General features: G+C 35.0%; 1 protein-coding gene, 1 long non-coding RNA gene and 2 pseudogenes across 2 annotated transcripts; 2 read left to right on the top strand and 2 right to left on the bottom strand.

Moving 5' to 3' along the window:
* Positions 1–415: 415 nt before the first annotated feature.
* On the bottom strand, positions 416–537 carry LOC123658763 (annotated as a pseudogene).
* Positions 538–38,575: 38,038 nt separating this feature from the next.
* On the bottom strand, positions 38,576–51,129 carry LOC123658154. The gene is made up of 3 exons (XR_006743841.1): positions 51,030–51,129; positions 43,297–43,302; positions 38,576–38,586 (listed from the first exon to the last, which is right to left on the bottom strand). It is a non-coding gene; the product is annotated as an uncharacterized LOC123658154 (long non-coding RNA).
* Positions 51,130–51,428: 299 nt separating this feature from the next.
* On the top strand, positions 51,429–51,547 carry LOC123658765 (annotated as a pseudogene).
* A 13,199-nt stretch (positions 51,548–64,746) lies between these two features.
* LOC123658357 lies at positions 64,747–67,628 on the top strand. The gene is made up of 2 exons (XM_045593788.1): positions 64,747–65,013; positions 65,218–67,628. The coding sequence occupies exon 2, from the start codon at positions 65,227–65,229 to the stop codon at positions 67,459–67,461; it is 2,235 nt and encodes a 744-aa protein (XP_045449744.1). The 5' UTR covers positions 64,747–65,013; positions 65,218–65,226; the 3' UTR covers positions 67,462–67,628.
* Positions 67,629–72,089: the final 4,461 nt, after the last annotated feature.

Here is a 72,089-nt window from a genome sequence, read left to right as displayed (position 1 = left end):
CTATCATTTTCCTTTCGCCTCACCCGATCACACTTGTCATAACGCTCTCGTCGCGCATTTACCAGCTTACTCAGTAAGTCAAGCGTGCGTAAAAATGTTTTACTTCAATAATTTGTCGTATATATATTATCTAAATATACTTTTATACATGGGCGTAACCACGGTGGGGCAAGGTGGGGTTTCTGGCCCACTCTGAATCGAAACTAATAATTGATAGCTTAGATTTGAATAAGGAAACTTTAGGTAGGTTTAGCCAAAATCTCCGCAAGCTATTATTAAAGTAGTGTAGATAGTGAAATTAAATGATAAGTTCTAGTAAAAAAACAAAGTACAGATGTCAGAAGTGAAACTTCTTTGGCAAACTAATTGAAAAAAAAAACTAATTTAAAAAACGAATTGAAAAAAAAAACAAAAAGTCAACGTCATGTGGTGTTCCCAGGCGATCACCCATCCAAGTACTCACCGCGCCCGACGTTGCTTAACTTCGGTGATCGGACGAGAACCGGTGCATTCCATGTATGGGGTATGGACGTTTGACTAGCCCGTTGGCGCAGTTTGTAGTGATCCTGCTTTCTGCTCCGAGGGTTGTGGGTTCGATTCCCACCCCGAGTCTGGGTGTCATATAAATATTTATTTATATATTCATATACATATGTATTATTTATAAGTATGTTTATCGAAAAAAAAAAATGTAGCTATATGTCGGCTGTTATCAATAACACAAGCATTAAGTTGCTTACTTTAGGAATAGACGAGCGTGTGTGTATTGTATAGATATTTATTTATTTATTAATTATTATTATTTGTTTAATAATTCGTGACGCGTTTGATCCGTAAAATTTTTAACCCTCATGCGTCTAAAGAAGTTTCACTTCAAAAATTTGACTATGGAGTTTCACATTTACTGGTTTTTGCCCCACTTTTACATAATTCTGGGTACGCCCATACCCGTGTATAAATAATTTTTACAAAAACGATTGTTTCTAGTATTATGATATATTAAGGAAAATCTTAAATTACTTCCGCAATAATAATTTATTTTACTTTTTCATCCTTAATTTGTGCACACTTCTAACCGCTGCTACTGTATCGTGTCCAGTACCCAAAGGTTATCTGGAAGAAATCACTATTTAGCGATAAGATCGCCTTTGTACATCTTGTATTGTATCTTTCTTTATATGTGTCTGTATTTTGGTGTACATTAAGAATAAATAAATAAATAAATAATTTATTACAACTTGTTCCGTCTTCGAAAGTTTTTTTTTTTTATTGTTTTTTTCTTCCTGAATTATTATACATAGAATCGTCGATTAAGTATTGACAAAAGAAACCATCAATCGTGGGATTTTTTATATGAATGTATACTGATTTTTAAGTAATTTATTTTCATTATGAACGAAAAATAATGAATTAAGGGATAAGAGTATTGATGAAAACGCCTCGAGAATAATTTATCAAAATCGGAAAGGTCGAAGTGTCAATCTATATCAATTTAAAAAGCCGTTTTTATATAACGTCTTGTAAGAATATAAAACGAAGAACGAAATTTTATTACAACAGTTTTTATACATTACGTTGTTTTTATACCAAGCTGATGTCAACTTTTGTATTTCCATCGTATACATTTTTTGAAAATTTGTGATATTATTTTGAATTTTAATAAAATAAAAGGTGCGTGCGGATAAAAGGATAATTTCCCAACTATAGTCAACGACCCATATTGGGTATCACGATTAGTAGACAGACAAGGACATACTCCTAAACCTAAAACAAATACTTATAAAAAATAAGAAATTTAGAGCCAAACAAGAATTTATCATACGATCGTGGTTTATTATATATATATATATATATATATATATATATATATATATATATATATATATATATATATATATATATATAAAATAAAGCATATATATATATATATATATATATATATATATATATTCCTAAAGAACTAAAAAAACAAAATTAAGATAACTAAAACCGCTTTCATAATTTCGTAATTAAATATCGCGTCTATTTTAATGAAAACGAGTGCAAAGCGGATTTATAGCAACAAATTTTGCACGAGTGATATTATTAAAATCTTTCTAGCGTTACTGAAAATTATAGAATAAAAATCCAAATATATTTTATTTAAGTTATTGCTTGAGATACAAATATTGTGTCTAAGTGTGCGTGTCCTCCCTGTTTTTGTAAAAGATAAGATTAGCAATATAAATTCTGCTGATAATCCTGGTGAAATTTTTCGACTAAAATAAATATCAAAAATGCATATGTTTTGTTGCAATATTTTCTTATAATAATCTTCCATTTTATTAAAATATAAGTCGTTTCTTTCATAGTGAGTTATTAACGCAGTAATTCGAATTTAACATTGATATTTTTAACTGAGGCGTTAACGCAAGGGTTGCGCTGTCCACAGGCTACAGTAGCCGCTTACGATAAAGTGAATCGCGAACTGTCGATTGCCAAGCTAGTGTAATAAAACATAATCTCCGTTTTAGACATGCACAACATTTTGGCATTTCGCTTATGTTTATGCGTGTATATACAGCGTCTTTGGTGCGACAAAGCCAGCCTTGAAGTCACCAACCCACCTACCCAGCGTGGTGACTATGGGTAACACACATGAGTTCACATCATTTTTGGCGTGAACCTGTGGAGGCCTATGTCCAGCAGTGGACTGCGATTAGCTGAAGTAATTATGCGTGTATGTGTCTAATTGCGATAAGTAGAGATAACTTACAAGTAGGTAAATGATATTCGAGACAATAACCACAACGAAACTTTAAGGCATCTTAGTTTAAAGTTATTTTATCTTGCTGCCAACTCAACTGTCACATTAATAAAAAAGACACAATGTTACAACAACTACATGTAATTGTAAGACATACACAAAAAGTAAAGTCGATTCTATATTTATTGTCACAGCCGGGATTATAAACCCGGATATATACCCTATAGAAGAATATAATATTCATAGAATGGGACAGGTCTGCGAAAAAGATTCGCAATTACGGCGTGCAGATAAGCCAGCTAGCTGAGCCGTCAAATTTTAATGCTGATCGGATTTTAACGAAGCGTTGATGATGATAGATTTCTTGAGTAGTGCTAAAATATAACAAAGGAGAAATGTTTAACTGAAGTAGGGCACAGATTTCGATCAGGAAATATTCGGTTCAAGATCTGAAGCAGCCCGACCGGAGGCGCATCTCGACCTTACAGAAGATCACATCTAAATAATACTGCTTTCAAGCAAAATTATGTTCCTGTGGTGAGTAATGTGACCAGAGCACCTAGGAATGCAACTTGCATCCAATTGGAAAGTTCTTAGAATATCAATATTATTCGAAAATATATAAAAATATTACAAATAGAGAGGAATCTTTAAAGTCTGCTATTTGTTGTGATAAAGGATTTATTTAACCTTTTCTTATTAATTGTTTTAAATTAACTAATTATATATTTATAGTAACTAATAGTAGGATAATTAATTTTTCAATTTGATTTTACAAATTAAATCATTATTACAGCATAGTGCGAATGTAAACACTCACCCGTCACAGAGGCTAAAATAGAGGCGGCGGAAAGTGCTTGAAGTCGCTCTCGGGCACCTCGGTGACAGCCACCGGGAACTATTTGACCGCTGCCAGCGGTCTGGCGAGTTCCCGGGGGCCTGGAAGGAGAATCGGCTCTGCCTACTTCCTAAGGTAAGACGGACCCCAGACTTGGCTTCGTCGGTGCGATCGGTGTTGTAACTGAACAAAGCTGGGAAGATCTAGGAGAGAAAAGAAGAGGATCTTCGAGCACGGCAGTCGACCATCGACGTCCTTAAACCCCTGCGGGCGGTGACGGGTGAGGCGGAACACGGAAGGGAGGTGGTGATCGCGGTATTACTGGATATCGCGAATGCCTTCAACAGCCTCCCGCACGCAGTGATTCGGGAGGCACTGACATTCTTCGGAGTGCCCCGTATCTATACGTATATTTTTTGGTATAATTATGTATATATACGTAAAATCTGAATACTTTTCAGATATTTGAGAAAAAAAAATATAAGGACGCTTTATGTCATAATCTGTTTGTTTAATACATCACTTGAAAGGCACTCAGTTTCTGATAAAATTGTGCATGAAAATCACAAAACGTATGTAACGTATACCACAAAACGCTCAAATTTCTTTATTCCCGTTTAATATAAACATCTCACGTTACGCAAATGGATGTTTTAAGTTTGTATTACTTTACTTTGCTACCTCTTTGCAAAGTAATTGCTTACGCCATCAAATGTCAAACTCGATTTAATATGAAAGGATGGAACAAAGATTATTTTCCTGCTTTGTATGTATAAAGTGTAAGTGTCGATCATCGAATTTTATAACCCCTTTATGTAATGAATATAACAGCGATTTTGTTCGCATATGTGTTATAACACCCTTTCACGTCGTTTCTGATAAGCACAAAACTACAATATTTTATGATTTTGCACAGACGAGCAGTTGTTGAATTTTGTATTGAATGAATGTAGCAAATCTTCTTGCATGCGGAATTCGAAGACATGGTCATATTTACGAAGCCCAAATATGAGCCGTATACATAAATTTTGAATGCCCTCAAGTTTATTAAGCAACTCTTCACTAAGATTGATGTAACAAGTGTTAGCATAATCGAGAATCGGTAAAAAAAAAGAGATTGTGCAAGCGTAATTTTGGTTAGTAAGGGTAAGAAATTCTACGAAGAGATCCGTTCGAAGCAAATATTTTTCTGCTTACTTCGCTCACCTGAGGAGCCCAAGATTTATCAAATATAACACCACGATGAAAAACTGTGTCACTATAGTGAATAGGCGTTCCACCAAGCATTATACTTGGCAAATTAGACCAATCTATTCGCGATATTAGTTTATAGCTTCCGATTATTATTGCATGCGTTTTAGAAGGATTTACCCTTAAGCCATGTGTCTTACTCCATTATACAATTGAGTTCAAGTAATTATTTAATAGTGCAATACTTAATGTATATTTATAAAATTACATATTAGAACAAAAAGTCCACGTAAAAATGTTTCCTAGATAATCAGCTTACCCAGAATTATTACAGTTCCATATATAAATATGGGACGTGATAGCATTACGTTATATTACAAATGATATACTGAATGAGTTTCCATTCCTTTGGGAACATCCAATATACTCTGTGTTTGTGTTTAGTATTGAGTAGTAATTAATTGTATGTTGAGTTATCCATATTTATTTTGATATTAAAAAGATAATGTAATAAATCTTGCAATAAATCTTGTATATTTGTAAACCTTCTTTAAATATGAAATAGAGGCTCCCATGATCCTTGGTCACGCTATGTTTTTAGAACAATTTTATCGATTTCATTCACCTTATTCTAAGTTTCTTAATACTTGGAAGATGATTTTTTAAAAAAGAAAATTTCGATATAAATCATAAAATTTCAGAAAACTATAATGATTATTTAAAATTCACGCCTTTGACAGCTATCGGTCGGCCACGTAGTTCGAGTATAATATTATTTTAAAAATACCTGATCTGGTAAACGTTCATCATAGAAATGAAATCGTTTTGCCAAAGAAATAATTTCAAAACGACCTATCGAATTTCATTTTAATCAATCATCAATTTTATACATACAACTGCAACCAATGAATCAATCAATTCTCATACATACCATATTATACTTTACGCTTTTATTACTTGAACTGTCTCCCCCGCTATATGATATTCTCTCTCATGACCATTTGGTTGACTGGAAGAGATCTGTTCTAAGGATAAGTCCATCTTTGCCTACAACTATACATGTAATTTTCTGTATATTCTTTTTTTATTGCAATAAAGTATATAATAATTATATACACAAAAAAATTATAATAATCAGTCCTATGACAAGCCCTCGAAATGTAGATCACGTGCACACGTGTAGATTCTGTGAATTGGTGTAAAACTCCTCCGTTGTTGTTGTTGTTGTTGTTGTACACGGGCTATTTTCCGCAACTCGACGTCTTGATGCGCCTTTTTTGCGTGATCGGCTGGTGGGCACTATTCGTGCCAGCCAAGCTCCTTGAGGAAGTCTAGCAGACCCTTCACGTTGCCGACGACTTCCTGGAGCAACCTCGGTGTCCCAAGGTGTAGTGCCCTGTAGTTCGCCACACCACCGCATTCCAGCAGGATATGTGAGGCCGTTTCCTCTGCCTCCAGGCACGCTCTGCACAGGGGGCTGTCTGTAACACCTAGATTGTGTAAGTGCTTGTTAAGCAAGGCATGTCCCGTAAGCGCCCCGACCAGTAGTCGGAGCTGGGCTCTTCCATAACCGCGAAGTTTGCGGGACAATCCTGGGTTGATCGTCGGAAGAGCTTCCTTGGTCTGCCTGCAGGTAGTTAGGTTTGTCCAATATTCTTGGTGCATTACCTTGGTGTTGTGTCGCAGCTGGCTGCGCAGCCATCCGAATGGCAGAGGCAGAATGGGTTCGGGTCCGTGGACCCTCATCTCCGATCCATTCCTCGCCAGTCGGTCGGCCGCGTCATTGCCTCGCGATCCACTGTGTCCCTTTATCCATTGAAGGGTAATGGTGTTTGTTTCACTTACCTTCGTCAGAGCTCGATGGCACTCGTATATTAGCCCTGATGTCATAATGTCGCTCTGTAGGGCTTGCAGGACCGATCTGCTGTCGGAAAGTATACGGATTGGAAAACCCTGTACCTCTCTAGACTTGATCGCTGTTGCTGCCATTATGATTCCCATACATTCCGCCTGGAAGACGGTGTTGTGGATTCCTAATGGCGATGAGATGTGGATATTCAGGTCTTCTGAGTAGACCCCAGAACCTGTACCTGTTGATGTTTTCGACCCGTCTGTGAAGATTCTTAACTCCCTAGGGTTGAGGCCTTCACCTGGGTCTTCGTGTAATTGTATTCTGTATCTTTTGTCGAATACGTACTGTTTGGGTATCCTGTCGGTAACCGCTTCGACGAGCGGTTCCCTGTTTGCCAGTTCGCCAAGTATTCCTGTATGTGCTACCTTTACGTTCCTCCAAAGGTTTAGCTTCCTGAGTCTTACCGCAGCCGCTCCCGCCTCCTGTTGGATAAACAGGTGCAGCGGCGGCAGGTTCAGTAGGGTTTCCAGGGCGGCTGTCGGAGTAGTCCTCATGCAGCCCGTAGTCGCCATGCAAGCTAGCCTTTGAAGTCGTTGTAGTTTTGCTTCTCCGGTGATTAGTCTGGTTCTCGGCCACCAAACCACAGCACCGTAGCTGATAATTGGCCTGATGACGGACTGGTACAGCCACAGAGTGACTTTTGGGGATAGACCCCATTTCTTACCTATCATTCTGCGGCACTGCCAGAAGGCTATTGTAGCCTTGTCAATTTTGCTGTTGAGATGCTTGCTCCAGTTCAGTTTGCTATCTAGAATAATTCCTAGATACTTTACCTCCGAGCTGAACTGTAGCTCCGTACCGAACAGTCTAGGGGGTTTGTAGCTCCCCAATTGCCGTTTGTTAGTGAACATTACCTGTTCCGTCTTTCCAGGATTGACGGTGAGTTCGTTATCTATGCACCATCTCTCCACAATTCGTAGCGCCTGCTGTGTGACACTGCACACGGTACTGCTGACTCTGCCGCTGATTAGGATGGCGATATCATCAGCGTACCCGATCGTGAAGTAGTTGTGCTGGTTCAGTCTGGTTATAAGGTCGTTTACCACTAGGTTCCACAGTAGTGGGGAAAGCACCCCTCCTTGTGGACATCCTCTGGCTACCAGTGCATGTTGTGCCTCAGTTGATGTAAGTTTGATGACTCTTTTTCTGAGCATGTTACCTATCCAGTCGATCATCATCGGGTGTACCCCGTGCTTAACTAGGGCCGACGAGATGCTGTTGAAGTTAGTCTTGTCAAAGGCTCCTTCTATGTCGATGAAGGTGCCAAGACACATAGCCTTGTTTTCAATGGCCTCTTCTATTTTACTGACCACTGCATGTAGAGCTGACTCTGTTGATTTACCTTGGCTGTACGCGTGTTGGTTTGGATGTAGGCGTACTGTAGCTAGGGCGTTTTCTCTCAGATCCCGTTCGCACAGCCTTTCCAGAGTCTTCAGTAGAAAAGATGTAAGACTTATAGGTCTGTGGGATTTGGGTTCAGAGTAGTCACTTTTTCCCGGTTTGGGGATGAAGATTACCTTTACCTCCCTCCACTGCCTCGGCACGTAGCTGTGAGCTAAACAGGCCGCCAAAACAGTGGTAAGCCTCTGGATCAGTCGGTTACTTCCCCACTTTAGAAGTGCCGGGAAGACCCCGTCCAACCCTGGGGATTTGAAGGAGTCAAAGCTGTTGATAGCCCATCTGACTTTTGATGGGCTTACTACCTTGAGTGCATATTCCCAATGCTCCTCTGTTGGGGCTACGTCCTCCTCGGGCCAGTCCACCGACTGCATGATGTGGCACCCTGGGAAATGTGTCTCAACCAGGATGCACTCTGCTTCTTCCGGCGTGCTCGTGAAGGTGTTGTCAGGCTTTCTTAGGGAGCCCTTCAGCTGGCAGGATTGGTTTGCTAAGACCTTCCTTACCCTATTGGCCTGTTCGCAGGTTTCCACGCTGCTGCAGAATTTGCGCCACGAGTCGGTGCTTCTGTACCTTAGTCGTTTCTTGTATCTGGACTTGGCTTTCTTATACCTGTCCCAGTCCAGATCGGCGCATGTATTCATTGCTCTGTTTAAAAGTCGCCTCACCTTTTTCCTGAGTCTTTCCAGTTCAGGCCCCCACCAGGTTACTTTGTTCTCCGGTGGCAATGATAAGGGACATGCAGTTTGGTAGGAGTCTATAATGTTGCTAGTCAAAGTATCTACCTGCTGTTCTATATGTTCTGTTCCCACAAGCCGGTCTGGGCATGCCTGCTCACTGAGCAGCTGCTCCAGTCTCTCAGCGTAGTGCACGCGGTCAGTTTTGCGTGGGTTACGCCTAGGGGTTGTTGGAACTGTATTTACCTGCACATCGAAGCGTATCCATCTGTGATCTGAGCACGATGCCTCATCGGATACGTGCCAGTTGGAGATGGTCTCGGAGGCCACTTCTGTGGCAAGAGTTAGGTCGATGATTGTCCTGCTACGTCTGTTCACGAAAGTGGGCTCAGAGCCCACATTCATGATCTGTAGGTTTGTCGTCATCAGATATTCAACTAAGAGCTTACCTCTTTCGTTTGTTGTTTTCATTCCCCATAGGGTGTGATGTGCGTTGGAGTCAGTGCCTATAATTAGTTGCAGCCTGGCCTCTTCGCAGTATGTTATCAGCCGTGCCATGTCGTGCGGCGGTGGCGCATCAGCCTCCGGCATGTAGGCCGACGCGATCACCATCTCCGGCAGGCTGTGGTCTTGCGTACTATGCAGCTGTATGGCGCACACATCTCTAGAACAGAATCTCGTTAATGTTTGCGCCTGTATATTGTTGGTGATGTAAATACAGGCCCTGCTGTTTTCCGAGCCTGTATGTGTAATTAGCTTACCTCCAGAGTTCCGGAGTCCGCATACAGTGCCATTCCTGACCCACGGCTCCTGGATCAGTGCAATGGCTGTTGTGTTAACCTCCAACCATTTACGCATTTGAGCCGTTGCTGTCATGCTATGGTGGAGGTTTGCTTGGAGGACTTTACAGGATGGGTGAGCTGGGTAAGCCATCGTCAGACAGCATCCCTGCCTCCTCCATCACTGTCTCCCCTATGGCCAGGTTGTCCAGGCTTGCCAGGCAAGCCCCCTCCTCCGACTCCAGAAGCAGCTCCTCCACGACCACTGCCTCTTCGGTCTGGGGTTTGGGGCTCGACTGCCTCACAGGGGGTGGCTCGGGGATAGCCGGGATTGCTCCCGACCCTTCCCCCTTCGCCTGTTCTCCGTTGTTTTGATCCTCCATGGGGTCGTCATGCTCCGTTGGCAGGTGCTCGGTAAATTTACCTTTCGGACCCTGGAACTTCACGTACACCGACCCCAGCAAATAGCAGAGTCGGCGCTCTCGTTCCACCAGAGTCTGCACCACGTCCTCGGGAGCGCTGAAGATCAGGAACGTATTACCTTCCTGTCTGTCAACCTTATGGAGGATCCAGCTGTCTACCTTGGCCCACACATTCTGGAGCCGCAGCGCGCGTCCCACCTTCCAGATGTCCGGTTGTTCACCCGGAAGGAGGACCCCGCAGCGGACCAGCCTGACAAGGTCGCACTGCCGTTTGACCATTAATTTGGTGCCCGTGGGCAGGGCGAGCTCCGAAACTATACGTGTGAGGTACCCCACGGTTTCGCGGTTCTCACACCACAGCTTCAGAGCTCCATCGGCGTATATCGGTTTACCCTGAAAAACAGGGTTCACCGGTTCATCATCGGTCGCTTCTACAAGATCCTTTAGAAGGCGCTCTTGTAGAAGGACCTGTACTTCCTGTGCGGCCTGTGCAGTCAGGTGCTCTCCGGTCACAGTTGTCACCGCAACCAGTAAGTCCGACTGCACTGCCGCTGAGTAGGGGACATGGGTACCATCAGCCAGCCTCGGCTTTTTGGGACCACCCCTCGGCGACTGAGAGTCGTCGAGGCGAGCCCTTTTAGCCGGTACCTGGGATGCATCTCCATTGCCCGCTTTACCCTTCGCCTGCGCCTTGCCGCGTTGGGCGCGACCGGTTGCCTGGTTACCCTGGCCACCTGCCGCCCCCTTCGCGAACTTGACGGACCCCTCGGTTTTGGGTTCCTCGGCTTGGGTTGTTGTATCGCGCTTGGGGGCTCCCGCCTCCGATGCACGCCTCCTCTGACGTTGGCGTAGCTTCCTGTTCATGCGCCGGGGCTTAGGTTCACTCCCTGGTTGGGAGGACCCTTTACCCCCTGCGCGTCCCGCCGACTTGCCGGGTTTCCCCTTGGCTTGTCGGCGGTCGACCAGGGTCCACGCCTCGTCAAAGCGTTTTAGGGCAGCCACCTCTCCTGCCGACCGGGCTCCGGGTTGCCCCAGTGCCCTGTCGGCGTCGAGGATAGCGCCTGTTGAAGGCGCCGTCGACGTGGACGGCCTCGGTTCCTCCGGTTTCTCGGTTTCCCCTCGGCCACCCACGGACATGCGCTTTGTGTGTGGTGGCGCCGCCTTGGCGGCACCACCCCCGCGTGTGTGTGTGTTTGCTGAGGTCAAGGTCGACTTCGCTGCCTTGCCTCCGCTAGTGAAAGAGGGCTGTCCCAACTTCATGGTGCCGCACCCCTGTTGTGTTTGTTGTACCCGTAATGGGTGTTTGGTAGACGGCCCCGCATTCGCGGTACCCGCCACCAGTAAGGTACCATCCGGTTTCCCTTCAGGTCCCTGTGTGGGTTTGGATCTATTGTTGTCCATGTTTGATAAGAAAGAAATTTCATCTACTGCGCTCCCTACCCTCCATGGAGCCCGCAACGTTGGGGATGCCGTATCGACACCGGGGCTACGCAGTAGATATAGATGTGGTAGGTTGGATTCCAAACGCGACATCGGGAGCTACAGATGCCCGGCTGGTGACCGCGATCCCACGGCCCCCAGTGGTTCCGAACACCCTTGCCCCGTCAGCATGGCCGGTCTCCGCGTCCTCCCAGAGGACCCCACCCCATCTCGCCAGCGTAAAGCACCCGGCTCATCCGTGCAGTTACGCATGTCCATTTCCCCGCAGTGGCTAGCTACGGGGCTACCGTTTAGCCTGAAATCCGGACCAAAGAGGGCGTGTTGTCTCCCGCGGTAACTAACCCAGACCCCGTTCGACTCAGCCCCCCAGGACTCCTTCATCCCTGCGTACGGCGATCAACTGCGCAGGACACACGCAGGTAGGCAATTGTAGTTGATCTACCGGGTCACCTACTATACCCGGCAGATGGCCTGTCATACTTGGCTACAGCAGTCCGGGGTAGATGGTAATTGCGGCGCCCGTTATGACTGCTGCATTTCCAGGGTGTGCGACCCACTCCAGAGGAGCTGACGCCCCAGGAATGGGTTCGCCCCCAAGCCCGTACGTCGGCGAGCTGAGGGCGACGTGGACGCGTATGACAGACTTGACAGGGGCAAGCCAGCTTATCGCCGCACCCTTAAGCCTACTCACTCCCTGCCCTACACCCCAACTCCTCCGTTTTGTTACAATAGATTTGAACAACATGTTTATCTAAATAATCTTAATAGAAACACAACTGTCAATATATTTTGCAAACAACAAGCGAGGCTTTGAATTAATGTTTTATATGACAAACGTACGACTCACCTGATGGTAAGCGATTACCGTAGCTTACAGGCGTCTGCAACACCGAAATCAATGCAGGCGCGTTGCCGATCCCATCCCCAATTCTTTCCAGGAGCTCTGGTCACCTTACTCATCAACAGGAACACAACACTGCTTGAAAACAGTATTATTTAGCTGTGATCTTCTCTGTAAGGTCTTCTGTAAGGTCGAGGTCAGTCCCCAGTCGGGTTATAAAGAGACCTACCTCAGTTAGGACCTATACCAAATTAGTATTTTGGAGTTAGTACTAGTTCATTTCGAAATTTGTCATAGTATTACCTATTAAACACATATTTTAAGTATTTACCTTATTTTAATATTTAAAAACGTAACCACACTGATCGGCTTACATATATTACCAAAAATAACATTACAGGTTATGACTAGAACATAAAACTAGTCTTAAGATAATTCTCATGTTAATAATATAAAATCTTTTAGAGTTCTTTCCATGTTCTCGCGTCATTTCCATCATCAAATATGTTATAGGATCATATAAATTTCAGAAACATTTCATTTACATACACGTTGCCCGATACGAAATCTTAGGATTACAGTCAGCGACCCTTCCAAGCAGCCTTATTTTTTATTGTCAGAGATAGTGATTTTTATCTTTTTCTTTTACGTCTATGTTTGTCTTTTTAACCGATTTCAAAAAAAGGAGGATGTTTCCGATTTCACTGTATTTTTATGTGTTTGGCACCTTATTTAAATTAATACTTATTGCACTGTTGTTTTTCCTCGACTTCTTATAGTATTTTTTGAGCTCTCTAATAATGCGTTTTTCACTGACCATTTTTTTCGTTTACCTACGTTAATGACGTTTTCATTTCATTACTAGTAATCAAAGTCCAATTTTTTATTATAAATAAATGCACTTGTACTGCGTTTTTTTTTTTTATTATATAAAATATAAAATACATACACAGTTTTTTTTTCTTAATGAAAGTAATGTAATAAAATTTTATGAAACTTTGTACATTTCCTTTCTTCTACGGAAATAGGAGCGAACAGTAATAATGTAATATTGATCAATTTCAATTTGTATATGACGACGAAAATATAAATTTCGTTACATTTCGCGTTTCTATTTATATACTGAAATATAACATGCATTTTTTTTACTTACTTTGAACGTGTATATATTTTAAAATTTTACTTTAAATGTTTGATATAATTATAAATATTTTCATCGATTTATATTTATAGGCTTGAATAATATTCACATCCAACCTCATAAGCTTGTAAATAGTCACTAGTCCCCTAAGTTTTTTTTTTGTTATTTTAAAAAATCTAGGGTTTATTAAAAGTATGCTCATCTCAGCAAGAAAAGCAATTTCCATAAATATTAGCCAACTTTTATCTTTATAAGTATTAGTTGATGGATATGATTAATGTTGATATAATAAATATATAATAATAATTTTCAGCTGACTGGGGGTACTGCTTTCAAGCAGTGTTGTGTTCCTGTTGGTGAGTAAGGTGACCAGAGCTTTTGGGAGAATTGGGAATAGGGTCGGAAACGTGTTTGCGATGCTTCTAGTGTTGCAGACGTCTATAAGATACAGTAATCGCTTACCATTAGAAGGCTTAAAAGGCTGCCAGGAAGCGTTTTCTTGATATTCAACGTGAATAAAATTATATATATGCATGTATGTATTTATGTGTGTATAGGTATGTATGTATATATGTATTTATGTATGTATGTATGTATGTATGTATGTACCTATATGTATATGTGTTTAAGTAAATATATTCAAACGTTTATGTCTCAATTTGTACACCTACACCGACACAATACCATCTCCTCTGCCTCTAAGTTGCCTGAAAGAGATCGCTTTTCAGCGATAAGGCCGCCCTTTGTACCTTATGATACTCAGTTAAAAATCAATCTGATACGTATTATTTCTGTATTAGTGTACAATAAAGTGTATTGTTGTTATGTCATTAGGTGTGCTGTACACTGGTTTTGCCGACCTAAGTCAGTATAATATTAATCTTCTTATCTTTAAACGCCTTTGTGTTTAAAAAAAAAATAATAAAGAAATTGATCGCGAATAAAACCGAATACGAAGTCTTGTGGTATATATAATATTATTATTTCCGTTTACGATTTCGATTTCTTAGAATTGTAATCACGGAAGAATTGTCAAACAAAACTAAGCATATTTGCATTGGAAATTGATATTCGATGTATTTTTTACGGTAATGTTGAGTTTTCCATAAGTTTCAGGCAAATATCCTTGATGGAATGATTTTTATGGTAATCATTTTTGATATGTGTGCATTGTTTGGATTTTTTATCATTATACAAAACTATGCGTGAAATTTGCATTAAATTATATTCTCTTTATAGACTCTCAGTATTTATTTTTAACTTAATTTACTTGATACGTTTTTTAAAATTTTTCACTTTTCTGTGCAATTTTCTTAAGTTTTGTTACGTAACATTCTACGAAGCTTTGAAGATTACGAAGATTTGAAAAAGATGTTAAATTAATCCTGAGAGCTGTTCTTAAATATAGCCCTTAGCAAAATATTTAACGATTTATTTTTATTTATATAGATAGAAGAACTTCTAATAGTTCAACGATTGTATTAATGTCAAAAGAAAATATATGACAAAGTATTAGAAAGCATGCGTTACTATGCATTATATTTTTAAGTGTTTGTGTGTGATTAACTCGATTATTCATTTATTAATAAAAGAATAAAACTGCAAACAAACATTATGAGATAAATATTAAAATGTTACGCGAGTAAAATGGCGAGGATTTTCTGTTATTCCTTACTGAAAGAACATGGTATTTCTTTTGACTTATTAATTTTATAAGTGACAAAATATTTGTATAAATAGGATCACTTGTACCTCTATATCGTTATACTTGTTATAAAAACAATTTTTTGATATGATCAAGGAGCGTCCATAAACCACGTGGTCATATTATAGCACTTCTTAGACCCCTCCCACCCTTTATGTAGCCTAACATAGCTGTTCTATCACCCCCCTCACCCCTCTCTTCCTTGTTTTTTCTTTTACATTAACTTTAAAATAAGTTTATTTTAAAGGTATAATAATAATTTATGCTTAATATATTTGTATATATTTTATTCATAATTACTTCGTAAAAATTAACATCCGTGTTTCAAAATTATCGAACAATTATAAATTTATTACTCAAAAAACTTTGAAGAAAACTACGTAACTTTGCTCTTACCGCCGCGTTACGTAGTTCAGCGTAGCATTCAAACTTATCCCCCCTACTCGAACAGGTTACGTGGTTTATGGACGCTGCCTCAATGAAATAACATAAAAAAAAAACATTTTTTTTAAATTCTTCTTCAATAAACTTCGACCTGTTAAAATATACTTTCGTTCCATAAAATCTGGCGCGTATTGAATAACAAACGCGTACAATTGATCTAATCTTTCACTCTGATGTTACGATATCTCAATAGTCAAAATATCATTATTCTTGGGTGCTCTCAATATTTTTCTTGATTTACAAACTTTGCTTTTTGGCGTTTGCTTTAGTCAAATACTAAACGGGTGTATTTAAAATTAAGACTAATCTTTCTATATATATTTTTTTTGTACTTTAAAACTAAAAAGATTATTTAATTGCTTTGTTGAAAAATAATTGTGCTATGTGATGATATATATAACGTGACTTTGTATATGTATGTTTGTTAACTTTCGCTTTAAGCGTTACATTTTGCGTAAAACATGGTGTAAAAATATGCACCCATAAAAAGTGAGGTCAGAATTTTATTTATGTTCAACGAAATAAGCATAAATTGTGATACATGATTGATCGCAACGATTGAGTTTGTTTGTCATGTTTTAAACTTTTGTATTGTTCCAGGTTAAAGTTTAACTATAATAGTCGTAGGTACACCTATAACCTACTTCTTAGGCCTTCAAAAGTTTTAATAGTTGTATAAAATCTACATACTGACAAACATCCTTCGTGTCTTCTCCATTCCACGTGACATTAGCAAATCACTCATGTTATTTTTGGCGCTATTCATATTTGTATTTACCTCTCTGGTTCTAAATTTAACTACCAATGATACGTGAAATTAGGTCATCACAATCATCATCACTTCAGCCTATCGCAGTCCACTGCTGGACATAGGCTTCCACAAGTTCACGCCAAAAATGGCGTGAACACATGTGTTTTGCCCATAGTCACCACGCTGGGCAGGCGGGTTGGTGACCGTAAAAGTTAAACGTGAAATTAGGTACTAGTTATATATTTAAAAAAACACATATTTATTTCCAATATTACAAACATAATGAATGAACAAATACTACCAAAATCATATAACTTGTCATCACTTTAAAAGAAGAAAAAAAGTTTTAAGATCATTGTAACTCGGAGAATTTAATCAACAACGTCATACATGAATTAAAAAATCATTGCAAATTGTTCTTATGTTTCAGCTTAAGGTCTGCATTTATCTGTTATTACGCAAATGACTAGTCAAGAACTTTTCTTTTATATTTAACTTACTTGCATTTGTGTGATATTTTAAAGTCTATACTTTTTTGACAACGTTGTCTTTTTTTATCTATTGTTAGCGACCTCTAGCGCCCTCATCGACATTCGACTAGACTCCAATATAAAACCAAAATTCGCCTTCCAAATAATAGGTAATAAAAAAAAATCATAAGTTTGACGACTAGTCTACGGATCTCTATCTAAATAAACAAATTTTATCAAAAAATTAGAAATAAAGTCTTTGTAATTCTAAAAACAAAAGATGGCAACACGAAATTCTTCGAGTCAGCTAGTATTGTTGAAATTTCTTCAATTATATTATATTTTTCGTTATTACGTGTCTAACAGCCTGTTTGTTGGAATATATATTAAATAAAACTATTTATAACATATTTAAGCCGTGTTTACTTCTTATCCAACATACATAAGTCTATTAGAAAAATTACAGAGTCAAATAATATGTCATAGGAATGTGTTCTATTTACAAAATATATATAAAACCTTCACTCCTCCTAACGCATTCCTAGACTATTGATCAGATTCTCCAATCTTTGGGATGGCAGCCCTTTAGTTAAAATATCAACTTCCATCTTCTCTGTATTCATATAAATAATATAAACACTTTTCTCTTTAACGTGCTGTCGAATGAAATGCGTTCTCAAATCAATATGCTTGGTTCTATTGCTCACAATTTCATTTTTGCACATCTGTATTGCCGCTTGACTGTCGCTATATATAAGTACACTATTTTGTTGCTTACCGGCAATGCTATTCCACAACATTTTTAAATGTATAGCCTCCTTTACGGCTTCTGTTAATGCCATGTACTCCGCCTCGGCTGTAGACAAGGCTACTGTTCTTTGTTTCCTTGATTCCCAGCTAATGCATCCACCAGCTAATTTGAAACAATATCCTGTGTAGGATCGTCTGTCCAGTGCACACGATGCCCAATCTGCATCTGCAAATCCATAGATGGGACATTCAGTTTTCTCGTAAATTATTCCGAGCTGTAAAGTTCCTTTGAGATACCTTAGTACCCGTTTCGCACATTTAAAACGTTCTTCACCGTAGTAATTATTAAATTGTGATAAATAACTAACAGCAAACATTATATCTGGCCTAGTAGCCACAGCAAGAAACATCAATGTTCCAATCAAATTCTGATACGGTAAGTTTTCTACTTTCTTTTCTTTTTTATCTAATTTTAATCGTGCTTCTATGGGTGTACTCACTGGTTTACAGTCCTCCATCTTATATTTACAAAGAATTTTCTTAATATAATTTTCTTGCGATATCTTAATTTTTCCCTGTTTTATATTAACTTGTATACCTAAAAATTCAGATGGTTTTCCCAAGTCTTTCATATCAAACTTCGTTGTGAGAAAATTCTTTACCTTTTGTAACTTCTTTTCTGATGTATACGCAATCATTAAATCGTCAACGTAAAGACAAATTAATATTTTATCTCCTCCTTCTTTAAAAGAATACATACAAGGGTCTGCCGGTGACGGTTCGAAACCAAAAGCTTTTAATTCTGTGTCCAACTTTTTGAACCATTGTCTTCCAGATTGTTTCAAACCATATAATGCCTTTTTTAATTCACAGACCTTTTCTCCTTTTACATTCCTTAGGTCTTCTAACATTCTTTTTGCTTTAACTAATAAGTTTGAATTTTGATTGCTAGTTTCATCGTTTATAATTTCAATTAAATATTTTTCTAAATATTCTGGTGCTTTCATTTGAATTTCCTCATCCAAATCACCATTTAAATATGCAGTTGTGACATCCATCTGATTCAACAAAAGATCTTCTTCTACAGCTACTGCTAGTAGTAATCTTAGTGAACTCAACTTTGCAACAGGTGCCCACGTCTCATTATAATCCATTCCAGGTCTCTGGGTAAACCCCCTTGCTACGAGGTGAGCTTTCTTTCTCTGTCCTTTATCTTTCAGAATCATCTTAAAATCAATAACATTTCTACTTTTATCTTTAGCTTTAATTTTCCATGTACCATTTTTTACATGTGACATCATTTCTGACTTGATAGCTTCATGCCATTCATCGTCCATTTCTGAGTAGGCTTCCACGTCACAACTATAATTATACTCATTACTTTGTTTGTTGTAAAGAAATTCTTCATAGTCATCTCCTAAAAAATAGCTTTTAAACCAATCTGGTTGCTTTCTAATTCTTTTAGGTCTTTCATGCCTGTCAAGTATAATTTCATCTGGTTCTTCTTCAGGACATGAATCATAAATTTCGGGTTCAGAATGTGAGTTCTCTACACTTTGATCCACTATCTTATTTTCTCTGATTTCTCTTTCTACTAGGACAGGTAAGTTATATTCAGCATCCTTTTCAGCAATTAAATCTTTTTCTTTATTGTTTTCAAAAATATTTATTTCTATTTCTGGTTCCTCACGTTCCAATTCTACTACATCAATTTGTTTATCGTAATAAAACATTTCTAAAACTTTCACGTCCCTACTGACAATAACATCTTTCTTTTTTGGCAAATATATTCTAAATGCTTTGGCATTTGATGCATATCCCATAAAAATACCTGCTTCCGCCTTGGGTGTAAATTTTCCCTTCCTTTTCTTATTGAGGACAAAAGCCTTTGCACCAAAAACATGTAGGTGATTTCCTGAAGGTATACGACCAGCCCATTTTTGATATGGCGTCTCACCTTTCAATGCTTTTGCCGGGCTTCTATTAATTAAATAATTCGCTGTGTTTATAGCTTCAGCCCACAAGAATTCTGAGATATTACCTTCAATTAATAAACATCTTGCCTTGTCGAGTAGTGATCTATTTTTCCTCTCACTTAGACCATTTTGTTGAGGCGTATAAGGACGGACAGCCTTCTCTGAATACCATGTTCCTTTAAAAATTCATTAAAGTCATTATTACAATATTCGGTTCCATTATCCGACTGTAAAAATTGTATTTTTTCTTTCATTTGATTTTCTACCTCGGTCTTGTACTGTTTAAACTTATTCAATACTTCACTTTTATTTTTCATAAAATATACGTAACCGTATCTTGTAAAATCATCGGTAAAAGTGACGAAATATTTATTTCCAGCAATAGTTTCACAACGCATAGGCCCACAGACATCAGTGTGTATTATTTGTAAAGACCTCGTAGATTTCAATGCTTCGTGTGTATGAAACGGTAAAACTGTCATTTTCCCTTTAATACAAGTTTCGCAATTACCTAATTTTTCATCATTGTTAATTATTAATCCGCGCAGCAGTTTATTCCTTGATAGTAGTTTTAAGTCACTTTCATTTATATGACCAAGTTTCCGGTGCTATCTTAGAATATTATTTTCTTTTCCAGGTACTAAATTAGCATTTTCAATGACATTTTTATTGACATTTTCAACTTGCAGATAATAGAGTCCATTTTCTCTGACAGCCGTAACTAAAACCTCCCCTTTGTCATCTATAATAAATGCTTTATTTTTATTAAACAAAACTGTATTTCCTTTATCAGTAATTTTTCCTACAGATAGTAGATTTATTGATAATTCTGGTACATACAACGTATCAAGGAGGTTATACTGCATATTTTCTATTTTTATTTCAACTTTTCCTTTACCTGCTATATCTGTTGTGTGATTATTTGAGCCTAGTTTAAGAGAACCTGTTTCATCGTGTATATTAGAAAAATTCTCTTTTACTCCTGTCATATGGGATGAGCACCCACTATCTAAGCACCATTTATTATTATTTTCTTTGGCTGTGCTATGCAAACAAGTCGGTAATATGCCGAAGCTTTTCTGCTTCTCAACAGAAGAATCTTTTCCGTTTCTTTTGATAAATTTACCTTTCGACCAGCACTCAGATGCCTTATGCCCCTTCTTTTTGCATTTAAAACATATTAGTTCAGTAGAATTCGTTTTAGAATATTTTTTATTCTTATTATAAAATGCACCTTCAACCTCTCTGCTTGTGCAACTCTGTCGAGCGTCACTCTCTTCAATGATTTTGATTTTTAAATCTTCAGGGTTCGGTAAAACATCCCTTGATTCTATCGCTATTCTAAAGTTTTCGTAGGAGGTTGGTAAACTATAAAGCATCATAATACTCAGCAGTTCTGGGTGAATACTTACTTCCGAATTTTGCAGTTTGTCTACAATATCCATAAAATTATTAAGGTGATCCCGAACATCTTCATGTGCTGTCATCTTTTTTACAACTAATTGTTTTAACAAACCGGCTTTTCGTGCAGGCCCAGAGCTTTGGTGGATAGACTTCAACTTATCCCACACCTCTTTTGAAGTAGTGCAGCCACTTACTTGCTTTAGCTCATTAGGTGACATGAGAAGTAATATCTCAGCCTTCGCCATCATGTCCTGTTTTTTATCGGTGACTTCGCCTGTTACATATTTCCACAACTCATTTTTAATAAGGATGGCTTGAGCTTGTACGCACCACGTATCGTAGTTATCCTTTTTCAGCGGTTCGATCCGATAATTTGTAGACGTCATCATACTCGATTATTTTTGACTTTACATGCGACTTTTCGCTTCTACATTTACTAACCACGCTCTGCTACCAAATGTTGGAATATATATTAAATAAAACTATTTATAACATATTTAAGCCGTGTTTACTTCTTATCCAACATACATAAGTCTATTAGAAAAATTACAGAGTCAAATAATATGTCATAGGAATGTGTTCTATTTACAAAATATATATAAAACCTTCACTGTTTCACCAGTTATAAACAACGCTTTTTGACGGATAACGGTATCCAGATGGTAAAAGTTTGTATTTATTTTATTAATGTTTATAAGAAAAAGTCATATAGTTTTGAGATACATTAAAAATAAGTTTAAGTGACATACATTTACCAATTAAGTCTTCACACAAAAATAACACAAATAACAGCAATACGTATATTCTGACATACAAATTTCAAACACTAAAGGTATTTAAATTTAGACATATACATTTAAATACCGAATTAAAAAACCAATAGTATAAAAAAGGAAGAATTCTAACACAAACAAAGGTTATAAAAAAATAATTGAAACACAACATTCATCGTAATTGATTTTAATCTATTTCAATTTTTATTAAACATGTCCATGTTTTGATATATTGTTTTTGAATTCCAACATATTTGTGAAATATTTCTATTCGAAAATATGAATCTAAAAGTTTTAGTTTCTTAATCGAGGAGAGACAGATCATATTGTTCCGCCTGCGTTTAAAGTCTATTTGTAACTTATTTGCAGGATAAAATTTATCCACATGCGGTGCAACAGAGATATAAATTTCTAGGTAATTATATACAATCCCGGCGCAAAATTTATGGGGTTGGGGGGAAAGGGGGGGTGTGGGGTGGGAGGGAGTGCGGGTTTTTCATCCCCCCGAACAACTATTTTCGTGTAAACCCCGCTGTTACAGAGATACCGTGGTTGAAGTTTTGAGGTTGAAATTAACCTACCACATTTAAGGTTAGAATAACGCTTGGCTTCGGCGCTGCGGGAAGTGCAGCCCTGTTGCGCAAGGGCGGAAGGGCTGCCCTCCCTCCAAAGGCTTAAAAAAAACACTCTAGGGGTAGGGCAGACCAAGACCACGTGGACAGTGGGGTGCTCCGATTCGGTTTTGGGTATTTTTCGAATTTCTAAACCTATATTCTAGCACGCAATGTTACTAATTTTATTAGAATATTATGTCTGGCGCGTTATTTTGTTTAAAAGTGTCTATTTGTCAGTCGTTAAAGGTCAGTTCGTATCGTATTTTGATCTTGCAGTAAAGATCGTTTTTACGTAATTTTTTTCGAAAATAACGCGTGATAGTCGCAGTAAGAAGCATGAGTACACTTACCGCAGCACCGGAATTAAGGTAGTCAGAAATAACAAAAATTTAACCTCCGATAAAAAAATCTACCTATATTGTATATACTAGCCAATTTCTAAATAAGGATGTAAATTTCTTTTTAAAACTGCCATCAAGATTTAAAAGCATAGGGTTATATTTAAGATGATTTTGTATAGTTTGAACTTTTTTTTCTTATTTTTTTTTTCACACGTAATGGTGTGCATTACGTAGTATTTTACTATTTACATACTTTTATTTATATGTTCCTATATTATATATTGAACATAGAGTTTTAAGACAAAAAAATAATTATGACATTTATTAATCTTACGGTCGTTACTCCCATCCCATGATCTTATGAACCTGACGAAAAGCCTTTCTAACGTAATAAAATATGTTCATATCTTAAGATTTAAAACTATTACAAACATAGTATTGAGACTTAATTAGTACAAATTAATTCGTAATTCAACTGTTTATATAAATAAAAAATGACATGAAAGAAATGAAACATGAAGTTTTATAAGAAAAATAAACACTTTTTTAGGAATAATTTACATTTATTTAACTTAATATAAATATTATAATTTATCAGTCAAAAGTACAAAGCGGACTTAAAAATAGCTCATATTATTTACAGAAAATAAAGAAATATACTAGGATTATAGTTTAAATTTTAGAGATTAAACTATCACAAATTTATAATGTATGTATGTACAATATCGTATTATTATAATAACATATATTTCATAATTTATCATAATAAATATCACAAGTAAATCACTTTCGCCACAATCATAATCACTGATATTTTTTTTTATTATTTCTTCCGTATTCACAAAGTCGTACTCCCAAAGACTTCTACTTCGAGAAATTCATTAAAACTTGTATCCATTCACATTTGCATCAGTAGATAAAATCACTGAACACCTAATCATTGGGAAAGCACACATCCCCTTCCATATGATAACCCTTTGGACAATTGTCTTCATTGGATTTCGCCGGTCGATTAAATCTTACATCCAAATCAAAATCTTCAACTAACTGGTTCCTCCCTCCATCGATATTTGTCGGTCCATCAAACACAATAGCATTAGGCCAAGCAAACTCAGGATAATACACTTGTTTCGCACTAATAGACGATAATAATAAAATAGTAATTGACATAATTATTATCGCCATTTTGTACCGCTTATGATTGGTTCCGATCGCGTTGTGTCACAAATTGTTTAGGTGATCGCTTAAATATGAGAGAGCGCAGAACTTATGACGTGTACAGGTATAGTGAGGCATTCCATAATTATTTACGTTCATAGAAGGCTTTATTCGGAACTATCAAGGTTTGTCGATTCGAAATTATGTGTGATTTAGTAATTGTTTTGCAATAAATCACACATTGAATGAAGTATCCGCTTTAATATATAAATAATTCATTGTATATTGATTTCAACGAGATATATTGTGACCTTAGATTGTGACATTTCTTGTTCATAAATGTGAAAGACTTTAATTATTCTTTGTGTTTTACTTCGATTGTATTTATTTTAAATGAGTCACAATATTGGTGTCTGTGAAATCCATTAATTATCGAAAAATTTTATTATAATATACTCGAAGTAGTTACTAATAATGGGCAGACGAAGTCGCGGGTACCAGGTATTTAATATATTTAAAATTCAATCCGAAATTTTTTCAATTTATATTTAGGCTTTACATGACTGTACTTCATTTATTACAATCTATATATAATCAAAATCTATATATAATATCAAAACAGGGATTTTTAATCATATTCCATCGAATACAGTCATCTATATCATAATATATTAGTTTAGATAAATTGTGTCAAAAGAAAAAAAAAATATATAAATATACTACTCCGGTGTAGTGCGTGTAAGCGTCTAAAAAACCGTCAATTTGCGGGTTCGATTCTCGCTCGGGAAGGATATTTATTTTGTATTTACAGATAATTCTTTCTGGTTTGGCTTGTGTCCTTTCCATCGTGCCTCGGAGAGCGCGTTTAGTTGTCAGTCCCAGTTGTTATTATAAATACACGATAGCGATCGTCCCTCATAATAGGTAAAAGAGCTTCATTCTCCTACATAGAAAAATAGACCTATACCCAGTACAGACTGAATCGCGAAATATATAAACACATTCGCTTTGAGATGCTCTACAAAACTAATGATATAAAAAGGTATTGATGATTGGTACAGCGTAATAAAAAAAAGAATATTTTCCATAATAGGACATCCTATCAACAAATTTTACCCAGCCTATTAATCGCGTTGAATAACCCAACTGGTTAAGTCCCCTCAACCCGTTATCAAAACGGCGTTAACCGACTATGAACGAATAAATAATGTACATAAAAAGGCTTCTTAGCATATTATTTTAAACAAGAATATAAACACGGTTCCGTCTGTATAACGCTTTATAAACAAATCTATATAAATAAAGGTAAGTCTCTAAAATTTACTTTAAATTTAGAATTTAACACATTAAATAAGTCTGTTTTTTGTATTCGTTACTGTCAAGACAAAATTTGTGTAGTGGAAAACTTACAAAGGATATGTAATATTTAGTCAGTTAATGTCAATTATAATTCAATAATATTAAATTCTAATGTTTAATTACACGGGCTCACTACCCATCGATAGTATATATTATACGGATATTTTGTGGTATTCTGGGCGTTTGTGCTTGTGTGTTTTGTGTATTTTCAGACTGTGGATACTGTGGGATTATTGAGTACTAGTTTTTACACGCGGATTCGCTCGCATTGATTTTTTTTTTTTTAATAAAAAGTATCTATGTTACTTCTAATACCTTTAAGAATATGGGTACAAAGTTTCATGATGATTGGTTAAGTAGTTTTCACGTGAAAGCGTAACAAACAAACTTACATTCATTGTGTAATTTTACTATTTGTTTATGTTGTTAATCCGATATTACTCATATTCAAAATAAAATTATAAAAAAGGCAACAACCAGTCCGCGAGGTAAATCCCCTGAATTTACGGCAGTCACTAAGTGTTGTATCATGATGCTATGAATCCTATAACTAACCTACTCTAATAAACTTATTTTTCCACCCATAAAGAATTATAAAAATTCGGGTCAATAAATTTTAACTTATTTAACAATACCATGTTAATCTATATTTAAAAAATCGAACTTTGTTATTAATTTTTCCAAAATAAATAAATATCTATATTTATATATCATATAAGAAAAAATATATGTCGTCATGCGATTAAGTTTGTAGATGACTTTATTGATGGAGAGTAAATGGTGCCTATGTTGTCGTTTAACCGACTTCAAAAAAGGAGGAGGTTCAGGATTCCACTTTATTTTTTTTATGTATGACCCCTCATAACTTTTTACTGGGTCGACCGATATGTTATAATGCGTATTATCGGTCGATGTTATTGAAGTCGATTTTATTGCGTTTGCCAGCAAACATGCTTACATTGACAAGTAACTACACCTTTATAGTTTTTAACGGACTTCAAAAAAGGAGAAGGTAATAATATGTTCGATTGAATTTATTTTTAAATTGATTGTGTGTGTATTGTATTTACACGTTAGCTATTTAAAAAAAAACGAAATAACTTGACCTTCGTATCTTGAATCGTATATCAAAGAAAAAATCAATTATACATATAGTATAAATAATATTTGTAATGTATATTAGCTATCTTTACAAGTGCAAATATATAAAAAACTCACCAAGACGATACTTAAATAATATGTGTACTCGTTAAATATATTGACTATTTTTTTTTTTTCGTTTGTTCGTGAATCAGTATTTGCCTGTGACTCAAAATAAAAATTATTAATATTATTACCCGCAATTAAAATTATCAATTTAGATTTGTTTATGAATATTTAATTTAATTATAAATAAGTAATCCAATAAAATATATAGAAATTGGCAAACAAAAACGTGTACAAAAAAGTGTATCTTTAACTAAATTGTGACGTAATTATCTTGTTTACGCCTTCTTTATAATTAGTAGTAAATTTTTCCGTAATTTCCATAATGACTCAGCATAATATCGAAACACTTGTGTGTCCATTGATGGAGGAGTGAGATGAGGTGGGGATTAAGGAGTCCATTGATGGACATGTTTTTTTTTTATGCAACTAGGTCGGCAAACAAACGGCTCACCTGATGGTAAGCGATTACCGTAGCTTATGTCTTAGCCTGCAACACCAGAAGCATTGCAAGCGCGTTGCCGACCCTATGTACGTAACTACACTGTTCGTGAAACATTACATTAAGTAACAGAAGAAATGGAATATTTTGCTCGCTCGGAAATAATAGGATTACAAAACATTATTTTATAATATCTCTAATAGGCTTATAGTTTCGATCAAGATATTATTTCATTTCAAAGTATATGAATCACGTGTTAATAATACGAGTATATCAGCATTATATAACTAATATTTTACACCTCCATAAAAGGAGTAGGTTCTTCAATTCGACTACATTTTTGATAGGGTGGACCAATTTCGACGATTTTTATTTTAATCGAATGTTTGCGTTTGCCATGTGGTCTGATTTAAATTTAAATGCTATCTAACAAGTACTTTTTGAGATATATTTAATAACGCGTATTTACTTGACTATTTTTTCGTCGACTTACGTTGTATTACTTGTCGATGTAATTAAAGTCGGTTTTTTTTTCGTTTGCGAGCAACAAAATTATTTTAGTTCCATTTTTGTAATTTTATTTAGTAAGGCTATCTCTATCTCCTGCTCTGTCAATTGATACTAATCTTGTAAGCAGGTGGCATATGGCAATTTTACCACAGACGATTGGCTGTTTCGTTTTTGTCCTGATCATTTAATAGCCATATTATGATTTTTTTTTTGTATCTGTACCTTAAATTTTGAAAAGAGTAATATACCTAATTATCCTTATTTACATAAGAGTATTGAACAACACTGGCTACATTACCTAAGTTTGTAACGTACGGTCGGCCAATATGGTGTACCAGTTTTGATTTAGCTTCCTGGTTATCGAAAATGACAACAAGGTTCGTTATTAAAAGATATTACTGAAAGAGACATATAATAACGACGTAAACCTACTTGATAAGTATTTTAAACTCTATTGGGTATAAATAATATCGTTATCAATAATCAGATAAAGACGGCAATAGAAGTTGTCAGATGATCTGCAAACGAAAGTAATCTTTATCACCTATGAATCTGCAGGCGGCATTCAACCTTAGGGTGGTAAACCACTTTCTTTGCCGACAGTACCTAATAATAAATTGTAGCAATTTTGAAATTGTTAGTGGATCATGACTAATTTTTTCCTTTTTTAACTGATTTCAAAAAAGGAGGAGGTTAGGGTATATATGTTTTTTTTAATGTATGTTCGGGAGTAACTCCGTCGTTTATGAACCGATTTCGATAATTCTTTTTTTGTTAAAAAGGTGATATCCCTAGTTTGGCACTATGATAAGGAAACCAGGATCTGATGATGGGATCTCAGAGAAATCGAGGGAAGCTCTCGAAAATCCGCATAACTTTTTACTGAGTGTACCGATTTTGATGATTTTTAACCGACTTCCAAAAAAGGAGGAGGTTCTCAATTCGAATGTATTTTTTTTTTTTTTTTTATGTATGTTACATCAGAACTTTAGACTCGGTGGAGCGATTTCGACAAATTTTCTTTTAATCGAAAGGTGATGTGTGCCAATTGGTCCCATTTAAATTTATTTGAGATCTAACAACTACTTTTCGAGCTATATCTAATAATGCGTTTTTACTTGACGCTTTTTTCGTCGACCTACGTTATATTATACCGCATAACTTTCTACTGGATGTACGGATTTTAATAATTCTTTTTTTTGTTGGAAAGGAGATATCCTAAGTTTAGTACCATGATAAGGAAACCAGGATCTGATGATAGGATCCTAGAGAAATCGAGGGAAACTCTTGAAAATCCGCAATAACTTTTTACTAGGTGTACCGATTTTGATAATTCTTTTTTTGTTGGAAAGAAGATATCCCTAGTTTAGTACCATGATAGGGAAACCAGGATCTGATGATGGGATCCCAGAGAAATCGAGGGAACTTCTTGAAAATCCGCAATAACTTTTTATTAGGTTTACCGATTTTAATGATTTTTAATTTAATCGAAAGCCGAAGTTTATCATGTGGTCACATTTAAATTTCATTGAGATCTGATAACTACTTTTTGAGTAATCTTTGATAATGCGTTGTTTGATAACGTGTTGTTGTTGCGTGTTTTGATAATGTTGTTGTTGCTTGAATATTTTTTCGTCGATCTACGTTGTATTACTTGTCGGTGTAATTGAAGTCGGTTTTTTTTTTTCGTTTGCGAGCAAACACAATTATTAATTTAATCGAAAGCCGGTGTTTATCATGTGGTCACATCTAAATTTCATCGAGATCTGATTACAAGTTTTGGAGTAATCTTTGATAATGCGTATTTACTTGACATTTTTTTTTTCTACCTACTTTGTATCACTTGTCGATATAACTGAAGTCGGTTTTTCTGCGTTTGCCTGCAAACACAATTATAATTGTATAATTTTTTTTGACGTTAGTTAAGTTTTTATAATGCTCTTATGGAAAAATAATATTTTCACTTAATTTCATTTCGAAGGACACAACAGGAAAAATCTTGCGCAAAATTTGGACCAGCAGAATTAGAAAGTACCTCAACCGTACAGGAGATAACATCTAAATAATATTGCTGCCAAGTAGTATTGTGTTCTTGGGAAGAGCTCTCAGGGGCTTAGGAACGTGCTTACGAAGCTTCTGGTGTCGCAGGTATCCTTGAGCTACGGTACTATCAGACGGAATCAGACGCTTGTTTGCCACCTTTGAAGTATAGAAAAAAGATTCTTTTGCTGCGTTCTAGTCTAATAAACAATATGAATGCTAACTGTATATTGATGAGAATCATTAAACTTCGTCTATTATGGAATTGCGTTTTGCAAAAACCATGTTTTTTATTTATTTAAACTTATGTGCGGAGATTTGCCTGGAGTTTTAAATTTGAATACATTTGATTCCATGACGCATTAAGGCAATAGTCGCAGCGCTGGATTGCGGCAGTTGTGGGTTTGATGTCCGCACATGGCCTACTATTGGCCATACAAATGTTTGTCATGGTCTTGGTGTTTGCGCTTGTCTATTGTGCGTGTTTCCAGGCCCCCAACATAGGAGTAAAACCAAGTGGGGGCCGGTGAGTATGAGGCATTTATTTATTTTATATTATTGTTTCATTTAAGCATTAAAATTAAGCAAAAACAATGCAAAACAACAAGAGTTAGTAATCAGCCTTGGAATTGTACTTGGTATTTTGTGGTTGGTGCTTATTTGTTGACGTACCTAATACATATAATTTTAAATCATTTAAAATTAATTAAATTGTTAGTCATTATATAGAATTCAACTTAAACTATTATATTATGATAGAGAAAAGGAGATATAGAAAAATATTATTAACGATCCAAAGAATTATTTGTACAAATACAAGTTTCCATCGCGAACGTGAACTGTACCCACAAACCACCAGTGCTTGGGCGCCTTCACGCACCACTACACCAGAGTGGTTGTTACGTTATAGAAACGTAATATATATATATAATATCAGATCAGTATATTAAACACCTTTAATATACTGATCACGTATAAAAACATTTTGTGTTAGTAGCTCAGGTGAGATAATATTTATTAGCTAAAAAGAGGAAAACAAAGAAATTAATTTAAAATAAAAATTTATGCGTATAATATTTTTTATTACTTTACTACTATAATTCTTTTTCTATTCCATTTTTCTAAATGTTAGTTTTGGAACAGCGATACGACTGCCTTATACTTTGTCCACATTTTTTTTATTCTACGCTACTTCTATGTATCATTTTTAGTTGTGCAATCATCGCTCACAATATTTCAATTACAATATTTGTACATCACCATCATCTACCTTAATTTATTATAGAAAAGATACAGCCCAGCGTTAAAAGTATCATGAGTTCAGTTAAGTATGTCACAACATTAAAGAAACATTTGAGAGTCATCCGATAGTCGTGACTAATTGACATTGGAATCGTGATGTTACATTGCGCAATACTGATAAACCGTCAATTTAGTATAACTAATTATCGATAGTTTATTAATTGTACGGAAATTCAAAGCGGAAAATTATCGTAATTCCGTAACAAATGGTTTCATTTTTATTTTAGATTGAAATGTTTTATTTCCTTATGATATAAGTCTTATACACTTCAATGGACATTATTAAAGCTATGACGATAAAAAGAACCAATATTATCTCAAGGATATTAATAGACATTTTACTAAATATTCGGTATATTTTCGATGTCGACGACATCTTAAAGTAACAATAAAATACATGTATACTTTATTGTACACTAAGTCCTCATAATGTCCTCTGACATTTTACACCGAAAATGAAAACATAAACATGTACAAAAGGAGGTCTTATCGCATATAAATATATTTTATAACAATATTAACATTCTAAATCAAAGCTGTGCTGAAGCACGTTTTTGTAGTTTAAAAAAAAATAGTTTCAATATTAATGTTGGTAGTATGTTATAGTTTTACGACTAAAAAGTCTTAATTTATGTTGTTATCGACCTTTAGAATGTCTAGGTCGTATTGCCTTTCTTTTAACCGGATTTGTGAGTAAGCGGAGTAAGGTCGTTAACCTAGCGAGTCACTAATTATTTACAGAATGCGGATAATCGTAATATTAATCCGCAAACTATTTGCGGCGATAAAAAGAACAAAATAGAAAACGAGAGATGGATATTTTAGTAAAATTTCAAATCTGTTTGCAAATTTATAGACCAAAATCAAACATAAATAAAAACAGTGAAGTTTGTTACTATGTAATGTATTTGACAAATTGGTGTTAGTGCAGTAATTAAATATTTTAATCATTTTATTAATTCAATTTTTAAAAAATTGAACAAACTTATAAATATACTAATTAATTATTTAGAACAAACAATGATGTATAGAAATTCGTGTGAGTATAAGAACTAAAATTATCACAATACTTTCCTTACCATTGTACCAACTGAGCACGAATAATTGTGTTTGCAGGCAAACGAGAAACCGACTTCAATTATATCGACAAGTAATACAACGTAGGTAGACGAAACAATAGTCAAGTAAATACGCATTATCAAAGATTACTCCAAAAGTTGTAATCAGATCTCGATATAATTTAAATGTGACCACATGATAAACATCGGTTTTCGATTAAATTAAAAATCATCAAAATCGGTACACTCAGTAAAAATTTGTGTGGATTTTCGAGAGTTTCCCTCGATTTCTCTGGGATCCCATCATCATATCCTAGTTTCCTTATCAGGGTGCCAAACTAGGGATATTTCCTTTCCAACAAAAAAAGAATTATCAAAATCGGTTCATAAACGACGGAGTTATCCCTGAACATATATAAAAAAATATATACCTATATAAAGTCGGATTGAATAACCTCCCCCTTTTTTTGAATTCGGTTAAAAATACAACATATAAAAAATATACTAGTTTTATATTGCAGCCAATAAATATTAAGCAAATATTAAAACTTTAAATAGATAAACGCATCGCACTCAATGAACCCTACTTTTTCTGGATGAAATCCTAGGTCAAAATTGCGAAAACCCACGTCACAACCCAGACATTGTTACATTTGTTATAGTATATAACGCAACATCTTTATGATCTTATAGCATAGACTATACAAATGCTTGCCATGAGTGTAGATCGAACCCGCATTCGCCAGCGTAAAAGCTAATACTGCGACGTCTGTGCCAACGCGTCATCAACAGAATCCAATCCGAAGCCACTATATGTCTGGAACTACTATATTACTCATTATAATCATAAAATATATTAGATATAAATAAAATAACAAACATCATTAATTTGGGTACTTCAAAAAATATCTACGAAGAAATCATAATCGCTAGCAAATACTGTAAAAAATTATATGTCAATACATCATATTATCTATACTATTGCGTAAAGCAAATGTCCGTTCGTTTACAGACGATAAAAATACTGATATTACTTAACTATCAAACCATTTTTGGCGTGAACTTGTGGAGGCCTATGTCCAGCAGTGGACTGTGATAGGCTGAAATGATGATGATGATTACTTAACAGATTTTAATTAACATTTCTTTATTAGAAACTTATAGTATCCTAGGGCTTGATTTAGAGCTCAATCCATCACCCTGATTCACTGAGGATTGGCGGTTGATATTTTTCCAGTATAAAAGTAACAATCAGTATTGAGTGTCCAAGTTAAAAAGGGGACCGATGACTTTATGTATTCTTCGAGACACGATAAACTGAACTACAAGTACTTATTACATCAGACTGTTCAAATATAAATATATATCTGCTAAGTAGGAATAAAATTTGCGACTTCCGTCTCTTCGTACCACCGCAACAAATAATTATATAGAGAAGCAAACACCGAAACTATTACTGTGAGTAAAACCGTGAGGAAAGGCTAGTCAAAGATATATCCGAAAATAAAACATCATCTGCTCTTCATGACTTCCAAGAAATAATAATGTACTTATTGTAAATTGATTTATAAATACGCTAAATTTTTTTATGCAATAGATAATTATTAACGAGATACCTTTTCAATTGAACACGGAACTAAATAAGACGTAATTGTTTTTCTTTAAATGGGATTGCCGAACGGATACGGACCCTACATGATTATTACCTACTACATGATATAATCATGATTTACGTAAAATATTCGTTAATAATTTTATGTAGGGAACACTTTTTGTTTTCAAGTTTTGCTTAATAAATTTGGATACATGTTTATTACAGTTTAAAGTTGAATTGTAGGTGTTTACCACATGCGGAACTCTATTAATTTCTTGAATTCTTAGAACAATCACATGTTTCCATTTTAACATGTTTATTCTTTATGAACCTAAAACAATTATACATTTCGTGTTAATTTTCTTTAGATGTAACTTCAGTTGATCATGGCGTGTACTTCTGTTCGGTCATCTCGCTAGTTTTATTAAATAACTTTTTAACAATAGTTATTATTTAAGGAAGCCCACACGCGCTCCCAAACCTTGTCTGTCGCAGCCGGTAGGCTCGAAACTTGTCTAATCACCAAATATTTTTGTAATTTGTATAACGTTAGTGTGTTAAATAAATGTATAACCAAAGTGTGTTTGTGTACATCGGCAATGTATCTTTCTGAGTGTCTCACGAACTCACACAAACACGAGAGTCACATCACTGGAGTTTAGTCCAGTCATTATAGATGTAAAAAAGATGGTCATTTAAAAATATTCTCCGAAAGCTTCCACTTCCTTTTAATATTCTAATGATAGTATACAAAATACGCAACGGAATGATTAATGTAAAATCTCAAAGCCACAAAAAATGTTTTTTGTGGCTTTGAGATTTGTGGCTAAGAGAAGCAACTTTATTCATGACTTTAATAAAAAAACATACATAATTAGGGTATGCCATTATATATAGTTATATTATAGCAAATAAAAAATCTGTATTGAGTATTCATGATAAATCATCATTCATCATCATCATCATTTTGGGGGTAAATCGACATAACTGAGTAAAATCTGCCTGTAATACGACTAAATAAAACTTGCGACTTATGTTTAAAAAATTAAGAAACAACAAACTAATAGATTTCATAATTGAAAATTCGTGATTTTTTTATATCACTAGTACTAGGGTGGCAAACAAGTTTCCTTATAATAAGCGGTTACCACATTCTATGGACGCCTGGCCGTAGTGGAATTGAACTCCGACCCTTCTCCTATATGGCGAAAGAGGCACCCAGCAGTGGGATGTACAGGTACAGTTGAGGCTGAATCACTAGGGACGTCTGTAATACATGAAGCATCACAAGCGCGTTCCCGATATTTTTCTCGCTGTTAACACAGCGCATCCTCAGGAGCCCTAACTAACTTAGTCACTTCAGAAACAATACTGCTTTAAAAGAGTATCTATATACTACGTGAAACAAAAACTTTGTACCCCTTTATACGAAAATTGCGCGGACGGAAGAGTATGAAATTTCGGACACGTATAGTTATTATAGAGAAGGAGTGCAGATTGCGAATATTTTTTTTAATTATGCAGAAACATATATTAAATAATTAAAAAAACTTTACACACACTATCGTGTTTTTGACACACACACGTACATTATACTCTTTTGTTTTAGATTTTTTTTAAAGGTCTTTTATTTTGATTATTATTATTTTTTTAATTTACATTTTTAATTATGGTCGAATTTCGACCACTAGGCGAGCACTAATTATAATTAAATTTATATCAATATGAGTAATAAAATTAAATATTATATTGTTAATGTTTGTAGAGAAAATGTTACAGAATATAATTTACTGTGAGTTATCAGTTGAATAAATCCTATAATATCTTGAACTAACGTGTTAATAGTTATTGATGTGAGAAGCGTGTAATCGTATCAGTTCAGACAAACGGGCATGATACGGGAACTCCGTTTCTTTTGATTTCACAATCATTCAAGATCCGGAAAAAAATCAAGTGGCTGGCTTAGGATTTTATATTTTGAGTACGTTGACCTCAATTCCTTATATTATGTAAACTATATAAGAAGTGTGGGTGAGCTTATTTATGTGTGCGTGTTTTTAAAACTTTAATTAATGGGACAGTGATGCGTCAGTCGTCCCCCCAAAATGCATTTCTTTTTTAGACTAGTAACATAAAATTGTACTTATAATAAAACCGGAACATACTAATTTATATGGACTAAAAAAATTTCGAAAATTAAAAAAAATATGGAATTGAAAAATGAAAGATGATAATGGCAACTGACACGAAAGAACTCTATAATAATAATAAAAAATATTTTGTTTATTGGTTACACACACTTTAAAAGTAGGGCAACGTATGTTCAACAAAAATGATGTTTGAAAATTCGTTAAATAAAAATAATGTCAGTAAAATATTTTTAAGTAAAATCTAAGATACAAAAAAATAAAGAACCTTATATAATTGAAAAACTGTATTTTTGATATTTAAATATTGTTTTTTTCCCGAGGTTTGAACGCAGAGTACTGACGGAAACATGTTAACCTTATTTTCAGCGTTTTCATCGACCGGGAGCGTGGCGCCTCCTGTAATCCGGCTACACGGAGGTCGGAACCGGAGGATAGTTTGAAGTTGGAGGTCTCTGACGCTTTGTGACCCATGTTGACTGGACGTCCATACTAATGCCGGTACTAATATGGAACCTCCAGGTGAGCCAGGGAGGATCCAGGTTAATTAAGGAGGGGCGAACCGGGCCAGGGGGGAAACCCAGCAGCCAAAAGTCCCCATATCGGAAAGTAGTGGGATAGCGGCCGGGAGTGGGCGCTCAGTGTCAGCCCGACTAATACAATCAGACCCGATTCCTATTTTTGTGTATTTAAAATGAAGTAAATATATAGTAAATAATTTCTTATAACAAACACATACGGTCATCTGTAACTAAGCAAGTAAGTCAGCAACTTAATGCTTGCGTTATAGTTAACAGCCGACTGTTATAATTTTTTTTAATATACATAGAAATAATACATATACAAACACAAATTTACCACAATTACACCTAAACTTAGGCGGGAATAGAACCCGCAATACGCAGAACAGAAAGCAGGGCTACGACAAAATGTGAAGTGATTTAAACTTTAAAAACAATGGTAAAATTTTTATACCTTTTATATGAAACACCTTACATTTGACTTACACTTATATTTGAGAACTAATTCAACTCAAGTAATAAAGTACAACTTTTCACAGATTGCGAATCGAAATACCTGACAGATGGTGACCCTCAATGACGATATTTATTTTTATTTTTATTTATTTTTTATTATTTTTTTTTTATATAACTAGGTCGGCAAACAAGCGTACGGCTTATCTGACGGTAAGCGATTACCTAGGCTTATAGACGCCTGCAACACCAGAAGCATCGTAAGCGCGTTGCTGATCCACAACTTTCTTCATGTGGCCGGATATATTCGTTCCGGTTCCGGTTTCCGGCACCGTGAGCTTAACGGGTTCTCCGAGGCACGATAGGGTGACCCACAAGAACGTACATCTAAACCGGAAACAAATATTTGTACAAATAAAATATCGATTCCAAGCGAGAATCGAACCTGCAAACCGTCGGTGTTTAGGCGGTTACACTAACCACTACGCTACAGCGGTTGTTATGTTCGATATGGAAAAAATTTAAGTAATTTGTATCCGTTGAATACTGATATGAGTCAGGTAACAAAATTCAAGCCTTAAAACAGCCAGTAAAATTGTTAAATCATATTGAATAAAATAAAGAAAACAAAGGATACAAAGGATTCATTACTAAATTAATGTCTATCTAAATTTGACACCGCTCTAAATTCCCTGTATTGCTAAAAATATTGTAGACATATTTAAAGTAATTAGCTAATAACACCTTTGACGAAATCCAAAACACGGGATAATTTGTTTTCGCTGGAAAATGTTTTCCAACAATTGTTTTCGTTGAAAATTGGGTCAACAACAATTCAATGCGGAAGATTTTATCGTCATCCAACCTTTCCCGGGAAAAAATTACAATAACGCTTTTTAGGGTTATTAACCTCGGGTAAATCGCACCAAATTCACAAGATTAGAACCTAAACAATACAAAAAAAAACTAAACAAAAAATATAATACTTTTTCAAGTGAGCTTCAAAAATCATTTTGAATCGTCAATTTACCAATAAACATTGTATTTCTTTTTAATAAATAAATAAAGTTAATGTAAAGCCACCACCGACTGGGTATATAGATTCTGTAGAGAAGAATCGGGAACCCCGCAGTTAAAAATAAATAACTGTTCTCGAATACAATACACATTGAATACAAACAAATAATTTATCGCACTTTAAATCAAACCCGAGAAATTTTATTATACAGTACATTTAAGTACAAATCTGATAAAACAGAGTGAAGTGTCTGTAATATTTTTAACTGTTGATTAAAGTATCGATGGTATAAAAACTCACTTTAATTACTTTTGTAAATAAGTTTTTTAGACTTTTGTAGTGTACTTTAATAGGCTATAAATCTTCCACTCTTGGGCAAAGTGACTACTTCTGTAACAAAAGTAAAGAATAAGCCACCGCTCTGCTACGCTGATTTATTCTCTGAACTGTCGAAAATTATATAAACATTTATGTTAAACACTTATAAGTTGGCCGGGCTCTTCCGTACTTGAATATGCGGCCTAATTATTCGCCTCAATCATTCATTTTATTAGTATACAAAATGTTAATTGGTTAAGCTTACGAATTGAGGAATTTTTCAATAGATAAATAACAGCACCAATATCGACGGCTTGCAAACCAACATCAGATGATGTTTAAATTTATGATGTTTAGATATTAATTGTATCTTTTGTTATGATATATTTATTTTTCTATTACATTGTTGTTATCATTACCGTATAATATACTTATTTACTTCGTATACTTACCTACTTTCAACAAATTAAACTATCGCTTGCGGTTTATATTACAGTTATTTAAATATATATCTTTACTACACAACAGAAACAACAATAATCTTATTTTAAAATTACATTTAACCATAATATTTTAATTAACCTAATATCTTCCTTTCTCTTATTCAAAAGAACGTCGTAATATCTAACAAAACAAAAGAATATTAAAATATGTAATTAACTAACTACTAATGCGTAAAAGGTAACAACATGTAAAATGTTATAGTACTTTTTAAATTCCAAACTACAATGCTTTTGACGTGACACGTTGCGTATTTAAGACATATTATAACAAAAGAGTCACCATTAAACTGGTGAAGGATTAACATTTTGCTTTAGTAAACGTATAAATAAAGCATAATTGACAACTCAGCAAGCTAATATAGCGCTTTTAGGGAATAATCCACCGCTTAAAAGCGATCCACTGTGACTCGCTAAATCTCGTCGCAGCGGTAGCAAGATTAACTCTTCTAAATTAATTACATCTATCATCTCCATAAAGCCAATTCAGTCAATAGTTATTGGTTATATGTGAAACTAACAGCTAATTACATTGGAATCCAAATAGCTATCCGATGTGTAATTTGAATCATTCGCCCAGTTATGGCACGTTTGAATCTTGAACACATTAAATTCCTACTAAGCAACGAATTTGTGTAGGATTTGTGTGAACATGTAAACCAAGTTTACACCCATATAACCACGAAATAATGCGCATATAACGATTAAAATCAAATTCTATATAAACGAATACTTACGATGAACACACTACGTATAAATATAAAAACGAATTCCGAAATATATGTACGCGAATAACTTCCGAAAAATCTGTTAGTAGCTGGTGACCTTAAGATAATATTTATCATCTTTCAATATTGTCTGTAAAATATAGAATATTAATTTTGAATTTAAGCTATCCTTTAGTTCATATATCACTAGAATAAATATTTACTATGCAGTCCCTTTTTTATTGCCTTCCTCCCTGTCCCTTGGTCGTGTCTTCGTGTCGTCAAAGCTTCATTGTAGCGTTGTACCACTTGTAATGTGTTAAAATATTTTGGAAAAACAAAGCACAAGGATAAGATACGTTATTAAAATACTCGTCATAATTTATTTCAGTTAAATAATGTAATTTATAATCGGGGAACTTGTAAACGTACCTGCGAGGGATTGTTCTACCAATTTAGGTATTAAGTTAATTGGATACACAAATTAATGGATTGAACGATACAAGACTGACTATCTGATCTATAACCACGAAAATTATGAATTTATGTGTGACCCCAGTGTTATCATAATTAACTGATAGCAATTTTTACTCATTGTAAGCTCCGATCCTTCGTCTAAATGGAGAAATAGACCCTCGTCAATTGTTACAAGTTGAAAAAATTAATGGAAAAACTAACGAACAATAGTACGAATCAATAAATAGTAATAAAAGAAACGCATAGTAAAATCATTTGGTTACGGTCACAAATCTATTTAAATTTTAACTCATTTTAAATTTTAACACTTCCATTTTTGGCAGTCTGATTTTTCAGTCTGTTAAGACTCAACTAAGTTTCGCTTGCGATGCAATTGCTAGGCTGTCTAATGAAAGAACATTACGTGACTATACTGAAATTGAAATTGCGATGAAACAAAAAAGTACTTAGATTTTATGAGTCATGTCCTTAATGACCTCGTTAATGTACTTGGATTAAGATAATTTAAAAAACGCGTTACTTGTATTAATCCATCTGTAGATATATGTACGTGCATTCTTATTTATATACAAAAAACCCTATTTCTCTTGTTTGTGCCATAACTTGAAAATGACTACAACAATTTACAAATGTTCTTGATCATGTAGAGTTAAAACTTGTTACAATGTCAAAATTCATCATTTCATTGGTTAACAAATATTTGTATGTAATCAAAATATATTGTTACTTACATACAAATGAGGCACACTAGCTTAAAATCCATCTGGTTGTAAGCGGTTATTTGGTCTATAGACACTAGTGATACCACGAGCATTGGAAGTGCGTTAGGTACCGACTCTATCCCGACTCCAACACAACACTACTTATTTTTGTACTCCTGGTTTAACGAAATCTAGGATTAATAATAATATTCGTATTAAAATACTTACTTTATACTTACTGATATGAATCTATTTTTAAATTGATGTAAAATTATAAATAAAATAAATAAATAAATATATAAATAAAGCCCTTATTCACTGACAATTTTGTTTAAACTTATTTATTACAATAGTAAAATGGATATAAAGTAAATATAATAACACGTAGTACTACACAATTACAGTTTTTTACTATTTTAGTAACCGGTTGTCGTAACCTTTTGTCAGCTTGTCCTTCGACATAGGCCTCCTAGTTGCTCCTACACTTTCACGAGCTAATCTTTTCCATCCTTTTGGTAGATCGTCATCCCATCTTTTTATTGGACGCCCTTTTTTGCCTCTTTCCATTCCTAGGGTACCACTCCATAATATTTTTTGATATTTTTTGATAATGTTTTTATAAAAAAAAAAATTATGGGTGTAAAATTGGATCACAATAAATAATACGATATAAATCAATAATATATAATATGAATCAGTTAAATCTGGTAGACCATTATACCGCTAAAAACGTTTTCCGCTTCGCGGAAACCTTACAATTGTTGGAATTTATGACCCTCGAAAATGAAATAATACGCGGCGTTCCTTAATAGCATAATTCACTTATTATAAATCAAAATTAAAGAGATTTCAGTACTGTCGTTTTCACACGTCTGTGTGAACTGTGTATGGATTCAATATGTATAGGATGGCGATTTATTTTTATTATTAATTATCTGCCCGGACAGACTTCGTTCTGTCAAAAGTTTATAGATAGTTTTTTTTTTATATTTTATCAATTTTTTTTAGTATCAAAACCTTCCGTGGGTTTTAAGTATAATACAAAAAAATAAATTAGCCGACTTGGTCGAGCCATTCTCGAGTTATGCACTTAGCAACATTCATTTTTAGACTAGCCTGAAAGACATCGTCCTGTCTTACGAAATGTCAAACTAATGACAATTAAATACTCGTTATGTTTTCTGTGATTATATGTGAAGTTTTCTTTATCTATATTAAACACAAGCATTAGTTGCTTATCATAGGACCAGATGACCGTGTGTATATGTTATAAGATATTTATTATTTATTTATAATTTTTCATTCTATAACAACTTTATAAAAAGTATTAGAAACAACTTTTTTCGGATTTTATCGCGGTTTACGGGAGGTCCTCCCGTGACCATGGTTGCTGTAAAGTATCCGAAACGTCAGGAATCAAAAGTTAATAATAAACCGAAAAAAGTTGTTTCATTAAATGAGTAAAATTCGCGTAAACATTAGAAAACAATAAGTATTAGAAAATTAAAAAAATAATCTGCTAGAATTAAATTCAACCGGTCTTGTGTTTTCCCGTTTTGCTAAACATTTAGTGATTCATCTATACAAATAAATAAAACTGGAGAGTCTGTTTGTAATATTAAAATAAGCGCTTTTACTAAATGCTTATTTATATATACAAGGTACATATACCAAAATAACATTTTTTTTTCAATTTTTGTCTGTCTGTCTGTCAGATAGTGTGTTTTTTTTCTGTTCGTTTCGGCTAACCTCTGAAACAACTGGACCGATTTTGATGGAACTTTCACTGTCAGATGTAATAAGGAATAACTGAAGCTAGTTTTATGTTAGAAATGTATTAACTTTATAAATGCGCTATTCCGTTCTATTCCATTCTGCTCTATTCTGTTCTGTCCTATACAGTCCTAATTCGAGATTTCAGATCGATTCTGTTTGATTTTCTGATGAATTTTAAAATCGATTTTATAATCAATTTTCTATTCGATTCTGCTCGATTTTCTATTCGAATGTATAATCTATTTTCTAGTTGATTTTCTAATCAATTTTGAATAATATTAGTTTTGAAACTTTTACTGAAACTATGATTTTTTTTATTGTATGGGACTTACCGCGATTGTTATTTTTTCATCTCTGAATCTGCTAGAAGCTTCTTCTGCTATATAGCGACCATCTGCATGACCACGGTAGCCCCCACCACACTACAAGCGATTTACGTGCGGAGCTTAGAGCAACACTCCGCGACGACTGCTCCACTGTGTAGAAACGGTCTCTCCGATTTTAAAACTCTCAATATTTACTGCGAAATTGCTAACTCCATGACCAAAGATTACTCGTGAGTCGAGTTTCAAAATATCCAGTAGAATCAAAAATGTCATAATGATTTATTTAATATTAAGCTGAACAAATTATTAGAACTGCCATAATTGTTCATCATAATTATAAAGACGTTTCGAAACCTGATTTCCGTTGAAGGCGTAATTGTGGCAAAGAACACATCTCGGAGGAAAATTCAATGAAACGCACAAAACCTCAGAGGGGCACGTGGTTAATTAAGCTTTAATATTTCTCCTTAATTAGGTAAGAGGTATTTTGTAATATGTATTTATAGATAATTATCAGATTCATGGAAACGCTGACTTCTTAATCTCAACCTTCGACTTTGTTCGACGTCTAAATTTACATGTATACATTTATACTTAAAATTAAAGAACCAGTCTAATAACACAGAGACAAAAAGCAAAAAAAAGTTACGCAGGGGAACCCATATACGGGTTGATCCAGGGTCCAGGAAGCCCGAGTAGGCAGTCCTAGACCGTATGTTGGCTTCAGCACATGGGGGTGCAATACCGACCAAAACCCCTGGGAGCCTTCAGCCGCTTTAATTGGAGGGTCCTGGATCTGCAGGCAACAGTATCCCTCCAGCGACAGGCTGGCCTCAGTGAAAAGGCCAGACTTCTCCTTCATGGGGACTGTCCGACTCACCTCTGAACAATCCTGATGACGCCGTGTCTAGCAGATCCGGGTTCCCATCTCGGCCCGACCCGGGCACAGGGACGTTACTGGAGGTGCATTAAGTAGCGTCTCCTACGCACCCCCGTTCGTCGCCTGCGGCCTTCTCTCTCATACGCTTGTCATTCTCCTTCTGGGACATTACTGTCTCGCAGAAGGAGACCATCGCCTTCCAGGACTCGTCATCGCCGAGCATCGCGGTGATGACGCTCGGCAGTGACAAGTCCCCTCCGGTAATTTTTTTACCCTATTTAAATTTACAGTAGACAAAGACCAGTTCTTAACAAAGTTAGTCTAACTGAAGGTGTCTTTTCGTAATTTTATGCCACATACGTAACCTTTCTGTTATTTGTCTTGAAACTCATGGGGATTCCTATCTGTACTATCAATTCTACTTAATATATTTACTACTTTATGTAGTAAGTGAGAAAAAGAGGAACGTAATTTATTGATGATTATTTAAATTAATGATATATATTAATTGTGTTTTTATCAATAATAATTATTTACTAAAACTGATATTTATTATTATATTTTCGCAGTTTCATTCATTAGAATAATTTCAATATTTGAACATCTAAAGAGACTACTATCAAAGTTATACATGCTGCTTTGCATACTTTATCTAATTTATTAATTCCGTAACCATCAACTACGGTATATTTCTTTTCGTAACATGCAACTGTTACAAAATTAAAAGCTGAAAGTTGCGTTAACTGAAGTTGCTACGTGTGTGGTTTCTTACATCACAGCATGTTGCTGCACTAGTACTAACACTAAATAAGCTGTTTGGCTGCGACAGTAAAGAATATAGCCACCCTCTTTCTTCCCGTGGGTGTCGTAAGAAGCGACTATGGGATGACACAGTTCCACTACCACCTTGGAACTTATAAAACCGACTGATAGCGGGATAACCATCCAACTGCTGGCTTTGAAATACACAGGCCGAAGACGGCCAGCAGCGTCTTCGGTGCGACAAAGCCAGCCCCGCGGTCACCGACCACCGATGGGCAACACACATGAGTTCACACTATTTTTGGCGCGAACTTATGGAGGCCTATGTCCAGCAGTGGACTGCGATAGGCTAAAGAGAGTGATATTTATTATTTACACGTTTAAATTTATTTAAATTAATGTGTATAGCTTTGTTTATCTTTCCATTATTTAAAACCGACTGTGTATGTGTTTTCTTCGATACTATAATTTAATAAAAGTTACAGGTATACAGACAAAATAATTTGATACGATTTAGACAAAACAATTCCATAAAAAGATAGTAACCTTATCTGATATTTACCTCAAATTTATTTAATAACTACCATCACTAATAATTACAAAGTAATTAATACTTTCTATTTAGAAAGGTTATTTCAATAATTCAACCCCTTTCAGACGCACTTACTTTAATTAAATTTACAAAAGTCAAAAGTTCATCGGTAATACAAATATCAAGATCTTTTGATAAGCCCACATTCACTTCAAACACAGTACTGCCAAAGGTCCCTCTTCACATGTTAAACATCATTGTTAAAACGTTAAGGGGTTCGAGTAAAACCGACCGCGGTATATCGACCGAAATAAGACGTGGTCCTCAAACAGGTCGTGAATAACAATAAGTACGCCACATCCCGGTTCAAACATGTTGGTACTTTATACTGATCCAGACGTTGTATTTTCGACGTTTACATTTATCTTGACCGCACATTTATCATATGGGTTCTATTATAAAAATGTAACTAGAAAAAGCACTCCACATTTTTGTATTACATATCGTAGAGTGTCATAAATATCCCTTTATTATTTTATGACGTAAAAAACATTTTTTTTACGAGATATACGGATAGTATAGGGTTGTGCGTTGTCAACTTTGTAATAAATTTCTAGGACATTTTGTTACATTCAATTGCCTGGTATTACTTTTTGAATCCGATTTTTATTAAGATTTGCATGTACCTTTTATCAAAAAACTTTTCTACTTTGAATTTTTTTACATATTTTGTTTAAACTATAATGTTTAACAAAGCATTTCGATGGCTCCTAAGTATACTGAGTCAAATCTACTTTTAATAACTTTATTTTTTTGTTACATAGGTAGATAGGAAATAAAGTAAATGTTATTAATATCTTAAAAAATGAAATTATCAAAAGTTGTTAGTTGACTCAGTATACTTAGGAGCCATCGATTTGACTTTTTAACCGACTTCCAAAAAAGGAGGAGGTTCTCAATTCGACTGTATTTTTTTTTTTTTTTTTTTTTTTTTTTTTTTGTATTTAAGCAACATTGTTAACTAATAGCTAATACTAATGTCTGTAGTATAGAATGTTATTCTACAGCACATTTATATTCACGTGCAATTAATATTCCTATATGCAGATATAGAAAAAACGTATATTAAGCTGTGTTAATGTATAAACTTATAACATCGGTACACACACGGTCGTTTGGTCCTACGGTAAGCAACTTAATGCTTGTGTTATAAGGTCGACAATCGACTGTAGAAATCATACACAGGAAAAAAACGAGTGTACCTTTGGCCACACGACTGACATAAAACTTCTTTAGCTCCATCTAACTTATATCTCCCTCTCAATTTCCATTCGTCTCGCCTGATCACACTTTTCGTAACGCTCTCGTCACGCATTCACCAGCTTACTCCCCAAGTCAAGTGTGCGAGACCGCAAAAAGTGGAGCAGAAAACAAGGCTACTACAAACTGCTCTAACCAGCTAGTCGAGATTATTTTTGCAACTTAGCTACGAGCTCCTACCGGTAACATCTTATAAGATTTACTATATAAACGAAAATAATTTAAAAAACCATTGAACTGAACTTATATATAGTTGACGGATATTATACAGCTTCAAGATATTACGACGCTGAGTTTTGATAAGCCCCTTGGCGTTCAATTCATCATACAAATAATACAGAATCTCACGGTATTTTATTCTTTTGTTTTTTTCTTAATCAGTTACATAATAAATAATGAATAAGTAAATATCTTATAACATACACACGGTTGTCTGTTTCTATGGTAAGCAACTTAATGCTTGTTGCTACAGGTAACAGACGACTGTTATAACTTTTTTTTTGATAAATATACATAGAAATAATACATATATAAATATTTAAATACAAATATTATATTACACCCAGACTCAAGCAGGAATCGAACCCGCAGAACAGAAAGCAGGGCCACTACAAACTGCGCCAACGGTCATAATAAGGAAACGATTTCTCGATTTTGTAAATCAATTGTAAATTGTTATGAATATTGTCAAATCATCTTGATCAATGTAATAATCCAACTTCGTTTTGAATAAAATCACAGTGAGACGCGTTTCGCTGAGCAAAAACGTGAATCATCGTTTATCACAATGTGATAAGAGAACGAAACGGCACCGGTAAACATAATCACTGTCATATTCGTGATATCATTGAGGATAAATTCCAAAGAATTCTTATTTCTAATACATATGTAGCAAAAGAAAACGTTTTCCTTATTCCTACTTACATTAAATCGAGTGTAGCACGTTACCATTGAGATCGTACACAATAACGTAGCAACAAGGAAGGAGAACCCTAAGGGTGATACAAACTTCACACAAACACCCATTTGCGTAATGTGAGATGCTTACATAAAATAAAAATGGGGTAAGTTTGACTGGATTCATTATAAGCGCAAATTCCCAGAAAATATGTAATATTATGTTTATTTATACCTATTATTATTATTATTTTTTTGCAAACTTTAAATTACATGAAAGAACATTACAATACTCTAACTTTAAAATGCTAGGGCAGTTTTATCGCTGATAGTTAATTCAAACAGAAAATCGTTGACTTTAAGGGTAATATACATATGGTGCTAATAGCTGTATATTGTAAACTTACTAAATATACATATTAGTTGACTGCGTGTGCTTGTCTTAACTCTTTTCCTAAATCTCTTCTTTTCAACCGACTTAAAAAAAGTAGAAGTTTTCAATTCGACTGTTTTTGTTTTGTTTTTTTTTAAGTTGGTTTTTTTTTCTACCGAAAGGTGATTTTTGTCATGTTTGAGCTATCTCTAATAATGCGTATTTTTTGACTATTTGTTGCCTACGTTTTATCACTGGTTGATGTAATTGAAGTCAGTAAATGTTTCATTTGCAAGCAAATACAATTATCTTTATCTGCTAAAAATAAAAAATAAATTTTGTTTTTAGTAAGTTTTTATTATAATTGTCTAAACTACAAAATCTAATTTAAAATCTTCTATGATTAGAAAATCAAAAGTCTTATATTAGTCTGATAACGAGTTCTGTCTTCCACTTCCTTGCTTCATTTTCAAACATTTTAATGTTGTATTGGCATGCTATGTTAAAAAGTTTATTAATCCTTTGTAAAATTTTATAAGAGTTGGTTTAATAAAATTAAAGAAGCCATTAAAAAGCCTTAGTATTGATTTGAATCAAATCTTGTTATACTCTACGACGACGCGTTGGCGCAGCGGTCATATATGTCATATATGGCTGTTGCGCTGGCGGTCGCGGGTTCGATTCCTGCTCACGACAGACATTTGTATCGGCCATATAGATGTTTGTCGTGGTCTGGACGTTGTGCTTGTGTAGCGTGTGTGTTTCCGGACACTCGACACAGGAGAAAACCCTAATGGGGCCGTTGAGTGTTAAGCGTTTATTTTTATATTCTTGATTCCAATCTGCAAAACCAATAAGACAATTAGAATAATCAGAGCTTTACAAGCTGAATATCACGGTATATTCATAAAAATATAATTTATAATAATACATACTAAAATAAAATCATTTTCACAAACATTACTACAAACTCGAGAAGGAATGATCAAATTGTAACTATAAATTTCCGACAACCCAAAGTACTTCCCTTCTAAGAGTACGCCACGGTATTCGTGCAATAAAATCCCACAAACGATTTCACAATTGCCATTAAATAAATGTTAATTTTTAAAAAGCATTAGTTCTAGTTTTCAATTATTCATGCAGAGCCTGGAAGTATTGTGTGTAACGTAGTAACTCTTTTAGAAGTACATACATATTTACTTACAAGAAATGGAATCAATAATAAGAGCTCGGAGACTCTGGTTCGTTTACCACACCCTGTACTAAGGAAGTCCGAATAATCGGTGTAATCGTCGGCGCTTTATGGTACAAAGTATAAGCAATCGTAAGTTATCGTACAGACTTAAATTATTGTTGAATTCATTCCTGTTTTATTTTTAAAGAAAACAATAATTAAATAATGCTATAAAAATTCCAATGATCCAAAAAAATTGATTTTTTTAGATTGATTTGCTTGCTTTACAATGTCTGATATAATTAAAAAAATGTTATTTTTATTTAATAATATTAACAATTAACAAAAATGTATGTCTCATCTCTGTGTTTTATGTCTTAAGAAAAGGAACATATTTTAACGTATAATTAAAAATCCCTATTCACACATAGGTATCCGTTTAATTAAAATTAGAACAATACCAAATATCAAGACAACTCGTTTTAACTATAATTGACTACGGTACGCTATATCATGAAATGAGAACTGCTCTTACAATTGTATGTAAGTATATACTTCCGTGGTTTCACATTACGTTAGTCTTCATATCAATTCTTTATACGCGAAGGAACTAGGAAATAACTGAATTGAAAATACAATTGGTTCGACATTCTTTGCCACATTGCACTTATTTGCACTAAGGGTTCCATACACGTTACGATATTCGCACATCTTAGATACTTTATTTACGAAGAATTTCATCGGAAAATACACGGTAAAGTGTTAACCATTAAGAGAAATTTAAAAATCATGGCGAACATGTCTATATATACCAACTCGCACAAAAATCACGTCACGTACCTGTAGATATTTCAATAATGAAAGAATTATTTTTGTTTTACCAACTTTATTGGTTTAGATGTTCTTTTATTAATGAGTTGGGAAAATGTAATAGTATTCTGGCTGACCCACTCTCAGACTTAGCCCGAATGTTATGTAAGTTAGTGGATAAGAGAACTTAAGTTATGTATAATTGATCAATGTAATAATTAATCTAAGTCTCCTAACCAGGGCGACATAATCGCTCTTGCGATAAAGCCCTTAAATTTGAATTTGACCACTGCTGGGCATAGGCCTCTTTCTCCGTATATGAGAAAGATTGGAGCTTAATCCACCACGCTGCTCCACTGCGGGTTGGCGAATATGTTCCCTAGTATAAGTAACGATCGCTATCGGGTATTTATGATAATAATAATAGCGTAACCAACGGCTTAATCTGCTCTCCGAGGCACGTTGGAGAGATCCACAAGGACAGACATCCAAACTGGAAAGAAATATTTGTACTGTTACAAATATCTATCCAAAGCGGGATCCAAACCCGGAATCCGTCGGTGTTTTAGGCGACTACCCACCATTATACCAGAGTAGTTGTTGGTATATACGAATCAAAATAAAATTAATATTTTAACATTCTCAACACAAATATTATTAAGGCTTTATTTAAATATTTAGTTATCAAAAGTAGGTAGGGTAGGGTAGGGTAGGTAGGGGTAGGGTACACATAAAAGAATATTATCTCACCAGCGTTTACCTACTTTAAGCAATAGCCTAAATAAAGTTTACCCTTAAAGTTGTCGAGGAAGACGGTAAGCTATAAAATATACATTGTGACTCAGGAAGGGATCTGCAATTAAACATATCAACTAATCAAATGGGTATCGAAGCTATGTGGGTCGGTCGGGAGAAACAAGGTGGGTCGTATGTACGTGGGTATAGACATAGTAGACTAATGGGACAAACGTGACAGAGATGCTAAAAATGATAACATTTATACCATTTGTCCGTCGTAATATAGGTTAAATTTACGGAGATAGTATGTAGAATAATTGGGGAGGTGTCCACTAAAGTAAAAATAATTGTATGATAGCAGAAGTATGGACAGATATTAAGTTAAATGTATTACGATTAATTCATTTTTAAATATCAAATCACAGTTTCTTAACCGACTTCAAAAAAGGAGGAGTTTACTCAATTCGATCGTATACATATATATATTTTTTTTTTAATGTATGTTCGAGGATAACTTCGTCGTTTATGAACCGATTTTGATATTTTTTTTTTGTTGGAAAGGAGATATTCCAGGTGTGGTATCATGATAAAGAAACCAGGATCTGACGATGGAATCCCTGAGAAGTTGAGGGAAACCCTTGAAAATCCGCATAACTTTTTACTGGATTTACCGATTTTGATGATTTTTAATTTAATCGAAAGCCGATGTTTATCATGTGGTCACATTTAAATTTCATCGAGATCAGGTTACAGCTTTTGGAGTAATATTTAAGGATAATGAATACTTGACTATTTTTTCGTCTACCTACGTTCTATTACTTGTCGATGTAATTGAAGTCGGTTTTTTTCGTTTGCCAGCAAACACAATTATTATTCTTATTATTATTGCATAAACCTTTCTCAACGATGTTTTTTTTGACTTAATAAGTTTTGAGGTTGACTGGTAGATAAGGTTGTAAAGCTTTAAGCCTTTTGCGCAGCATGTTATGTTATGTAAGAAAGTTTAAATAAATAAAAATGAAAAAATATCACCTACCCTTGAACAACTATAGTAATACAAAAACAATGTAGCCCTAATAAAAAAAAAATATTAAGATGATTACTTATAGCAAATTATATAAAAAGTTAATTTTGCGAACTCATTCCATGAATAAGAAGCTCAGCTGCCAAGTTCAGCGCTCTGATTGATCGTGTAAGGGGGCTGGTGCGCACTAGTTTGTTTCTGCCGTGAGGTACAAACTAGCTCGGTCTCCGTCCCCATTGTTAATACCTACCGGGTACCCACAAACATACCTAGATTATCAAGGAGACAACGGAATACTTTTAAAGTATAAGTTTCCAGAGCCAGCTCCCTTCTAGTTTCTAACTTGTTGTATCCAACCATATCTATCACAAACAATGTTATATTCATCAAGGAATACAAGTGATACACACCATAAAGTTTGTGTATGGTAAAGGAACTGGGTAAAACTATATATAGGGCGGATATATAATATATAATATAATATAGGGCGGATTAATTAATTTATGTATTAAAAATAGCCTTTTTTGTTTCTTCTCATTCTTCTTTCACACTTTTCTTCCAACTTTTATTATTTTGTGTGCGAAGATTTTACTGTTTTGAAGTAATTTTTTTAGTGAAACTTCTTTTGGCGCATGAGGGGTAAAATTTTTACGGATCAAAGGCGTCACGACGTCACGAGTCACAAATTTTTAAACGTCCATACCACGTTGAATACACCGGTTCTCATCCAATCACCAAAGTTAAGCAATGCCAGGCACGGTCCGTACTTGGATGGGTTACCGCCTGGGAATACCGCGTTACGTTGGTTTTTTGTTTTTTTTCATTTTTTTTTTAATTTGTTTGCCAAAGAAGTTTCACTTCTGATATGTGTACTTTGTATGCACGCAATATTTTTAAAATTGCTTAAAGTCGTATTACAATACGTCTATTTTCTACTGTCTACGTCGTACAATCAATGGCATTTTACCTACAGTAACGAGTCGAACATTCTGACAGTCTAATACTTGGTTCCATCGAGACGTCCTAATAATATAGCGTAAGTGAATATTCTTGTATCAAATGTCAGCGGTTAACACACTACGCGTTATAGTCGTTTTCACAAACCGTGGTACGTCATGCACAAACAAGACCGCAGCTACGAAAATGCTCCATCTAATAATTTATAGAGTAATGGTGGAATGGTATGGTCCAACGCGTGGTCAAATTTTGTCGTCAATTTCGAATAATGCCTATTTTATCAAATATTTATTCGTTTATATGTTGTTTTACTTGTCGATGAAAATTTAAATCTGTTTTTTGTTTTTCATTTGCAAATAAACACAAATATTGAATGGTAATTTTCAAAGAATGTTTTTTTTTTAATTTAATTTTTATCAGACAGTAATTTTCAGAACTAATATCACTCTTTCCGAATATTTTTAAAGTCTAAAACAACGTGAACTCCTTTAACATGATTTTGTGTTGGTCCCTATTTTTAAAAATAGCCTATTTTAAATAACTATTTTTTTCAAATGTTATCATAAGCGGAATTGTGGAAAAAAAGAAATGACTAATTTTAATGATACCCTATTAGTTAGTTGTTACTATGTAAGATTATGATATAGAATATTATACACTCATACATACAAGGATATACACATACGAAGATGTTGCAATATTTTTTGATACAGGAGAAGTATTTTTTTAGTTCAATTGTAAATGTATATTCTACTTACGATTTTAAATTGAATAAAACATCAGCTTAACCAAATGGCTTTTGTTTAATGCAACTGGTAAGCATGCTTTTTATGTGTTGGACTTTGTATAAAAGTTTTGCATTTTAAGCTTTTAATGCGTAAAATGTATGCAGTATGTATTTTAAAGTAATGTTCTTTAGGAAGTTCTCATTCAAATTACGACAGTCAGACACTTTGGAATGTTTTGTGAGTCCATAAATGGAATATTTTTTTTAAAAATTTCACAGACGTATTGTATGTACAGCAATATTTCAAACAATACATTTACAATAACATCAATAATTTTATAAGGCACGTTGATCAACGTCGTGTTTACTACAAAATAATAGTTTATATTTGAACATTATAAATTTTTGTTGTCAGGAAAAACTTCACAAAATTTTCATCAAAATAATTCGTTTAATTTTTTTTTAAATATATAATTATATTGATAAAAATAACATTCAACGTTAAAACAAATAGGAAAAATAATAAATTTCTGCATTTGATGTCTTATCATGAATCAAATAACACTAATAGAGAATCTCATGACTATTGTATTGTCCATAAATCTAGTAAAAGACTATGTTAATATTTTAAATATCGATTATACCTTTTCATTTTCATTTCCACGAAATCTTGAATTTTAATAGAATTGACGATGAAAATTGTTCATTTCCACAAACAAAATACAAGCTATTTTGATCCTGATGCTTTAGTTAACTAGAATATTTATTCAATGTATGTTTAACACTCTTATTTTGGTAGAACCTGTTTGAGGAAAATTGTTTCAATTACTTTGTTGGCTATCATGCGCTTAAACTCTTAAATACATATTTTATGTTTTGTAACAAAAATTATACTACATTAATATATTATTGAAAAAGATTCAATTTTTGAGTCTGTTACTTATCAAAATACTTAAATTTCTTAAGTCTTAAAATGATTTTACAGTGGTTCATTACGGAATATCACGAAGAATGAAAAAAAAGTACGAAAAGATTGATCAGTGCGGTCAAGATCACAGAATTGGTTAATATAGAAGACCTTAACGAATGGTTTATCATATAATTTTTATCATAGAGGGTACCGCTATACGTATAATTATATTACATCTAGAGATACAGAGGCATAAGTATAGTATAAGTTAGAACACTAAAATACCGCTGATAGGAAACATGAACAAATATTGACAGTGTATAATATGTATGTATATATTATGTATGTATGTTGTATCCAGGAACAACATGTACCTATACTCTAGTATATGCAAGTAAACTGGTAATAATTTTTTGTTCAGTTTTTTATTTTTAACACCTTTGGTATTAGTAAAGATCATGACCTATTTTTTAATACTTACGGAGCGATAAAAACAGCTTAATTACCTTACCTTACCTTCGAGAACCTAGATCGACAAACAACATACAACGTTGACGGCAAGCATGTGTAGAGCTCATACACATAATAAAAAATTTTGTCGATAGATCAACTTCGGGTTGGCGACCGACACCGCGCTCTTCCACACTTTTTAACCGACTTCCAAAAAAGGAGTTTTTTTAATGTATGTTACATCAGAACTTTTGACCGTGTGGATTTTTTTTTAAATCGAAAGGTGGTGTGTGTCAATTGGTCCCATTTAAATTTATTTGAGATCTAACAACTACATTTCGAGTTATATCTAATAATGCGTTTTTACTTGACGCTTTTTTCGTCGACCTACGTTGTATTATACCGCATAACTTTCTACTGGATGTACCGATTTTGATAATTTTTTGTTTTTTGGAAAGAAGATATCCTTAGTTTAGTACCATGATAAGGAAATCAGGATCTGATGGTGGAATCCCAGAGAAATCGAGGGAAACTCTTGAAAATCCGCAATAACTTTTTACCGGGTGTACCGATTTTGATAATTCTTTTTTTGTTGGAAAGAAGATATCCCTAGTTTAGTACCATGATAAGAAAACCAGGATCTGATGATGGGATCCTAGAGAAATCGAGGGAAACTCTTGAAAATCCGCAATAACTTTTTACCGGGTGTACCGATTTTAATAATTTTTATTTTACTCCAAAGCTGATGTTTGTCATGTGGTCATATAAAAATTTAATTGAGTTCTGATAACTACTTTTTGAGTAATCTTTGATAACGCGTAGTTACTTGACTATTTTTTCGTCGATCTACGTTTATTACTCGTCGATGTAATTGACTTCGGTTTTTTTTTAGTTTGCGAGCAAACACAATTATTCTGCGTACAAACTATTCTTACCGCGACTTTTAAATATACGCAGTACATATTAATTATTAAAAAACACTATTTTATATATATGTACCGCTTTTTAAGTAGATACGTATCTGTACGAAAATCTACATGAATAAAAATTAATGTTGCTAAGCGCATAACTCGAGAATGACTCGACCGATTCGGCTAATTTATTTTTTTGTATGTTCCTTAAGGCCCAAGGAAGGTTCTAATACTTATTAAAAATAATAATAAAAAATATTTTTTACTATTAACTTGTAACAGAACGAAGTCTGTCTGGGCAGCTAGTATTTAGTAAGTAATAAACAATTCTCTAAGTCTCGACTTTTACCTTGATAATATATTTTAGTAATTAAAATATACCTTAAATAACTTCTTAATTTGAAATAATATTTTGACCTTTACAATTTTGACAAATTGCTCTCGGGACTCTCAGTAAATTTCTGTTCATAATTCGTGACTTTTACTAAGAAAACTCACATTACTCATTACGTTTTAAATATGTATATTGTTATGATCATGCGTAGAAAAAAAAACGATTGTACAATAATATTCCAACCAAGCAAAGATGAAAAAATAAAGATGAATCACCAATAACGAAACTCTCAGACTGATATGTAGATATGATTATGGTCCATATTTAGCGGAAGTTAATCGGTTTGTATACTTCCCATTACTAGGAAAAGGTCTTTTCACTATTTCGTATGTAGAAGGGTTGAAAATGAATCCACTATTCTTGGCCGAAAAACCCTTGGTTTTTATCATAAGCCTGATGGCTTGTGATAAGAACCAAGGGTTTTCGTGCTCTTCGAGACTCTGTTCTGACTCAGCAGTTCCACATTACTCAATTTAAATTGTCAAACTTAGGGTAGGTTTGAGTATTCTGGAATTCTTTTCGATTGTAATTCTTTTCATCACATTTGCAATACCACAAGTTATTTAAGTTTTTCAAGAACATCATAATGATTGTGTTTTAATAGTTTTTTTATAGTCTGTGAAATATATTTATCCAAACGAGAGAAATACCTAAGTACAATACAACTAATGGAGGAAGGTTTTGACCTGACATTTCAACAAAATATCTTTAGCTTCAATAAGAAACTAGTATGAAAGCATGACCTTTGTAAAATGAAAATAGTAAAACACTCGCTTTTATTGTGCTGAACCAGCTATTAACCGTATCAGTGCTAAGCATAGATTTGTACTGCTTTTGAGGAGAAAAGTTAACATGCGCAGTTTAGGATTTTCAACGAGATATGATAATGATCCTATGATTATAACCTCCTTCACGATTTCATATTTTTGCGTTCATTATCTAATACATAAAATTCTCGTGTCGCGGTGTTTTAGTTAAACTATTCCGATTCTCATGAAATTTTGGGTGCATATTGGGTAGATCTTCGAATCGAACAACATCTATTTTTCATCTCCCTAAATGTTAAGGGTAGTCCACCGCTGAATTTTTCTTTTTAATTTTTTGATAAATTATTAATTTTTTATTTTATTATGATTTGGCGTTGAAAAATACATACAACCTTAAATTTTCATCCTTCTACCAACAACCACTATTTTTAAATAGCGTTTAGCAGCAAGACAACGTTTGCCGAGTCAGCTAGTATCATTATATTATTATATTACATTGGACTGACATATCTACTAACAGCAACTAAATATTTTAATGCATTTTAAAATATTCTCAATATAAACTAAGAATGTCTTTACTCAACCTTCAAAAGAACTTTTAAATCATTATTTTTGGGATTGGGAGTGAAGAAATAACAATTTCTTTGAAAAATTATCAAAGTAATTTATTCTGCATGGAATCCAATACAAAACGTACACATTTTTGTCATTAATATAAATTTGTACTGAATAATAATTTAATAATATGCTTTGGCTTTTAAAGTATTTATTTCTGCATGGAATACAACACAAAATTAATTCATTTTTTTCATTAATATAAATTTTTACAGAATAATAATATGGTTTGGCTTTTAAATTATTTTTAATATAAACTAAGTTTATTTACTGGCGATTGTTACATTGCTTGTGAAATTTTATATAATATCTGTATACTAACCACGGCCGAATACCATTTTAGGTAATACAAACACCGTAAAGGTTAAAGCAACGAAAGCCTGAAATATTCCAACATTTTAAGCCGCTCGAAAAGTGTAAACTAAACATGACAAATGGGAACTCTCGAACCTCAGGTATATTTAACTAAAATAGTTTTATCAACATACGTCGTCGACTTATATTCTCTGCTATGACTTAAATTAAACTATACTAAGCTTTAATATGCTATGCTATAAGCAGATTTATATTAAGTATAATGTTTATTAGCTATTTTCTGCTTACTTAAATATTATAAAACTGAAAATAGAATTTGTTTATAGTACCTCTTCATTTTGAACCCGCTAATACTTAAAAGAAAATAAAATAATTTTATTTTTGTCCAGAGGAAAGAAAACAATGAAACCTATCAGTCTTTGGGCAAGAGGAATGAAGAGAATAAATGGGTAAAGAGTGTATTAATCATAAATGAAAATAATTTGTCACTCTCATGTCGATTTCAAAACTATTGCTGAAAATAAGTTTGGAACTATTCTTTCTCAAACAAGTAATCATTTAATAAATCGAAAGTAAAGAAATCTTTATTAAATACAAACAAATTATTAATTCATTTATTATTTGTAGAGAGTTTATAAAAGCTTATTTGATTTATTTTCTTTACAAATCTCGCGATGTGTCAAGTACATCTTCTAGCACAAAAAGAAAAGTTGTTCTATATTTTCTCGTTCTTGTGTTTATCTTAACAGCTCCTAAATTGAATTCACACAGGCACGTTTTTAATTTCCGTTTTGCTTTCAACTTTCAGAATTCGCCTTTTAAATTATTTACCTGCAAATTGGATAACCTGCGAAGTTTTATAATTACTTTCTATAAATGTCATGATTATTCCATGCTAATCTTACAAAAAAATAACAGGTACAAGTCGATGTTTCACGAGTAGGATTTCGTAACTTCGTACGGCATAACATTTTAGTTTTTAATTACTTAAAATGTCACTAACTTCAAGTTAAAAGTAGTAAGTTCAGGTTTTTTTTTTCATCTCATCTTTTAGTGTTAAAAATTGCTCTGGTGTAGTGGTGCGTGTGTCGTGTCTACACACCGGCAATTCGTGGTTTCCATTGCCGCTCGGAATAGATATTGAGATAGGATTTTTTTTACAAATTTTTCTTTGCGATTTGGATATTTGTCTTTATGAGTCTCCCCACCGTTCCTAGGAGGTCACGATAAGCTATTGGTCACGTCTGATATCACAAATACCTGACAGCAATCGTTACTGGGAATATATTCGCCAATTCCCAGTGAAGCAGCATGGTGGATTAAGCTCCGATTCATCTGGCTGACGGCTGAATTGTGAAGCTAAGTGTACATTAAATTTAACCTGTTAAATGGCTTTCGTATATTTAGTAGAGTTTTTTTATCGTTATTTTTTCATGATTAACATGATGTGATCCCACATTTGCGTCTTAATAATTATTACTTTTGATGTCACATAAGTTTTGAGATTTTTTCTTTTATTTACAAACTAGCGACCCGCCCCGGCTTCGCAAGGATGCATAAACGATTAGTGTTCTTGTACTATATTATGCACGTATTATACACATAAACCTTCCTCTGGAATCACTCTATTTACTAAAGAAAACCACATCAAAATCCTTTGCGTAGTTTCAAAGATCTAAGCATACAGACAGCGGGAAGCGACTTTGTTTTATACAATGTAATGATCATAAGAAAGCGTCTCAGAATATGGGATAAATATACAGAGTTAGCCTTGTATTTGTGCAAACAATATTTGTGTTCATAGAGACTACTTCATCACTTCAGCCTATCGCAGTCCACTGCTGGACATAGGCCTCCCCAAGTTCGCGCCACACATCCCGGTCTTCCGCAATCCTCATCCTGCCTACACCGGCAATCTTACGTAGATCGTCGGTCCAACGGGCCGGAGGACGCCCCACACTGCATTTGCCAAGTCGCGGTCTCCACTCTAGGACCCGTCTACTCCAACGACTACTTATTCTGTAGTAATATAAATTGACGTCAACCTATCTTTTTGACAATCACCCAGCTATTCGGTCGTATTATCAATGTGAGAGGGTCTCGTCTTCCAGATTAAATATATTTTTGATGACATACTATTAGAAATCTATAATTCTGAACTTTAAACAGACTAAAGTCATGACTTAACAATTTTTTGTTGTAATTTGGACACATGAACTGAACTGAATGAATCTGTAAATGTGTCACTACTGTCCAGTAGTACAGTTGTCCAACGGCCTCTACCCAATTATTTATTTAATCCTTTGCTTAATAAAGTTGGACCTTAATTAAAGTTTCTACTCGAGAATTCTCGTCAAGTATTCTCGAGAAATTTGTTTTAAGTCGATACGGGAAAAAACCTTGATGCCTCGAGAACTCGAGAAACTATTTATCGCTGTCACACCAGCGCCCGCGCAGATTTCTTCTTTCATGTGCGCGCCGCTCCATCATTTTTCATACCGTTCGTTCATCGCCTCATAAAGCTTTTGTAAACTTTTAAATATCAAAAATGTAGAATGGACTGAAATCAAGTGAATTTTACTATAGACTTTTATTTACTTCATTCTGACGCTCACTGCTTTGTTGAATACAATAATATTACTTATTTATCGAGGATTTTAATAATGTCAAATTTAATAATTTTAATAATACAAATGTTTTGTTATCATTTATATAAAATTCGCGGTGTTTCTAGTTAAACTCCTCCGAAACGGCTTGACCGATTCTCATGAAATTTCGTGTGCATATTGGGTAGGTCTGAGAATCGAACATCTATTTTTCATCCCCCTAAATAGCGGTAAGGGTTAAGAGTAGTCCACCCCAATTTTATTTTAATTTTTAGATAAATTATTTAATTTTCATTTTATTACGATTTGACGTTGAAAAATACACACAACCCTAAATTTTCACCCTTCTACCACCAACCCCTATTTTTAAATAGCGCTTAGCGGCAAGGCGACGTTTGCCGAGTCAGCTAGTCATTTATATATAATTCTTTGTGCTTTGAACACAGATGTCCGTACGGAAAAGAGGTTGATTCTTTCGGACTACACGGCCTTTCCTGTAACAAGAGTTCAAGTAGGTTTTTCCCGCCACGGTTCCCTAAACGATACCATAAAAAGAGCCACCTTCGACCACTTGCCACCATCGACATTCCTGCTCCTATCGAGCCTACGGGAATTAGTCGCAATGATGGCAAGAACCAAGTCATACCGATACCGGTATCGGTCGATGGTACCCTTCTCGAAGTTGTTCAGGATTATATTTACCTAGGCCATACTATCCAACTGGGCCGCAACAACTTCGAGAGGGAGGCCAATAGGAGGATTCGGTTGGGCTGGGCGGCGTTTGGCAGGCTTCGTCGAGTCTTCACTTCGAAGATTCCGCAATGCTTGAAAACAAAAGTCTTCGAACAATGCGTCCTGCCTGTGTTAACATACGCAGCCGAGACGTGGACACTGACGAAGGGACTGGTCCACAAGTTTAGGGTCGCTCAGCGTGCAATGGAACGGGCTATGCTTGGGGTTTCTCTTAAAGATAGGATTAGAAATGAGACTATCCGCGAGAGAACGAAAGTAACCGACGTAGCCTACAGAATTAGCAAGTTGAAGTGGCAGTGGGCTGGTCATTTGTGTCGCAGGACCGATGGCCGTTGGAGTAGACGGGTCCTAGAGTGGAGACCGCGTCTTGGCAAACGCAGTGTGGGACGTCCTCCGGCCCGTTGGACCGACGATATACGTAAGATTGCCGGTGTCGGCTGGATGAGGATTGCGGAAGACCGGGATGTCTGGCGCGAACTTGGGGAGGCCTATGTCCAGCAGTGGACTGCGATAGGCTGAAGTGAGTGAGTGAGTGAGTGATGGCAAGAGACCTGATGGATTGACGTTGGTTCCCTGGGAAAGGGGACGGGCGCTATTGTGGGACGCAACCTGCGTTGACACACTAGCTCCGTCTCATGTCAGGGATACAGCCTTGAAAGTGGGAGCCGCAGTGGAAAAAGCTGAAATTACTAAACGGCACAAATATTCGTCACTAATTCCAAATTACATCTTTGTGCCGTTTTCAGTCGAAACACTTGGACCTTGGAGTAGCAATGCTAAAAAAAATTTAAATGAGATAACTGCTCACCTTATTGCCTCCACTGGTGACAAGAGGGCTGGTGCATTTTTTGCCCAGAGAATCGGCATAGCGATTCAACGGGGAAATGCTTTTTTTTATGTCACTAGGTCGGCATACAAGCGTACGGCTCACCTGATGGTAAGCGATTACCGTAGCTTATAGACGCCTGCAACACCAGAAGCATCGCAAGCGCGTTGCCGACCCAATCCCTAATCCCCCCAGGAGCTGCAGGATGCTGCCAGCATTCTTGGCACAATTCCACGCGGACATCATTTATACCAAAACTATCTGTAAATATTTAGTTCTTAAGTTGTGAATTGTAAATATGTATAATGTTTAATAAACTATTGTTGATATTCTACATGTAGTTATTATTTTGCAGATATTTTAGCAGATATTTTAATTTTCGATGGCTATTCAATTAGTTTTGCACTTTATACTTGTATACTATTTTAGACAGACTTATATTTTGATATGTTAAGCTTCTGATTCAGTCAATTATTTTTCATACCGTCAAACGAACTGTTGGTTCCGAAAATTCAGAGCGATAGTTATACAGATAAAACCAAATAAAAGCTTTGCCTGGAGTCGTAATAAATAGAACGAGAGCTGCTAGTTCGAGTTTTCAATAGAGAATGAAATGTTTTATTTAAAAATAAATTGTTGTCTGTGAACTCGCACGGAATTTAGAGGTACGGTTTATGCTGCCTTTTGCAATTTTGTTTTAAAAAATTATGCTCTCGAATACGTTGACAAAGTTTCATTGCACGCAATAGCTTTAAAACTTTTATACATACATTTTTTTTTATTGAACTAGATTTCGTGCCATAAAATGCCAAAAGGTACAAATTAAATTTTAACCCTTCTGATAATTTAAACTACTACAGTCCATAGTATTTATACATGAATATGTTATATACACAGATAAATACTTTAATATTTAAGCAACAGTAGTAGGCGACGCGCCTGTGATGCTTCTGTTGCAAGCGTTCATTGGATGCAGTAAACGCTTACCATTAGGAGGACCAAATGCTTGTTTACCGCCATAGTGATATTAAAATATCAATAATATAGTAGAAAAAACCCATCAGTAGGATCCGGAAGCACAAAATACAAACAAAAAGAAAATTATAAACATTTGTCATAGAAAAACACGCTGTGTTCATTTTATTAAAAATTTCTAAGATAAATGGGAATTTATTTAAAAACTAAGAATCTTAAATTCAATTTTAATATATAATAATAACAAATTTCGAATTATATAAAACTACATCTAGAATCAGTTGAAAAGGGAACTAATTTAATACATGTGTTAAAGCGTTAGTTCTGTCATCGTCAAAACTTCGAGTAAGTTTGTAATTCTCAGCTTCATTAGCTGTCGCGACTTCCCCCGTGAGGAATTTAACAAAAAAATTATTTTTCAATTCGCAGTTATAAAATGAATAAATTTCTAAAATCAAATCGATGAGAAAATCGAATATAAAATCGAATAGAAAAAAGATTAGAAGATCGAATAGAAAATCGAACAGAAAATCGAATAGATAATTGCATAGAAAATTAAATAGAACAAGAACAGAACAAAACAGAATGGAATAGAACGGAATTAAAATACAGAGAAACAGTTTTAAAATAAAAAAATTCTTATATAAAATCAAGTTACTCCCTTTTACATCAGCTATCTACTAGTGAAAGTCCCGTCAAAAACGGTGCAGTCGTTTCAGAGGTTAGCCGGAACAAACAAACAGACTGACAAAAATTGTTAAAAAATGTTATTTTGGTATATGTAACGTGTATGCATTTAGCATATGTATACTATGGTATGGATGCTTTTAGTCGCGCTTCGCTTCAGCCTGTAATATCCCACTGCTGAGCATAGGCCTCTTTCCCCATGTAGGAGAAGGATCAGAGCTTAATCCACCACGCTGCTTCAATGCAGGTTGGCGGATATTTTCCCTACTATGAGTAACGATCGCTATACGGTGTACATGATAACAACCGGGACCGACAGCTTGATAACCGTCAGCGCAACAACCAAAAACCAGTGCTGTGACCGTTGCGCCAATGCGCCGTCATATTCATTTAGTCAAACTGGTTATCTTAATTTTACATACAGACACTCCTATTTTATTTATTTGTATAGATTATGAAAAGACTTTTCGTACAAGTTGAGCTTATTGCTGATATGATGTTACTAGATAAAATTACGTTTAAAGTTAGGTTTAAACTGAATCTAAGATAGGACGCCAATTTGCGTTAATAAAACAAACTAATATACCTCTATATCTTTTTCATGGTTAAAGAAACGAAGAAATCAAAAAGTTACAACTGGTTATGGCTAGTTATAACTAGATTTATTTTATGTATAATTGTCTACTGTTGTAAGTGTACTAAACACATACATATAGATCTTGTAATCAGAACTAAACGCCGAAACCATCAAAACTGACGCCGCGTTGGCGCAACGGTTACAGCCATGGATTGTATCTCCCCACCGTGCCTCGGAGAGCACGTTAAGCCGTCGGTCCCGGTTGTTATCATGTACACCTGATAGCGATCGTTACTCACAGTAGGGAATATATCCGCCAACCCGCATGAGCAGCGTGGTGGATTAAGCTCTGATCCTTCTCCTACTTGGGGAAAGAGGCCTATGCCCAGCAGTGGGATATAACAGGCTGAAGCGTAATCAGAACTAAAAACAGAAAAAAATAAACTTTACCCAAAAACTTGACATTGAAACTGTACTTGTATTTAATTATCCATTTTATCATTCACTCCAAAACAACCAACGTCATTGAAACATTTTTTACTCTATAATGATATCACAAGTTTTAACAGCCAGATTACGCTAAATATGTTCACATGAGCACTAGAGCGTAACGTGCCTGTTTACGTACTTAATACAAAGTTTCTGTTCAATTGTGTACTTCAAGAATTTTCATATAATTAAATCGAAGGTAGTCATACAAACACAACACGAAAATCATGTTTAAAATATTACAATACAAACGCATGCTAATAAATATTTAAGCAGACAGTGTTTACAAACCGCTATTTGAATAAATTAACAACGAGATCTAATTAAATAATCACAAATCTTAAGAAATATATACTCTGACGTAACCACGTACTATTTTAACCACATGCAAATAATAAAATTTTACAGTACAATTTGTTTTGTAAACTAATAATTCTAACTTTGAAATTAAATTCCTACAAATTAAAGACAAATAGCTACTCAAACCGTTAGTCAGCCGTTTATTTGCAAATTAATAATAATTAATCACTTGAGCTGAAGGCGAACGCGAACACTAAGTTTTATACTGAATGGTCAGAAATTGTTTAGCGTACAAACTAAGAGAATGTTTAATGAAATGCGAAATATTTAAAATGTAAATAAAAAACTGCCTTTTATTGAAACAGCGACCCGGCTTTGCTACTACTGTATTTGTACATGTATTATGTTTACATATAAACTTTTCTCTCGAATCACAATCCGTTGCGTAGTTTTAAAGATCTAAGCATACAGATAGCGGGAAGCGACTTTGTTTTATACTATGTAATGCTAAAATGATATGCATATATGTGTAGCTATGCATTTATAACAATTTCACAACCATACATTCGTAAAATATATCTTTATATAAGTGATATATCCAGAGGCTTATAACGCCCGTGCTTTTGTTATTCCATATATTTTTTTTAAATATGAATCGGTACTTCACTGCAACTTTAGAAAACTTAAGTACTTGCCTTAGAATCTCTAAAAATCGACGCGAGTCCATTGACCAAGACTACAGTCAATCGGGGTAACTTTGGCTTTCAGTATAACATTGACTCATTTCTACAATTTTTGGTTTAAATTTTTTTCCTATAATTTGAACGCATCCTAGTGTACATAATGCATACTAAATAAAAGTTTACGTGTATCCGAATTTATTTTTGCCGCGAAATGTTGGTCTGCTGTCAAAAAGTTATATCTAATCTACGTCAAATATTGGAGTAAAAAAGTTCGTTCGTTACATTGTTGTTATAAAGTTGTCTGTAATTTAAAAAGAAGAGTGTATTTAGAGGTAAGTTATGCTTAAATTTATTAATTATAGCTTTTTTTACTATAAAAAACTAAAATCTATTGTAAAAATCGATGGATATTGTTAGAATTCGTTGTTTTTTCGAACCAGGAAAATTTCACGACAAGTTAGGGTAACTTTGGCCCGGGCTAAAGTTACCCGAATAGTTCTTATTTGTATGAAATTGTTGCCATTTATTTATTTCAGAATAAAAAAATGCCTAGAAAACGAGTATGTCCCGCACCGGGTACCCGAAAATATGGGAAAAAATCTCGCTACACGGAAGAGACATTAGAAAAGGCATTAGAAGAGGTAAAATGTTGCAAAATTTCCCAAAGAAAGGCCGCAGAACATTATAATATTCCACTCAGCACATTAAAATATAAACTAAAAGATCAACACACAGGGCAGATTGGAAAACCTACAGTTCTTTCTAAAGTTGAAGAGGAATCGATAGTCGCCCATATTATAGCATTATCAGATCTTGGAATTCCAATTGGTATGCAAGATGTAAGAGTCATTGTAAAAAAGTATTTAGATGATAATAAAAAAAAAGTAAAGCAGTTTAAAAATAACTTTCCGGGATGGGAGTGGGGCAAACTTTTCTTGGAAAGACATAAATGCATAAGACAAAAGGTAGCACATAACATCAGTAGAAAGAGGGCTCAAATAAACAAGGAAATGATAGAAAAATTCTTCGACAATTTAAGCCTTGAACTCGAAAATGTGCCCCCGGAAAACATATTTAATTTCGACGAAACTGGATTTCATGACGACCCAAAAAAACAAAAGCTTTTATTTCGAAGACTTTGCCGGAACCCAGAAATTATTAGAAACTCTACGAAGTCCTGCTTCACTGTTATGTTTTGCGGTAATGCGGCTGGTGAATTTGTGCCATTATATGTTATATATAAAGCACAGCAAAAGTGGTCTGACTGGATATTGGATGCTCCACGTGGCACTCGAATGGCAGTAACACCAACAGGTTGGATAGACGCTAATACGTTTGATGATTGGTGTGAGAGCACATTATTGCCTGTACTGAAAAAAAAGGAAGGGAAAAAAGTTGTACTTGGAGACAATTTAAGCTCGCATATCACTCCAAAATCGTTAAGGCTCTGTGCGGAAAATAACATTAAATTTATATGCCTTGTTCCCAATTCGACACATCTACTGCAACCATTAGATGTGTCATACTTTAGTGCTCTGAAAAGTGATTGGAGGTCAATTTTAAGAGACTGGCGAAACACTAAAAGGGGCAAAATAGTAAATGTTTTGCCGAAACCAATATTTGCTAAATTGCTTTCTAAAACTGTGGAAAAAGGTCAACAAACTGCTGGTCAAAACGTGATTGCTGGTTTCAAGGCCTGTGGGATATATCCTCTAGATCGGAGTATGGTACTGGAGAGACTGAAAGAATATTCTAAACCTGAAGTGTGTGACGAGGTGCGTGAGTCGATTGGCGAGAGCTTTAAAAATTACATAGCTGAAATTCGTGATAAGGACCTCCAAATGCAGCAGACTAGAAAATTTCAAATCCCGGTTGTAGCAGGCAAAAGTGTTTCTGTGGAAGAAGTCGAAAAATACTATGAAGAAAGAGAGAAGAAGAAATCTGAAAAAGGTCAAAAGAAACAAAAAGAAAAAATCCAGAATAAATCTACTGCTCCTGTCAAAAAAAGAGGACGTCCATTAGGATCAAAATCTAAAGGTAAAACAGTACAAACATCACAACACAAACCTTCTTCGCCTGTTGCTAGCCCATCGGAATTACAGTCATTGCAAACTTTAGACACTTCTGCTACTACATCATCAGCTATTTCTCCCAAAGTCTGTAATGAACAGTCTCTTACTTCAGCGCCTGCAGAAACCTCCCTAAATCATAGATTGCTGCTCGATGCTTCAAAATCTCCAACTCCAGGGACAGAATATTCTTCGATGCCGTCTCATCCATCGCCTGTTGGTGATAGCCTGTTACTCGTTTCAAATCCTCCTTCACCCATAGACAAAGATATTGAGATAGAAGAAACAAATCAATCTCCAGCTCCAAGAACAGATTCTTCAATGCCGTCTCATCCATCGCCCGTTGATGATAACTCTGAAATAGAATTGGAAACTTTGAATGATGACTTAGTAGGGGAATACGAAGTACGTGAAAGTGTTTTATGTAAGACGGATAAAGCTAAACCTGCTCCTCTCATGAAGTTAGGCTATTGTGTTTTTACTTACGAAAGCATCCTTTTTCCTGGAAGGATCTTAACGGAAGATGGCCACACCGTTACCATATCTGTTATGCAGAAGACCGTAGATGGCTGGAAATGGCCATCCAAACCAGAGAGGGTAACCTGTTCCATTGATAGTGTCATTACTCGCTTAGAGGATACTAAAATTTCAAAATTAGGTAATTTTTATACTATAGACAATGATTTTCTGTCAATGGAATGGGGAGATTAAGACTTAAGTTCAAGATTTATTTTTATGAGTAAGTTTTGTTAGAAGTGATTTTTTTTAAGTTTGACTGATTATTTAAGATTGTTTTAGTTGTGTTTAACATATTTAATGAGAAAAAAATTGTTTTAGAACAAAAAATACGATTATTTAAAAATAAAGTTTCATTTCAACCTAGGCAGTTTTATTTGATCGATCTGGTAACACTGAACTGTGGTTCTTACATGAAAAAATGTTTTAGGACGCCATCTTAGAGATTAAAATTGTAGAAAAAGGCGTCTCAAGTTACACAGACACAATAAAAGATTTTAAATATTAGAAATTCGTGACCAATTCCCTCTATGTACAATGTTACCCTAATATCCGTCTTACTTTGACCCACTTAAAATTCAGTGTTTTTTTAATTTTTGTCTATAGATCATCAGTAAATGTCAACTGTTTTCTTAAAGAGGAGATTAGAAACCCACAGATAATATAATTTGTTAAATAAAATAAAAAACGTTGTCTCCATAAAACTAAAAAAATTCTTGGAAGTGAGTCAAAGTTACCCCGATTGACGTTATTCTACATATTGTTTCCTTTTTTTTATTTATTTAACTAACCGACATCAAAAAAAGGAGGAAGTTACTCAATTCGACCGTATAGGTATATATATATTTTATGTATGTTCGGGGATAACTCCTTCGTTTATGAACCGATTTTGATAATTATCTTTTTGTTAGAAAGCAGATAGATATTCCTAGTTTGGTACCATGATAAGGAAACCAGGATCATGCGCATCAACGCCTCATGGATGGTTAAGATGCGCGATCCCTCACCGGACCCGTATCCCTGGTCAGTCAACAATCTCTTCTCCTCTTGCGTAAATACCAGGTAAAGGGTTCGGTCCCTTCCTATTGGAATGCGCGCGCTGTGAGGCTCTCCACTCGCAAAGATCGGATCTTTGTGCTTGAGCTGTACACGGTCTTGTAAACCGCACTGATGGCAAAGGCGACGTCTTTGCGGTTACGATGCGTGCACGACAACTCGCAACTTCAAACAGGTTATCCCTGTCGATGTACGGCAGTTGGTTTATGTCTCCGATGAGGACTACCTTCTCAGCTCCCGCTAGTCGGGCGGCCATTACTATGGCTCCGAAACGGTTCATGAAAGCTTCGTCCACCGTGAAGTGGTTGATTTTTGACCCCTCACGGTAGCCATTTACCAGAACGGAGGCCATAGTACGCACCTTTTGCTTGGCTTTGTTGCCATAGCGGTGCACCAGTTTTTCTTTTAGGTCTTTGGCCGCCTTGACTGTGGTCGTAATCACGACCTCAATGTCCCCATCGAAGTCCCTGACTATGCGGGTTGTCTTGCCGTATCCCGGTACCCCGTTTATCCACTCCAGCGATGATAGTTCCCAGGTCACGTACGGTAAGCCGGCTTCGGCCCGGTCGTCAATGATGGTTTTTGCCATCCGTAGCATCCGGTCCCCCAGCATTACTTTCGTGCATCTCGCCACTACCACGGCCGGGTCCCCTTCGGGTGGTTCGATGGTTTGTGACTCCTCGTCACTCCCCTCAGACTCGACCGCGCTCGCGAAGCCTGCTGTGATATGATATGCGGCCATATACCTACCTGACATCTTGCCCCTGAGTATTTGTCGGGTATCACTGTTGTACATTATTGCTGCTTCGGCTTCTTCGAGTTCCACCTCCAGTAATCTTTGATGATCGTACTGGCAAGCCTACATGATTTTTTTGCAGGTGGTCAGACTAACCTCCCGGTTTGCTCTTATGGCCAGGAACTCAATTAGGGCTTACCTTGCTTCGGGGAGATAGTTGCCTGGATAAATGTTGCTAATGACATCAAGCTCGGCTTAGATTCGGGTGCGGCCATTGCCCTACGTTGTTCTACCTTCTGGGCCTTGACCTTTAGTTGTAGGCGCTCCGAGTCACTCAGTGCTGTTTCCTCGAGAGTGTCGGCGATGCAGGCGGAGAAGGTGTTTTGGATTTCGGTCTTAAGTAATTAATATCCTCCCCCTTGTCTTCATAGACAATGACCTCACTGTTCTTGGAGGCCATTAGGCAGCCATACCTATCTGATACGTCGCCTCTATCATAACCGACTCTCATCGAATCCACACTGATTCTTCCAGGGGTTCCCCTGGGGATCTCGCTCAGTCACTGTAGCCACAGGCTGGACTGCGTGAAGGCGGACGGCTCTCCCCATTCGAAGAATGCGATCTCTTTGTCTTTCAACCGCAACAAACGATAGGTCGAGTTGCCCTCCTGTTCTTGCGCTAGCGCTGTGATTTTTGTGCGCCTTATGCTTGTCTTTTGGGTGCAACCGTTTATCAGTAAGGCGAGTCCCGGCGAAATCGTCAGCCGATTGCGTTCTTCGGAGCGACAGAAGCTTATCCTCATCCTCTCCACTTCGCTGTCCATGAGCCACGCATATGGTCCTAATTAATACCCACTTCTCCACTTCCGTTCACTTCACTGGGCGAGGCTTGTGTCATCCTGCTGTGAGTCGGTTGCGGAGGTGCATTTTGGTTAGCTCTATTCCTGAACAGTTTTGCAGTGAGGAAGACATGGTCCTAGTTATTTGGCCCAGAAGGGTACGGCCAGAAGACATCAAAGACAACAAAAAAGTTATTGTTTAGTTCGCAGAGTTATAAAATAAATAAATTTCTAAAATAAAAGTAGTCTAAGTTACTTCTTATTACATCAGGTATCTCCCAGTGAAAGTCCGGTCAAAATCGGTCAAGCCATTTCAGAGATTAGCCGGAACAGACGGACAGATGGACAGACGGACAGACGGACAGACAGGCAGACAGACAAAAATTGTAAAAAATGTTATTTTGGTATATGTACCGTGTATATATATATCCATATGCGTTTAGTAAAAAGTGGTTATTTTAATATTACAAACAGACACTCTAATTTTATTTATTTGTATAGATTAAACATCAATTCTAACAAGGTCATAACTAAGAGCGATAATATATTTAACACATTTATAACTTTAAGTAAAAACTAGATAGATTAATGGTGTGATGTACGAAACTAAGATTAGTAAACTTAACTTTCGAAAATTTCATTTTTATTGTATCACATGTTTAACATGCTCACAGTGTAGTATACAGCATACACATTTTTTTTTAAATACATACATTTATATATATTTATTCGATTCCCTACATGCCTCTAAGCAAAGAGTGTTGCTGGCTTGATTGTAAATTCTTAGTTTTTGCATAAGAATTATTTTAATCTTGCATAAAAATAAATCTTAAATAAAGTATTTTTCAACGTTTTAAGGTTTTTGTTTTATACCATTTCCAATTTTTATATAAAAAATCATTGTCTATTACTGTATAGAAAACAATAAGAAGCTTCTTGTCCACAAAACATTTCCATTGCTTTCCCTTTATTCCTTTTGATTACATATTCCTAATTATACAAAAACCCCCGTTCCTAATTTAATAACTCACACAGATTGAACACGACGATATCATTCCTGAGGTCATTAAGAAATCCTTTGTGTTCTCCTGAGTTAATAAGTCATGTTATTTTCGTGTCGGGACAAATAAATAGAATTAAAAAGCCACAACAGGCTGCTGTGAAAAGTTTAAATATTAGAGCACCTGAAATTTTTACATTTAGCTGACTCTCAACGGACCACGGTGGAATTTTACTCATAATTATTTCAGCATGACGGAAATGCGCACTTAGATCTTGTGTTTTTTTAATATAACTTGGTCGACAAACAAGCGTAAGGCTCAACTGACGGTAAGCGTTTACCGTAGCTTATAGACATCTGCAACACCAGAAGTATCACAAGCGTGTTGCCGACACTATCCCCAATTCCCCCTAGAAGCTTTGATCACCTTACTCACAAACAGGAACACAGCACTGCTTGAAAACAGTATTATTTAGCTGTGATCTTCTGTAAGGACGAGGTACTATCCCAGTCGGGCTGCTCCATATTTTGAGCAGGAAATTGCCTGCCGTGCCAACCCTAAGTTAAATATTTTAATAATTTGTTTTATTTTTTAACTTTTTATGTGTGAAAAAGTTTTCCAATAAGCACAATCAGAATAATTATAAATTGTTAAGTTAGTTTTAACAATATTTAGAAAAGAAAAACGTGATAATTTAAAGACTAAACGCTATGTTTAATTACTCAAATGTTTTAAACCTTAAATGCAACAGAAATTATGATTTATTTTTTAATATATTGGAAAATATATGTTATAAAATAAATTTTAAAACATGTTATTTTCACTTTGTTACTAAAAACATGAAAAGCGGAAACAAAGATTTCATTCACGCTTTATGTTAATATGACAAGTCCAACAAATTATGTGCATAATAAAAAGAATAAAAGCTAAACGATTCTTTAACCAATTTACTTATTATTTTACTGTATTTTTGTATGTGTGTTACCTTTATGTGTCTAAATTTTTACTAAAACCCACGCAGTGTTACCCACCAGTCTTAAGGCGGTACTTGTCATGTGGTCCTCGAGATCTGACAAAAACTATTTGAGTTATCTTTAATAATGCGAGTTATCTTTTAGAATGCATCACTACATAGTATAAAACAAAGTCACTTTTTCTGTCCCTGCACATGTATGTACGCTTAAATCTTTAA

Source organism: Melitaea cinxia, chromosome 12, assembly GCF_905220565.1.
Source record: "Melitaea cinxia chromosome 12, ilMelCinx1.1, whole genome shotgun sequence".
NCBI lineage: Eukaryota > Metazoa > Arthropoda > Insecta > Lepidoptera > Nymphalidae > Melitaea > Melitaea cinxia.
This window is presented reverse-complemented; position numbering and strand designations above follow the sequence as displayed.

Excerpts from the sequence above, each read along its gene's own strand:
- LOC123658357 (XM_045593788.1), top strand. The coding sequence starts at position 65,227 with ATGCCTAGAAAACGAGTATGTCCCGCACCGGGTACCCGAAAATATGGG.